The sequence below is a fragment of the Chinchilla lanigera genome, unplaced genomic scaffold (assembly GCF_000276665.1).
Source record: "Chinchilla lanigera isolate Chin_1 unplaced genomic scaffold, ChiLan1.0 scaffold00117, whole genome shotgun sequence".
Lineage (NCBI taxonomy): Eukaryota > Metazoa > Chordata > Mammalia > Rodentia > Chinchillidae > Chinchilla > Chinchilla lanigera.
In genome coordinates this window covers 4917522-4977321 of record NW_004955518.1, presented here as the reverse complement: position 1 = coordinate 4977321, position 59800 = coordinate 4917522, and the positions used below count along the sequence as shown (strand labels likewise).

General features: G+C 39.1%; 2 protein-coding genes and 1 pseudogene across 3 annotated transcripts in view; 1 reads left to right on the top strand and 2 right to left on the bottom strand.

Annotated features, from left to right (window-relative positions):
- Nucleotides 1–3009: 3009 nt before the first annotated feature.
- On the bottom strand, nucleotides 3010–3953 carry LOC102025716 (annotated as a pseudogene).
- Nucleotides 3954–5956: 2003 nt separating this feature from the next.
- Nucleotides 5957–39401, bottom strand: Mtrf1 (mitochondrial translational release factor 1). Of its 2 annotated transcripts, none has more exons than XM_005409120.1 (10): nucleotides 39319–39401; nucleotides 37051–37497; nucleotides 29924–30015; nucleotides 28282–28363; nucleotides 27713–27820; nucleotides 18283–18455; nucleotides 15479–15596; nucleotides 12571–12707; nucleotides 8849–8947; nucleotides 5957–6739 (listed from the first exon to the last, which is right to left on the bottom strand). In XM_005409120.1, the coding sequence occupies exons 2-10, from the start codon at nucleotides 37466–37468 to the stop codon at nucleotides 6626–6628; spliced, it is 1341 nt and encodes a 446-aa protein (XP_005409177.1). In that variant the 5' UTR covers nucleotides 37469–37497; nucleotides 39319–39401; the 3' UTR covers nucleotides 5957–6625. The 2 variants fall into 2 exon arrangements, with proteins under 2 accessions (XP_005409177.1, XP_005409176.1); XM_005409119.2 differs by having other exon boundaries at nucleotides 37051–37476.
- A 4919-nt stretch (nucleotides 39402–44320) lies between these two features.
- Naa16 (N(alpha)-acetyltransferase 16, NatA auxiliary subunit) overlaps nucleotides 44321–59800 on the top strand; it is a 50565-nt gene continuing 35085 nt past the window's right edge. Inside the window, 2 exon segments of the mRNA XM_013506953.1 lie at nucleotides 44321–44459; nucleotides 46787–47062. Coding sequence (XP_013362407.1) covers nucleotides 44321–44459; nucleotides 46787–47062 — 415 coding nt within the window.

Genomic DNA, 59800 nt, shown 5'->3' with positions numbered 1-59800 from the left:
AGTTCAGGCTGGCCTTGAACTCACTTTGTCACCCAGGCTGGTCTTGAACTCACAAAGATCCTCCTGCATCAGCCTCCCCAGTGCTGGGATTACAGGTGTGTGCCACCCTGCCTGGAAAGTAATTGATTTTTAACTTCCTTATAACTTCACTCTTACTGGTTTAGGTTACTTTTGCCAGGACCCTATATATTTATTAGATATGGTTCCCTGGTGTGGCATAGATTTTTTGTGATCTGGAAATATTTATGTCTGTGGTGAGTCATATGGTAGTCAGAAGCCATATGGAGCTCTGTATTACCTGAAAAGTGGCCAGCATAACTCACAAACTGAATTTAAAATTTTAGGAAAATGGCATTGATATCAATATGATACAGGGAGAAAGAAAAGTTTTCAACAATGAACTCTGGAACAACTGGGTGAGAAGATAAGACACAAATTAACATTAACACCACCCTTGGATTATGATCAAAAATTAATTTTCAGTAATTACTGTACTAAATGGAAAAGCAAAAACTGTAAAGTTTCTTGAGTGCACACACATGCATGTGCACACACACACACACACACACACACACACAAGACTATCTCTGTGGCTTTAGGGTTGGCAGTGTTTTCTTACCACAATAAAATCAAATTTAAAAAAGACAAAATGAGCTTTAACAAAATTCTAAGCTTCTGCTGATCAAAAAGCAGTGAAAACAAAAAGATAAGCTACAGTCTGTGAAAAATATTGGTAATATGTATTCCTAATGGCCAAAAACCATGAAAAATGATCAACGTCATTCACCCTGAGGTGAATGCTAATCACCTGAGAGAATACCACACACCCACGTTTAGAATGGCTAATCTGAAGAAGAGTAAATATTGGTTAAGCTATGGTGCCACTGGAACTCTCATATACTAATAACAGTAAGATAAATTTTTTGTCTTTTTGAGACAGGGTCTTGTTAAGTGGCTCATGCTGGCCTTCAGCTCACTTCGTAGCCCAGGCTGGCCTCGAACTCACAACACTTCTCCTGCCTCAGCCTTCCCAGTGCTAGGATTACAGGCCTGAGCCACCATGCCTGGCAATAGCAATATAAATTTATATATCATTATTAGAAAGTTCTTTTATAGTTTAAAGTTAAACATCTAGTAATTTTAATCCTAAGCATTTGCCTTAGGCAAACAGAAACATTTATCCATGAAAGATTTGTATAAGAATTTTCATAATAGCTTTATCTGTAGTAGTCCAAAACTGGAAATAATCCAAATATATATTAGTAAGAGAATAAAAAAGTGTAGTATATTTATACAGCGTAACACTACTCAGAAGTAAAAAAGAAACAACCTCTAATATATGCAATCATGTAGAAAATATTGAGTAAAAGAAGCCAGATAAAGTCCATGCTGTATGGCCACTTAGGTGAAATACCAGAACCATGAAAATAAGCTTTAATGAGTCAAAATCTTAACAACTGCTACTTCTGCATGAGAGGTAGAAGGCTGAAAAATTGCTAGATTTACTGGAAAGGAACATGAGGAAACTGAGGGGTGAAGTAAGTGTTATCTTCCTGTCTGGGCAAGTGGCTACACAGCCGAATGCTGTGGCCAGACTCAATGAACTGTACCCTCAGATCTGTACATATTTTGCACTAGAAATGATCCCTTGGGAGGAGTCCCTTTATAATAGCTGGCTCTAAACAATCTGTAAACTTTTAAAACAGAAAATCATCTTGCAGATGATTCAATCATACAGGAAGCCTCTTCTCCTCCAAAGGAATATAGATGAACATCGCTCCAGTTCATACAAATTGCTCAGTAGATGTGGTGCTGCCTGTACGTGGGATTTGGATTGCACTCTTTTATCCCTGCCACAACTTTATTAGTAGTATGATCCTTAATATTTTTCCCTCCAGTTTTCTTATAATTTATATAATCTAGTACAATGGACTCTTCTCAGGTAGAAGATAAAAGACCCGTTTTTTGCCTGGTAATTCAGTCTTAGTGATCAAAAGCTGTAGGTTTAGTTCTTCAGCAATCTTTAACTTCATCTCTGTTCGTATTTTAACCATGTGATCTACTCAGGGCCTTCCAAGGAGATTGAGGTAATTTATTGGTACTTTACCTTTTCAATTGCTGGAAGAATTTTCTCTCAAAGACCAGGTCTTCTTTCTGGGGCAGCCCCTCTCATCTGTACATCTGAATGTTGCTCCTCACTGGCTTTGAAGGTGTCTGTTTCTTTGGGTTGGTGTTCAAGGGGCTGGGCCGCTCTTTCTGGAACCTATCCGTCCCCGTGTTTATGTCTACCTTACTTCACTGCTTGGCCTTATGGCAGTCTCTACACATGTGCATTCATAGGGAGATGCGTGAGAGCACAGCGCCTGTTCACTTCCCTTCCCAGAAGTCAGCCTTGGCACCATGTACATGTGACTCACTGCCACCACCTTCTCTCACCTCACCAGCACCATTCTCTACTTTCTGTCCTCACCATCTCAGTTTCAGAGACACCATCAGGCACTGCTAGCTCTACATCTTGATCCCTTCAGTATTGTTTTATTCTGATTATAGGTTATACAGGCTGTTCATGCCTTTACTTCTATATTCAAAAGTATTCCATGCCTTTAGTCATTAGCTGCCATAAGAGAATTTATGGGTTTACTGTTCCTCAACTGGAAAGTGCTTCATGAGCTGCCTGCAGACATGGCTTCTATTGTAAATATTTAGTGCAGCTCACTTGTTTCAAACCTGGCATGTACTTTTTTTTTTGAGACAAGGTCTTGCTATGTAAACTCAGTGCGGCCTTGAGCTCATTATGTAACACATGCTGGTCTCAAACTCAATGTGATCCACCTGCCTCAGCCTCCCGAGTTCTGGGATTATAGGTGTGTACTACTATACCTGACCTTGACAAGTACTTTTTTTTTTTTAGAAGACAAATTTTAGAAATTGGTGTTTTGTTTTGTTTGTTTTTTAAAAAAAGAAATTGGTGTTTTATTTTCCTTAAACCTCATTTCCATTTTGCTGAAGTGTCTGCAGAACAGCTCAAGACCACTCGGTGGTGGTTCCCACCCACTCAGCGGCCTGTGCAGTGGGGGCTGCAGAACAGTCTTCTGTGGCGGGCTGAGCACTCTAGTCTTCGGTAGGGAGCTGCTGAATAGGTGCAGAGGACACCCGCAGCCTTCAGACCAGTCTACAACCTTCGGCTGAGCAGCAGTGAACTTGGGAGCTGGTGCGGTCCATTCGCCCTGAAATGCCTCCTTGGTCACAGCCTTCTCAGCAGCTGCCTATTCTTCCTTTTCGGTCTCTTCGGGATCCCTGTAGAAGTAGAGATCTGGCATGACTTCCCATGAGTGTTCACAGGAGATGTGCCACGCATGCGTAGCACTTCCCAGGCCAGCATCCACATCAGACCCATTGAGTGAGCTCCCTTATTGTTGCAAGGGATGGCAATGTCCACATAGCGCAGAGAAGAATCTGTGTTGCACAGAGAAATGGTTGACACCTGTGAGGGGTTGGTGGTCAGCCTTGGGGTCAGTAACCACCAGAAGTCGTGGCTCTCGGAAGGCTGCCTGGATCTGGTTAGTGAAGGTCCCAGGAGTGAAGAGGCCAGCAATAGGAGTAGCTCCAGTGGCAGCGGCAAACTTCAGCACAGCGCGCTGGCCGGTGTTCCTAGAGGATATGACACTGACGTCAGCAGGGTTTCCACGGCGACCATGGCTCGAGCTGCCAGCAGAAGCTTCTCCCAGGTCCGCTTCAGATTTATGATATAGATGCCATTACTTTTCCTTTTGTAGATATACTGCTCCATCTGGAAATCCAGGTTGGTGCCACCTAGGTGGGTTCCCGCAGTAAGGAATTTAAGGACATCCTCCTCCTTCATTTGCAGGACATCAAGGGCTCCAGACATTGTGAAGTTTCCAGTTAAGTTATGATGGGAATCAAGAACAACGCCATGTGGACCCCTGCCTGAGCAGCATGGAAAGGATATATACTTTTTAAACTGAAATTTTATTATTAAAAACCTTTGTGGAATAGTATACACATAGAAAAGGGAACACCTCATTGTAAATATAATGAATTTTCACAAAATAAATACACTTGTATAACCTCCGTTCAAATCAAGAAAGGGAACATTACTAGCATCCCAGAAGCTCCACATCCTGCAGCCTCAATGCAAATGACCCTAATCACTATCGGCTCCACCCATCAAGCTGCAAGGTAAGAACCAGGTGCTTTCTAAAAATTTTTATTTTTTTAAGACAGGGTCTCACTATGTAGTTCACACTGGCCTTAAACTCACTTTCTAGTCCAGCTGGCCTCGAACTCACAGCAGTCCTCCTGCCTCAGCTTCCCAAATGCTGGGATTACAGGTGTGCACCACTATGCTCGACTTCTAAAATAATTTTTGACTGTCAGTAATAGTTTGTTGACCCTATTTCACTTGATTCAATTTCAGTTTCAGGTTTAAGTTATATCCATATATTTTTGAAATAAAGTTTGCTATTTATATTTATACATATATACATATATTTATACATATAAGAATGTATGTGAGGCAATAAACTTGCTTTCCAGATTTTTTACAAGAATTCTAATATAGCTTTGGTTTCTATGTTTATTTCCTATTATTCCATTTGACAGTTAAAAAGCATCAGGTTTATTTTTGTCCCCTGGCAGACTAATAGATCTACTTCCAGGATGAAGTAGGATTATGAGTGAAAATGAATCTCATTGTAGGAAAATAAAGTGTGTAACAACAGAAGTACTCACTAATTGAATAGCAGGTGTCCTAGATCCTTGCTACTTCAAGCACTGTATTTCAGCAGTCTCTGCCATAAGCAGGGAGCTTGTTAAAAACACAGAGTCATAGTCTCCTGAACTACTGAACCAAAATCAGCATTACAACAAATGATTTGTATGTATACAGAGACTTAAGGAAATACACAATCTGAGATTTTTGTAAATTCATAGCTCCACAATTTGTTTTGATTCATTTTTCCTCCAAATAAAGCATGTGCCTTAAGAAAAAGACAAAGCTAGAGAAAGAGGGAAGAATAAAGGGAAATGTAGTCAATGCCACAGTGTGTCCATAGCAGGGAAAATGGACACATTAGGGCATCCCTTGCTTTCACTGAAGAAACAACTTTCCCTTGTCTTTTTTCCTCCTATGACTCTTTTTTTGTTTTTGTTGAGAGAGGGTCTCCCTACGTATTTCAGGCTGGCCTCGAACTCACTGTGTAGCACAGGCTGCCCTTGAATTTGTGGTGATCCTCCTGCCTCAGCCTCCTGAGTGTTGGGATCACAAGTGCGTGCCACCATGCCTGCTCTTAAGACTCTTCTGCAAAAGAAATAATCTCTTACAACTCAGTGTGAGAAGTCACAATCTAATTATCTCTGGTGCATTCTGTTTGTTAGAAGAGTCAATAAATCTAGTCTACACTTAAAGGGAGATTTATGCCTTTATACACAAGAGCTTGAATGCCAATAGGAGTCTCTGGGGCCATCTGAGAAGCTTCCTACCACTATAAAGAATCAGTATTTCTATGAAGTCAAAGTGTCATCCCACAGATATACGCTGATTATAAGGAAAACACGTACCACTGTCATATCAGTCACCAAACTGTCAAAGATAAACATAGCTGACTACTAAAGAGGTAAAAAGTAACTACTGACAAGAGAGGAAAGAGCTGAACTCCACTGGAATTTTTCCCAAGGAAAACTGGGCATTTTAAAGAGAAATGAGGGAGAGGCAAGTGAAGGAGTTCAGTAGAGTCAGTGAAGTCAGACAAACAGCTGGTCAGGGTAAATGTGATGAGGTCAGCGAAGTCTGCTCGCTGGCTGTGACCTAAGTGAGGACTCTGTCTGCCCAGACACTGAGACGGGGGAACTCTCTTCATAATTACATTTGAAAGGAACAACGTAGGTGCTTGAGAGAGATGCTGGAGTTGCACGAGATATTTACACTTCTAAGCCCTTTTTATTCTTTTAATCCTTGCAATTTTTATTTACTTTTTATGAAAAAGTAACAGTCTTCACTTTGACATAATTAAAAGTACCTGTACAGGGACCTCAGTTCACAAATGCTTTTGTTTGTGAAGAATTTGGTTCACAAACAGAAGCATTTGACAAAATTTTGTTTCTGTTTGTCAACTCTATGTCAGGTGATGGACACAACCTTGGCCATCTTTTCCTCATGAACAGCAATGTAGCTGTCTTCTCCAGAATTGTGGGATGAATTAAGTTTGTGAACTGAGGTACCACTGTACTCTGTCTCTGCTTTTAAATACGTGATTCACAAACTAAGTACTAAATTTTGTATCATTAAAATTTACACTTTCCTGAAGTAGTAAATGAAAAATGTTTAATATATAAGTAGTAGTACATCTCCAGCACTCAGGACATTAAGGCAGGAGGATGTCAAGTTCGAAATCAGCCTGAGTTTCAAACAACAAATAATTTGGGTTGTTTATTAAAACAACCCAAATAAACCCTTAAGACAAGAAATGTGACTCTGATTCATGAAAAAAAAATATATTTATATTTATAGCTTCACTTATGAATATTCATAGATACTTCATCATCTTGATCTGCTTCTTGATAGGCCCATTCCATTTATATAACAACAAATAATAAATCAGCTGATTTATTTTGCTGATTTAAGGTTTTCATCCAAAAGTTCAACAATGGCTTCTTCATCTGCTGATTGAAGCAGTCTCTGAATTAGCTGATCCAGGCACTTCTCACCACATAAAAGTCCCTGGTAAAAGAGAGTTGTTGGGAGATGTTATGCTGTAGTCTTGAGCTAGAATGTCCCCCAAAGATCTAGGCATTAAATGCTTAGTCCTCAGCTTGGCCTGAAAGGTGGTGGAAACCTTCAAGAAGTGAGGCCTAGTCGGAGGTCTTGTCCTTGGGGATGTGCCCACTGAAGGGCCTGTGGGACTCCAGCCTCTCTCCTCTCCTGCTCCAGGCTGTGAAGTGAATGGCCTTGCTTGCTACGCACTTCCAGGATGTACTCTGCCACCACAGGCCCAAAGCAATGGAGCCGATCAGCACTCCCAGCCTTCAGTACTAATCCTCTAAAAGTGAGCCAAAACTTACCTTCCCCCTTTTAAATAATTTATCTGTTATTTGTTACAGGAAGATAACTACACCTGATTATTAGTTGAAGAAAATTTAATTTCTTTACAGTCATTAACAGCAACAACAGATCACTACAGTTCTACAATATAAACATGACCACAACCAGTAACATGGGAGGTCCCCTCGATAGTCACTTTCTTTCTATTCATCTCTTCTCTGTCCAAAAGCTATTGCCCTGATGCTGTGGCCCCTATTACTTTGATAACCTCATCTACAATAACCTAGTTCCTAAGTTACTCATTCCTATGAGCCTCTTTACTCTTCGTCACACATATTTTTCTTCCAGAATTGGCGACTGAACCCAGAACTGTGTATATACTAGGCAAGTGCTCTGCCACTGAGCTATGTATCCAGCCCTTTTTAAATTTTGAGATAAAGGATCTCACTAGGTTTCTTAAACTTGTGATCCTCCTTTCTTAGACTCCTGGGTAGCTGGGATTAGACATGTGCCACCACATCCACCTAGATTTTTAAACATTTTATTTGTAATTGACAAATGACAATTATACATATTTATGGTGAACACTGATGTTCTGCTATGTCTACAATGTGAAGTGATCAAATCATACTGGTCAACAAACTCATAAGCTTATAAAGTTTGTGGTGAAAGCATTTGAAATCTACACTTACAGTAACTTTAAAATATACAATGGATTATTTACTATAGTAACTATTCAATGGAATAAATCACTGGATCACATTCCTCCTATGTAAGGGAAACGTAGTACTGTTGAATCACCATCTCCCTACTTACCACTTTAACAGATTTTGATGTTTTACTACTACATTTTTTTCATGGTGTTTTCAAACTAACTATTTCTTCTCACTAACATGGAATCTTTTCCTTCTTTCCAATAGGCTGGTTAATGATTACTGGAACATACTACTATCATTTTCTTTGTTATTTCTAAGTCTGTCATGCTAATTAATAATACAATTAGTACTTAGGTTGACATCAGATATGTTATAGCTATAAGAGCCAGTTACTATGCCTCTATTTCACAAGTGAAATAGCCAAATGTGCCTATAAGCCCAACTAAAAAATATTACTGATCAAGAAAACAACGGAAAGAATATGATGTAAAGAAGCTGGACACAAAAGACTATACATATTATTTGGTTCTATATTTGGTTTTATTTAAACAAAATGTCCAGACTAGGTGTTTGTTTGGGGGCAGGGGCGCTGCAGGATGAGGGCCGAGGGGTGAAACTTCTCTTGGGGTGATGAAAACACCCTGCCAATGACTGTGGTGACAGTTGTACAAAGCTGAAAACCACTAAACTTCACACTTCAAATGGGAAAAAAATTTTAAAAAAGAATTTGGTGCAAAGAGTATGGCCAAACATATTTGCTTAATATTGTGTGTTTCCTGAGGAAAGGGAAGTTAGCAAATATTTTCTCCTTTTCGACATGGCTGCTATGTTCCTATGCAAGAAGTGGCATAAGATACACTGAAATTGATAAACTTATTTTAAAAAGACATTTCCCTTTAAATTTTTAGTTTGAGTACAGAATGGGTTAGAATCAAGTGAAGGAATTACCACATGAACCAAAGAAAAGGATCAAAACTTTCTGCCTTTTCCCCAAAATAATTTTGACAGGGTCCCTTCTTTATCAGCACAGTTTTAACACCTAATGAATACACATTATAGCAGGCAGACTTCTAAAATGCCACGGTGTACACACCTTCTATAATTCCCTTCAGTGCATTATGAGTAACCTTACCTTAATGTCGCGAACTTCATATGCTATCCTATGGTCAGTGACTCTATCCTGGGTGAAATTATATGTTCGAATTCTCTCTGATTGGGCTCTGGTTCCCACCTGTGGCATAAAAAAAGCAATTCATATTTTAATTACCTTCATCACAATGGAAAAAGTATTGGTAAATGACTTTCCTATTTTAGCAGTTTAAGTATTTTTTTTTTAAGTTATATAAAGTGACCCAGGCAGGATTTAATGTTAAAACTATAGGTTAGGGGCAAGTGAGGTAGCTCAGTGGTAGGGTCCATGCTTAACATGCCCAAGGCCTTCAGCTCAATCCTCTACACTACCAAAAAAAACCCCCAAAACCCAAAACTACTGCAACAAAAAAACCCTAGAGGTTTGTAGACCTTAGATACAGAATGAGAATAAATGTCTATTTAGTATTTCAAACTCCAAATTTTAAAACCAAATTAATCCTCTTTCTACCCCAGTCAATCAGTTGTTCCTCCTGGCTCCACCATGAGCTTCCTTTTATTTAAATGGGAAACCGACACTCTGTCTCCGTATTTCATAGTTTACTACCCCAGGCTTTGATATGGGCTCTGGCACAAACACCACCTTCGGTTCATCCCGTGCTCTAACCGCCATTTCTAATTGGTATCAGGAGTCTCTCATCTTCTGCTTTCTGCATTTCTTTTCTTTCTTTCTTTCTTTTTTTGCTTTCTGTTTCTACTGTCAGCTCTCTCACTCACAGTCCTGCACAGGTACCCAGATAAAGCGTCCATTTTATCTGCTCACACTGTGCTGCTTTGTTTCATGTATCTAGGGCCCCATTCTCTGAGTGAGCTTTCTTTGGTTCTTTCTCCTCTACTAAGCAGACACAGCTAAATGTTTAAGGTGCTTCCTCACATAGCAAACCTTCCCAATGTTATTTCTCAAAACGATGTGACAGAATCCTCTATAATGCCACTTAAGATACCTTACCATTTTTACATGTATTCCTGATAACTCCACTAAAGCATCATCTCAGCTGGATGCAGTGGCATATGCCTATAATCCCATCCTCAGGAGGCTTATATAGAAGGATTAAAAATTCAAGGCCAGCCTCAACAATTTAGCAGGCTCCTGTCTCACAATAAAAAGTAATGAAGGCCTTGGAATATAGCTCAGTGCTAAAGTGCCCTTTTGTTTGATTCCCCAGAACTAGAAAAAAATCATCTCATGGAATACGCCTTCCCTACCATCTCTACCTTTGCGATTGGAGTAACTAAAATATATTCAGTCCCTCCTTTGAAACCTTTTGCCCTTGACATTTTCTTCATGGTTTACCAGAGCTCACCTCATACCACATTTTATTTATATTCTTTTAAATCCGCTTATCTCCCCCATCTCCCTAGCAAATGATATACTCAGCATTTTCTCTTAATCATTATTACTTCTGCTTTTTTTCTGATGTTGAAAATCCAACCCAGGGTCTTGCATTTGCTAGACCAGCACTCAACCACTGACCCATAGTCTCAGTCCCTCACCTTTACTTTTTAAAATTAAAAAAAGACATTTCTAGAATTCATTCTTATAATCCATAAGGCAAGCAATATGAAACTAAACTCTTGATCATCAGTTTTAAAAAGTGTTTTAAACTATGGATTCCTAAGACATTCTCCAGGTCATCTATTCTGACAGTCAGGTTCGGAAACTGTTACTGCAAAGTACCACATTACCAACCAGGATTCCACTCCAGATCAACTGGACCAGAACCCCAGGATTTGGGGAGGTAGGCACCTACAAAGACCTCTAGGTGATAAATGTAGCAAGGGTGAGCACCAGGCATCATGCCTTCTGTATAAAAGCCCTGCACACACTGCTTAAAGAAAATAGTTCTAAGCCTTGGAAATCCCTACTGAAACAGTTTAGCCAAGTGGCTAAAGTATTTGAAAGGTGAGGTGATCTGTCCTGGCTCTTCGAATTAGGCAACTAAAGAATGGATATATACAATTTGCATACAGTTTTAAATATTTATTTTAAAAATTACTATGTGGAACCTCTAGTACCAAAATGTTAAATGGCAAGTAAATCCCCCTGTCTTTTATTAGCTCAAATGTGGCAGAATCCATAGTATTTATCACTTACTTGCCATAGAAGTATAAATGAGCGCTCCTATCTGCAAATTACACACTGATGCTGCTCCACAACCTGGGATTACCACACCAAGTACTAAAATATTATTTATCCTACCCCTTTGGTATCTGCAGGTTAGAATGCAGATAAAGAAAGCTAGAAAGACAAGAATGTGAAAAGACTTGGACATATGTAGCTGAAAAGATTTAAGACAATATTTAGATTTTTGCAACTCATTAACCTAAAAGGTCACAAACTTCAAAATTTGGTTTACTGAGCCACATCGACCTGCAGATCATGCCAAAGCACAGTTAACCCTGAGCACCGCTTTCTCCTCCAGATTCCCTGAGCCTTTACTTTCAGAACTTAATACTTCGTTTACTTAATGACATTTACTCAGTTTACACAGTATTTATCTACTTATTCATTTGAATACATAACAGTGCAAATGTAGCATATGGTACAAAATTCAAAAAGTACTAAAGGGTATACAGTGATAAATCAATCTTCATCCTCTCCCTTATTCCATCATTAGCAATCATGGTTCCCTGAATTTTGCAGTGCCTTTTCTTTTTCTGTCTTTTTGAGACAGGGACTCATTACACAGTTCAGGCTGGCCTTGAGCTCACTTTGTAGCCCAAGCTGGTCTCGAACTTGCAACAATCCTCCTGCCTCAGCCTTCGAGTGCTGGGATTACAGGCGTGCACCACCATGCCTGGCTTGCAGTGCCATTTGTATTAGATCCAGATGAAAGTACATGTGAAAATCTGAATTTCCAAAGAAAAAAATTTTTTTCACATAAAATCTTGCTGTATGTAGTCCAGACTGACCTCAAATTCAAAATCTTCCTGCCTCAGCATACTGAGTGGTGGGATTACAAGTATGTGCCATCACACCTAGCCCTGTATTATTTATCTTTAAAACCAATTTCCTCTTAAGACAGTTATAAGTACTTAAAGAAAACAACCGGGAAATAATTTTGTCTATCCAGGTTTCATTTACTCATTTGCACACTGGCATGCTTAAATTCAAGGATAACCCATCAGTATATAGGCATGTAAATTACTGTTTATTTACAAATAAACATGTTTCCCTATTCTCCAAGACATTTCCATTCATTCAGGCAGACGCTGTGCCACTGAGCCATATTGCCAGCCCTATTTCCATTCATTCAAAGCAAATATTAGGGGCTGGGGATTTAGCTCAGCGGCAAAGCGCCTGCCTGGCAAGTGCAAGGTCGTGAGTTCGGTTCCCGGTACCGGAGAAAAACCAAAAAAAAAAAAAAAGCAAATACTATTTTCTACATAAAATGGTGACATTTTGGGAGTTGTGGGTGAGAGGATCACTTCAAGTTCGAGCTCAGCTGGGGCTACATAGTAAGTTCAAGGCCAGCCTGGACTACATAGAGACCTTGTCTCTAAACAAGTAAAAATAATTTTAAAAATTCTGTCTGCTTTTTGAGACAAGATCTCACTTTGTAGTCTAGACTGGCCTCAAACTTGTGGGGATCCTCCTGCTTCAGTGAGTGCTGGGATTACAGGCATGTGTCACCATGCCCAGCTCTAAAATGGTGACTTTTCGTGCAGAGTATTTAAATTCTTACACTAAATAATAAGTCTTACCTGAAGTTTCCTAGCACTTTGTTGCTGACACTTGTCTTTCTCAATAATCTGTTGGTAGAGTCTAGCTCTTAACACACGCAGAGCTATTTCTTTATTTTTTAGCTGTGATCGTTCTTGTTGGCATTCTACTACTAACCCTGAAAAACAATAAAGACCAAAGGTAAACTGTAGCCTCTATAGCACTGACTAAAGAACTCTGGCACATTTTAAAGAGGAAAGGTTGCTGGGTGTGGTGGCGCACACCTTAATCCCACATTCAGAAGCTGAAGCAGGAGAATCATTGCAAATTCAAGGCCAGAGACTGGGCTACATAGTGAGTTCAAGGCCAGGCTGGACTATAGTATGAGGAAAAAAAAAAAAAAAAAGAGGAAAGGTTAATCAGAAAAAAGATCACATAAGATTAAAAACATCTGAGATTTAGCACAATTCAGAAACTGATGGCAACAGCTGTAGGTGACTGTTTAGATTCTGATCCTGGAAGGAGATAGAGTATTTCAGATGGGAAGGATAAAAGAAGCAGATAATGTCACACTTTCTTTTATTCCCTGAGTTCTTCTTCCTATTAACTTGTCCAGGGATTTCTGCAGCTCAACTAACAGGAAACTGCTGCCAAGCCCTATGCAGTGCTGCTCCGTTCTCTGTCCAACTCAAGGAACACTCAGTCTCTCCCCTTCATTTAAAACACATGCACATGCGCGCACACGGAACTGATATTTTAAAAATAATTTGATGGCCACGTGTGGGGGCCCACTCCTATAATCCCAGCACTCAGGAGGCTGAGGCAGGAGGATCACTGCGAGTTCGAGACCAGCCTGGGCTACAAAGTGAGCTCAAGGCCAGCCTCAACTGCATAGCAAGACTCTGTCTCAAAAAAGACAAAAATAAATAAATAAATAAATACATAAAATAAATACATAAAATAACTTGATACACTGCTTACAAAACCTTGGGCTCAATATCCAGGATGCTATACCCAACCCCCCCAAAAAAAGAAGTGATTTATTTTGGCACATGGTTTTAGAGGCTGGGAAGTCCAAGACCGAATAAAGGTTTTATTGCTGCATGACACCATGGTGGAGGGCATCATACGGTAAGGCACAGTCAGCAAGAAATTATTGAAAAGTCAATGTGAGGGGCTGGGGATTTAGCCCAGCAGCAAAAGCGCCTGCCTGGCAAGCGCAAGGTCGTGAGTTCAGTTCCCGGTACCGGAGAAAAACCAAAAAAAAAAAAAAAAAAAAAAAAAAAAAAAAAAAAAGAAAAGTCAATGTGATGTTGTATGTCTGTAATCCCAGCACAATGGAAGGCTGAGGCAGAAGGATCAGAAGTTTGAGTCCAGCTGTGGCAACTTAGTGACTTAGTAAGACCCTGTCTCAAAAATCAAAAAGTGCTGGGGAGGTTTCTCAGAAGCCCTGCATTCAATCCCCAGGACAAACAAAACAAAACAAAAATTACTGGAGAAAATATTTCAGAACTGAAAAAATATGAGTCTCCAGGTTAAAAGCAATAAACAAAACAAATGAAAAAGATTTAAGTGTTAAGACATTAAGCAAATAAAAATAATGAGGTAATTATTCATTCTAGAGAAAGAAAACTGTAATTTACCTGCTCATTTCTGTGAAAATTAATTTTACAAAACATGAATACTTGGGAAAAAGGGGACTAAAGAACCCTCACCTACCACATTAAGAAGTCAACACGTAATCTCCACCAGTAACTGACCAGAAGAGACTACATGCTGTTACTTAGACATATATGTGGGGTTTTGTTGTTATTAGTTACAACATCTCATGTTGTAATTATGAGAAGACATAGCTAGAAGAATTTAATGAGGTTTCCGTTAGGAAACAGAAACAGGGTTGAGGAAGGAGAAACAAGGAAGTAGATCCATGGAGTTGCTTTGTTTTTTGCTAAAATAGTTTACTATTAGATTTTACAAACCACACACATGGGCTGGGTTTGGTGGTGCGCACCTGTAATCCCCACACTCGGGAAACTAAGGCAAGAGGATCGCCGCAAGTTTGAGGCCAGCCTGGGCTACATGAGTTCAAGCCTGCCCTGAACTGAATAGCAAGACCTTGTCTCAAAACAACAACAACAAAACCCCACATACATGTAATATAAAAAATAATCTAACAAAGAAAGTTAAAAAGTTTAATCTGTAAAATATTAGAAATACAATCCATGTACACATAATATTTTAGTCAACGACAGGCTGCATATATGATGGTAAGTCCATAACATTCCATCACCTAGTGACGCCATAACCATCTCAGCTTGTGGACACCTGATTTTCTCACGAGGATGAAAGTGCCTAAGGGTGCACTTGTCAGTACATTCATAGTGTCATATGGTAACTGAAACCCTAGCAACTGAAACCCTAGCACTTGGGAGGATGTGGCAAGAAGATCACCACAAACTTGAGGCCAGCCTGGGCTACAGAGTGAGTTCAAGGCCACCCTGAACTACACAGTCAGTCTCTGTCTCAAAGAAACAAAAACATTACTTTAAGGACTGCAAAACTGTCTCATAGTGTATCAAAATTAGCAATACTCAAAATAACAGCAGAGCCTGACTGACTAATGCAGCGAGCAAGTGTCCACTTCAAGATGCCAAGAGGTCGACAGCAGTGGCGTGTCCTGTTCTGCTTTTATGCTGCATCTGTATTTGGGCTGGAGCCCTCCGGCTCCTCACCCTGTCCAGCACACCGGATAGCTTCTCCGCATATCTGCTCACCATCTGCACCATTTCCAAAAAGAAAGAGACCACTAACACCACAGAGGTAGCAGATCCAGCATCCCAGCATCAATGCAGGATTCTCTATAAGGAACCAGACATCAAACAGAACTCCTTCCTTCTAAATGCTGAATATGTAGAAAAAAGATGAAGACACAAAAGTAAATGTGCTCACCTGTGGGGATATGGACAAGCCTGACAGCACTGTCTGTGGTATTAACATGCTGCCCTCCTGCTCCTTTGGATCGAAATGTATCTATTCGCAAATCCCTGTGGTCCACTTTTACATCCACCTGGAATAAAAGATATAGCATAAGTAAATTCTACATTCTATGGATACTTGTTATTTTTTGAGACAAAGTTGCTCTATAGGTCAGGCTGGCTTTGAATTCCCTATGTAGCTCAGGCTGACCTTGAACTTGTAATTCTCCTGCCTTAGACACATTTTTTTTGGTACTGAGAATCAAACTCAGGACTTCTCACTTGCCAGGCAGGTGCTGTGCCTGCTGAGCTATACCCTGCCTTAGACTCTGAGTGCTGGGCAGGCATGTGCCACCAAGCCTAGCTTGAAGAATATTTTAATATTAAACTTATTCTGAGATTTTTTTTCCAAATAAAGTGAACTGTTTTGTGTTAAGACAATAAGAATTAGACTAGCTGAGGAAATAACTTATACCAAAGAAAGAACCACACTCCCTGTTTCAGTTAGGAGTGCTCTGACTATACATTCTTGGTGAGATATAGTCTATGAACAAAAATCTTAAACATTACTTAATAATTTACTACTAGTAATGTTGCCATGGTAATTTTTATTACCATGAAAATTCTTATACAGTTATAACAACAAATAAGTAAATATATTAAAATAATTATGAGATGAGATTTTTTTACTCTAAGTGGAGATATAAAATGCAAGAAACCAAGGAGAAAACCATCTCTGTAATGTTAAATTTGCATTGGTAATATGAAACTGATTATGAAACATGTTTCTTAGTCTAGAAATAAGGATACTCTAGTAATAATGAGCTCACTGTATATTCAAACAGTCATTTCTGGGTATATCCCCCACCGACACCCGGCTGAGAGACGGTCTGGGACTGACTGACTCCAGATCTGAGACAGGAGAATGTGAGATGGGCCTGGGGTAGCTGGCTGTTCCAGAAAGCAAGAATCAAATACTGATGACAGCAAAGGAGAGAGGGCACCCTAAAAAGGATAACATCAGCCAAGTCTGGGACAATTTGAGCAGGAAAAAGAATAATGATTGTAACTTGTTGGATTAAGACAAATCCATGACTCTATAACAAAGTCAGTATATGAAACTTAGTATGAGTTTATAATGGTATCAAGTAAAAGAGAAAGAAAGTGTAGTGAAAGGGAAGAGAAGGCAATAAAAACAGCAGTTCCTTCCAGAAGAATGATAAATGTAGAAGGAGTGACAGAATTAGAAAATCACCATTTTGAGACCCTGAACTAAACAACTGATTCATGGGGGGATCCTCAGGGAATGCTAAAATCACAGATGGAAGGCTATTGGGGACAGGATATGTGTACTCTAGAGATTACTTAGTATTTGAAAAGGGGAAAATATACCTTCCTTTACAATGTTGATTTGTTTTGGTCACCATCCCAACTCAACAGTCAAACTAAGTCTCATACAAGGTGGGACAATGAGATATTATGTGCTCCCAGAAGCAATATGACACATAGCAACTATACAGTATGCTTGTTCAAAAGCTGTAAATTGAGCTGGGAGTGGCAGTGTAGTTCTATAATCCCAGCATTCCAGGACTTGGAGACATGAGGATTGCAAGTTCAAGCCCAACCTGAGCAATTTAGCAAGGCCATGTCTCAAAATACAAAGTAAAAACCTAGGGTGAGGCCAGGCATGGTGGTGCATATCTGTAGTCCCAACACTTGGGAGACTGAGGCAGAAGGATTGTGACTTCAAGAGTTTAAGGACAGACTGGACTACATAGCGAGACCCTCAACAAAACAAAACAAAACAAAAACAAAAAGGCTGGGACATAGCTCATTACAAAGGTCCTAGGTTCAACCCCTAGAATCAAAACAACAAAACCACACTCACACATACAAACACAAAAACGAAAGACAATGTGATTAAAGAAAAAGTTGGGAGATAATTCCAGACTTGAGGAGCTACAACAATTGCAATGTGTAAAGCTTAACTGAATCTTAGTTAAAAAATAGCCATGAAAATGCTTTTGGATTGATTGAGGAAACTGTAAAGGGGATTAGATATTACATAATATTATACAATTCTGGTCCATGTTCACAGATAATGGTATTACACTTATGTAGAAGAATATCCTTATTCCTGGGAGATGTATGTGGAAGATTTGATGAGAGAAGTCTCATGTTATGTCATATGTATAAAGGACAAAGGTATGGCATAGAGAGAGATAATCTATATTCTTTACAGGATATTTGTATATATAAATACACACATATATAATATATAGGACTAAAACGAATGTAAGAAGACATAAACAACTGTTGATTCCAGGTGAAGGCCGTAAGTTTTTATTGTGATATTCTTTCAACTGTCTGTACATTTAAAAACCCAAAAGCTCAGCAAAGAAAAAAAAAGAGAAGGTGTCTGTAGTCAATCAGCAAGATACAGACGCCCCATACAGATACTGTATCTTTGACTTGGAAATATTATCTGTGGAATTCATTTTTTTTCTTAAAAGATTTTTAGCGTAAAGGAAAAGGGACCAAGAGATAGATGGAGGGGGAAATAAAGAGAAGGGAAAGAGGAAATAAAAAGAAGGTACATGTACCAAAGCCCCATGATGCATGTCACCATTACACACTGCAAACATGTACTAATAAAAAGAGAGACTATAAAGTCCACTTGGTAACCACAAAAACAAGAGATTTTCCCAGAAGCTAAAACTTTGCAGTACAATACCCATTTGCACGGAGTGAGTTTTCAGGGTATCCTGCCGCAGTTACCTCATCCGGCTGAGGAAGGACGATGACTGACATAGTTCCTGTGTGGATCCGCTGCATTCGCGACGACAGGCCCACCTCAGGGATTCGCTGAACCCGGTGGATCCCACCTTCATACTTCAAATGCTTATAGACATTCTCCCCAGAAATCCGGGCAGCAGCATGATGTAGCCCACCTAGGAAAAAAATTCTGAAATATCAATGAGTTAGACAGGGTGGCAGCATGCCTATCATTCCAGCATCTAAAAGCCTGAGACAGGAAGAATGCAAGTTTGAGCACAGCCTGGGCAACTTATTGGCTTAGCAATACCCTGAGGATGAAGCTCAAGGCAAAGATCTTGGGTTCAACCCCAGTTCGGGAGGAAAACGATGGATTAAGGAATTCTACTTTGAGAGGAATGACCACTCTAAGTGTCTTTTATCTAAGACTGAATATAAGTAAAATACCTGTAATAAGAACATAAAGTCAGTATAAAACTGTATTTTCCTAATGAAAATATATTAATATATAGAAGGAAATATTGTGCTTGCTTCAGCAGCACATATACTAAAAGGAAATATTACAAAATATTATTTAGGGTTATCTCTGGGGACCATATCAGATTTTATATATATATGATTTTTTGTTTTGTTTATTGAGAGGGTGTCTAGCTATGTAGTTCAGGTGGGCCCTGAACTCATTATGTAACCAAGACCATCCTCAAACTCATAGTGATCCTCCTGCCCCAGCCTCCCCAGTGCTAGGATTACAGGCATGTGCCACCATGCCCAGCTTCCATGTTTATATGTTTTGTTTGTAAATTTTCTATAATGAGCAAATTTTACTATTATAGTAAGAAAAAAATACTGGGACATTTCTTGAACTATCTCTGTAATTTTAGGCTAATATGGTTTCATATATAAAAGAAGAGGCAATCACAAAAATTTCGTAATGTTGAAGAACTCTAAAGGCCTTTCCCAGGTTTTTTTTCTAATGGGTGCATACGACACTGGGGATTGAACCCGAGGCTTTGTGCACAAGAGGCACGTGTTCTACGATTGAGTGACAGACATTCCCAGCCCTTTCAAAATTTTATTTTTGAGATAACATCTCAGTAAATTGCCCAGGCTGGCTACAAATTTCCAATCCCCTCGTCTCTGCCTCTTTAATAGCTGTAATTACAGGCCCGTACCACCATCCTCCGCCCAAGTTTTTATAAATTTCTTGAAAGTTACATTTGCTTCTGTATTGAATGGGAAAATTATCACACAGAAAGTATTATCTGGGCTCAGCTTGTTATATACTGTAACATGCTGTTAAAAATTTTTCTTTATGATACAATTAACATTGAGATGCAGAAAATCACAAGAATCAAATAGGGTATATGGCTTAGTAACTACCTTGCAGGTCCAGAAAAAGAACCATGGTAGTCACCTCATAAGCCCCTTATACGCCCTTTCCAGTCATCATCCTCACCCTTCCCAATGCATAAGCAACACCTGCCTTTTCTTTCTTTCTTTTTATGACCGCGTTAACTAAATGTGTACTCCTAGGTGCTATAATGTAGTCCTGTCCAGTTAAGAGAAATGAGCAGGTATGGCTCAGTAGCAGTTTGTGCTTAGCACATTTGAGGCTCTGGGTTCAACTCCAGCCCCCTCCCCCATTAATGTCTGTTAAGTCTCAATCAGTACGTTCATTATCCATTTCTTTCATTTTTCTACAAATTAACATGGACTATTGACCGTAGAATTTCTAACCGTCTGGCTTTGCCAACTGCATACTCTTACTGCCATTTAACCTGTTCTTCTCTCCTCTGTATTGGCTATGATTTGGCAGCTGGGCCCACAGACTGGATTGGACATCCGCTTGAACCCTGTGGCAAGATTACAGGAGACACGTGATGTCTGGATATCGCTCTTGTTACGGTATGACTGCTTTGATGCTTAATGCACCACTGGGGATTAAAACTGTTTAATAATATCATTTCATTCCCACTTATTAATTAAAATACATTTACAGAAATATCTAGTTCCTTTTCTCTACTATTTGATTACTCAGTGATATAATCATATAGGAAAAGCAGGATATATGACTGATTCTGTCCCTTTAGTGGTTTATCAGTATGTACACCAATATTATTTTCTGTAGTAAAATGAACTGAGTCCTTTTAATCCACCAAAGATAACCAATTATTTTTTAAAATATCATTATGAACTCAAAGGTGTAAACTCATCTAGCATGTTTAAATAGTTGCAATTATTATTACTGAAATTTATCTTTAGCCAATGGGAACTTCTTCAACTTCTGAGTTCTTTAGACATGCCCCTTAAAATAGTAGTATAAAAGATGCTCCAGGACTATCTGAAACATTTCTTGGCCCAAGAAAAACACATTTATAAGGTACAATCAAAATACACAGTAAATATTTTTAAAAAATTTCTACAGTGAAAAATGCATTGCCATTAATCCCTCTCAAGGTGCTCTCCAGTGCTCCCAGCATGCTTATCCCGTGTTCCTGCCGCTTCCTGAAGCAGTCCTGGAAGTCTTTTTTGTGTGATTACAAGGTATAATCACAGGCACAGTGAATGCTGCTGCTCACTCCATCCAAAGAAAGACATAATATCAAAACATTGTAGCATTGGGAACCCACCTTCCTCACTAGATGTGGCACTATGGAACTCCCAAAGGTCATAATGACCATGAAAGGTAAACATTTTTAATTGATTCAGAACACTGAGGCAGCCATGACAGAGCAATGTAAGACACTCATAAAAGAGGACTTCCAAAACTGCTTCAGAAAATTGCAAGAGAAATGAAATTTAAAAATGAGGGGATTAATGGCAATGTGTCTTTTACTGTAATAAATTTTTAAAAAGTTAAACATTCATTTTATTTTTTGATCAGATCTTGTATATTTGGAAATTTTGTGTGGACAGCCTGCAACTAGTGTTAGTGAAAGCTGCCCTTCGGTTCTTAACATTGCTATCTAGTTGCTACATGTGTTCTTTTGTAGGGACTCAGATTAAAAACTAAGGTACCACAACGGGCCTGGGATATAGCTCAATAGCACAGCACCTGCCTGGCAAGTGCAACATCCAGTTGCTTAGATTCCTGGTCCCTACCTGCAAAAAAAGAAAAAAACCTATGCTACCACAGATGCTGACATCTTCCTCATATGCTTCTAATGAAGATACAGTACCACAAAGTTAAGTTAACCCAGCTAGTTTTAGAGTCAGTATGTTACACAAAAAGGTCTAGATTTAGACCCCTGAAACACCTTAGGAATCAGAGTGACATATTCTACATTAGTAAGTCCAACATAGCTAGTCTTCCTCCAGCAGTGGAGCAAGAAGCTGTTGATCTTGAAGCCAGATGAAGCTAACATGCATTTAGGGGACACACGACATAAAAAATTACGTCACAGTCAGTGTAAAAAGACCTTACATAAAAACTTACCCAGGAAGTGAAAGTGAAGCCATGACTTTTATTCATTTATTTTGGTGGTCGTGCTGGGGACTGAACTCAGGCCCCTGCGTGTGCTATGCACTGTACCACTGGGCTACATTCTAAGACCTCACACTCTTTTAAAAGTATTCCCCTAGCCAGGCAGGTAGCTCAAGCCTATAATCCCAGCACTGTGGGAGGCTGAGGTAGGAGGATTCTAAGTTCAGGTTAGCTCAGGCAACTTAGTGAGGCTGTGTTCCAAAATCAGAAAAAGAACAAGGGTGGAGATGCAGCTCATTATGAAGGTACTGGGTTCAATCCCTCAGTACTGTGATTTAAAAATTTTCTCTTCACTCCCCTTTACCTCATGTTGAATACAAATATTTGAATTTGTACAAGCTGAGAAGAAGAAGTCTACAATGTTCCTGTATAAACTAACAAAGCCTGTGTTAGGCTGAGTGAGTTCAAATTCAAGCTCCTCTTCCTACTTCTGTGCCCATGTTCAAGTTACTGAACTGGTTCTTTGCTTTGGTTCCCTTATTTGTGAAAAGCAATAATAATACTTAAGTTTGGAGTACTGTGCACTCTAAAGAGGAGCTATTTCAATGGAAGCTTATGTGAGCGGTGGTGCCTCAAAGTAAATGCAGGCATGATGAATTACAGACATACATAGACCACTTAGCACAAAGTTGACATTTAGCTGCTAACAGGAAGTATTAACTAAAATGACACCATTGGCTCTGCTGGTACATTATGATGTCTTGTGGCACAAAAGGACTATCAAGATCCCTGCAAACTAACTATGACACAAACCGGGCAGGGTGGCACACGCCTGTAATCCCTGCACTTGGGAGGCTGAGACATGAGTTTGAGGTCTGCCTGGACTACATAGCGAACTGAAGGCTGCCCTGAACTGCATAGAAAGACTCTGCCTCAAAATCAATCCAATCCAAACCGAACTGAATCGAACATGACATAAAGCCAGGATACATTCCCTAGGCAAATACAGTGAAGTGTATTGCTGGAGTTGCCATATGAAGGCAGATTACTTCCAGGGTCCTTACTGACAAGCAGATATAAAAAGGCTAGATTAGTAGATGCACACCAGGTGCCAAGATTAATTAATTTGCCCAAACAACAGAACCACATTTGGTACAACAGCTGCACCACCTGGTTAAACTTGGATAATTAATTGCCAGCCTCCAAGATCCTTGTCTTCTACACAGGCCAAAAAAAAAAAAAAGAAAGAAAGAAAGAAAAAAGAGCTGATTGCAGATGTGGTGGAAATTACCATTCCTGCATCTTTCAAGTTTTTCACAGTTGCACTAATCTCTACAATCCCTCCAGGAATGTGGTAGTGCTTTTCGTTTACTATCTTCCTACATATAGCAACCATGTTAATGGCTTTCACTTGGCCCTTTCCCTCCATAATGGCCCTTGCTCCACACATCAGGAATAAAATCTGGATATTCTGTCAGTTGCTTAGTATATTCATTCCAATTTTGCACTCCAGAAAATTGCCACAGTGTGGGTTTGGGAACCCAGTGGATGTACTCACGAATCACCTGACCTCCGTAAGCCACTACTTTGGCTAGTGCACCACAGTAAGATTTTGCATTTCCTGGGATTAGTGTTGTTTCAGAGCCAGCATCCAATAGTCCCTGAAAGATTTTATTTTATTATTTCCCTCTTCCCAGTGCACAGTTCCTCTGTTAAAATGCCATAGCTCCCTTTGGGAAGGCTGAGAGAAAGGTTAGTAATATACACCTTTGACAGTCTACAAGGGTCTTTCTTTAAGGAGGCCAATCCTATCTTCTTTCAAGGAGTTTGGGGTCTGTAAACTAGTTCAAGTGTAAAATCTCTGCTTTTATGATTCAAGTTAGACATTTAAAGAGTTAGACATTCAAGTTAGACATCCTCTTAAAGCTAGAATTTTTCTCTTGTACAGATCAAGAAAGAATTCAGTAGGTTTCCTACTATTTTATTTGTACAAATGCTAATCAATGCTGTAAGTCTACAGGAGTCAAATTATTCTGACTGTTTTTCTGACTCTGCTGTCCAGTAACTGTACCCACATTGCCTTTGGCAGCTGAGAGCCACAATTGGTTCCTACCACCCTGGCATACAGGTTTCCCAATTAATGACCAAAAGTCGCACTGTAAGGTCCAACCTATAGAGAAGAGTGATCACAAGGCTCTTCATTGATATTAGGGCTCCCTTCAAAATTTATTTCTCACAGTCTTAGTGAAAGGTATGTTTTCTAGACACATAAATTAATCATGACATTATTTAAATAAACTCTCCTGAATTCAACTGATGAATAGAAATAACAGCACAAAATTACAAACATTAATTTGTTGGAGATGGAGGAGATAATGCAATACATTTCATAGCATCCCTTTAACTTGGAAAATATTCCAATTCATTAGATACCAGCTTATAGAATAACAATGTCAGACCTGTACTACATATCAAGGGCTATTACCTTCTACTATTTTCACAAAGACTATCTTACAATCACTTAGTTTGAACTTTTTTTTGTTCTTTTTGAGACAGCCAGTTTAGGCTGGCCTTGAGCTCACTTTGTATGGAAGGCTGGTCTCAAACTCGCAATGATCCTCCTGCCTCAGTCTCCCAAGTGCTGGGATTACAGGCATGCACCACCACGCCCGGCCTTGAACAACTGATGCAATGGTTGAGTAGTTTCTGTTTGTACCAATACTCACAAAATTATGACTTTAAAAGTTAATATATGAATTTTTGAATGAAAATGTTTCTTTTCAACCTCATCTTTTAGTGTAGCATGCATCTCCATGAAAATTTTTAAAATCAAAACATATAAGATTTAATATTTGTATACTTATTATACATTTATTTTAACATATATGTATATTTTGTAAGGTAGATTCTTTTGTTTTTTTTTCTTAAATTTAGCTACCTACATGTTTTTCTTCTCCTAACTACTTATAGTAATGTCAATTTTTTAAAAATTACTTTCGAATTTTAGTGAATAGAAGTTTACTCTAAGTTTTTAATTTTGAGTGAAATATCTTAAATGTTTTTTTTTTTAAAGGATATTTAAAAATATCTTTATTTTACTTTGCCAGTGGGCCAGTGTTTCCCAACTATTGTTTAGGCTGTTCTCAATACCTGGAACAGAATCTTCCTGTTATTAAGTTCATATCCCTTTTATTCCTGAAAGTTCTATTCAAAATATGTATTTCAAACGTCACTGATGGCACTTCCCACTATTCTCTATTTTTTTGAGATCTACGATGCTTTCATTTTTGTTCTGTATCTTTTCCTTTTCATATTTATTTTTATTAGCACCTGTTTACGGTGCACAATGATTACTGTGACGATACATGTATATAATGCATCTGAATGCTTGTCCCCAGTCTCTCTTTAGAATACTGCTGTTTCCTGGAAACTTTCTCCACTTTTGCTTCCATAATACTGTATTGTTCTTATCCTTTTCCTGCATATATGAATTTTCTTTCTTTTGCCAACTATTCTCTTTCTAAATATGGCCATTTCCCGAGGCTTGGTGTCTCAGTTTCCCTCTCTATACACTCCCCTTACGTATTCTCTCAGAATCAGACATCAACTCTGCGCTAACATCTACCAAACACCTCTCCTGAATTCTGTTCTCTCACAAGGGCTATACAAGTTCAATATTTACTGACTATTTCTTAATGCTAATTGCTATAATCTCACTTCCCTCAAACAACACTCACCAGGAGCTGGGAATGTAGCTCAGTGGGAAAACACTTGTGTAGCACATGCAAGACCCTAAGTTTGACCCCCGGCACTAACAACAATAACAAAAACAAAAACCAAAAAGCTCTCATTGTTAAAATGAAGTTTTTAACTAAAAACTCTCATCAAAAGCCAAAAAACCCATCTTTCCAAATGGGCTCTGCTTCCAAACATCTATTACACTCAGCGACATGAATAAGTATCACAATATCCCCCATTAAAAAGATGAGAACCCCTACAGCTCACCTCCTGTGTCCGCACAGATTAGTGGGATGCAGAGTGGCTCTGGATCATACAGACTGAAATGTGGTAAGAGGAATCCCATTACTTACTGTGTGATCCTGGATTAGTTACTCTCTGAGCCTTGACCTGCATCTGTAAAATGAGATTAATATCTACCTCACAGGACTGTGAGGACCACAGGGTCAAGAGGTTCTGTACACAGAACATATTGGACAAGCAACGGTTCCTCTTATACCCAGTTACCAAAGTTTGCCCGTGTATTCTTTCACAGCCTCTCGCATGTGTCCCTACTCTTCAGTCTAACTCTTCGGCATTTCTAGATTACTTTAAAGGCTGCTCTGTAGGCTGCCTTAAACCTACCCTCTTCAATCCATTTTTTATACTGTTGGCAAAAGAATCTTCTTTTTTTGTCTTTTTGAGACAGGGTTTCACTCTGCAGTTCAGGCTGGCTTTGAACTCACAGCAAACCTCCAACCTACGCCTCTGAGTGCTGGGATTACAGGTGTGCACCACCACCACCAGCAAGAATCTTCTTAAAATGTGTATTTTATCAAATTATCATCATATTGATAAAACTTCCTCAGTTGCCTATGCCCTATCAGTCAAGGTTTATTCTATTTTCAGAGTTACTTAGCCAGGTGTGGTGGTACATGCCTGAAATCCCAGCATTTACAAGGCTGAATCAGGAAGACTTCCATGAGTTTGAGGCCAGCCTGGACTACACAGTGAGTTCAAGGCCGGCTTGAACTACACAATGACTTCCTGTCTCAAAAAGATAATAAAAGGTTGTTCAAAATCCACCCACTCAACTCTAGGCCAGCTATTACAGTATATCCCATTGCAGATATGCCATCGGTAAAATGGCCTCTTCCGTGTGCCACCCATATACCTGCTTCCTACCACCGTGCTGCTGTTCAGGCTGTTCCTTCCCTCTCCTACTGGTGATGTTCTTCATGAATGTTCGCTGGCTATATTCAAACTATGTACAAAGTACAACTTATACGACATACTGGCTTTTACTTGCTTCCAGCGTTTAATTTGTATTAGTACTCTTCCCCTGGTTTGAGCTTGTGTTTATTTATTTATAACCCCTCTGTCTACTACAGTATACCACTGCATAACCAAACAGACAAAAACTTTGAGACAGAGTAAATGAATGCAGAAAATGCAAGAATTGTTATGGGATATTCTGAACTAACATATGTGAGTATATATGTATATATGTATGTGTTTGTTTATTTTTGTGGTACTAGGGAAAAAAGCTAGGTATGTCATACCACTAAGATACATCTACAACCCTTTTCATTTTTTATTTTGAGACACAGTCTTGTATCTCAGTTTAGTCTTGCTAAGTTGCCCAGGTAGAACTTAAAATTGCAAACCTGCAGCCTTGGCCTCGCAAGTGCTATTACAGATGCACATTACTGCACCTGACTCAGATTTGCTTGTTTAAAGTTTTAAGGTCTTACACTGTTTGTCAGTGTTTATACTGTATAAATTTTATTACCCCAATCTCAGTGGACATTTCCTGAAAATAAAGACAAATAACTGCCCTTTTTGCACTCCTATATAAATCTAATACATCATTATCTACTTAATCTAATTGATAAATTTTCTGGTTGTACTACATAAATGATGCAGTTCCTTCAGAGTAAAAGACTTTCAATATACCACATATTCCTTCTTAGAAGGATATGTCCCTCCTTCCTGTGCTCTCTTCCAGTTAAGAGCTCTGCTATATTGAGTCACTATATTTATAAACCTATGTCACAGTGTTTTATTTTGAAGAACGGGGAAGCCAGGCTTGATGGCACATGTCTGTGATCCAGCACTCGGCAGGCTGAGGTCAAAGGACTACCATGAGTTTAAGGCCAGCCTGGGATGAATAGCAAAACCTTGCCTCAAAAAGCAAAACAACAAAAGAATGGGGCAACATAGTTCTAATATAGATTGAGATAAAATCATTTTCAGCATCTTCTATGCACAAAAATAATCAAATATGCCTACCGTAATCTGCTGGTGTATAATTCAGAAGTTCAAATTTCCAGTGCTTATAGCATGAATAATTCTGGTACATGTCAAATATTTCTCGGGTAAATTGTTGGCAGATATCACCTAAAAGACACATCAAACATTCAGCCAGCACAAATCTCAAAGAAAAGCCATCTACGAGTATAAGCCCCTTAGGAAAAGATCACTTCCCAAGACAAACAATTTAACGGACTTTTAAAATTACAGTAGCCAGGCGTGGTGGCGCACGCCTGTAATCCCACTACTTGAGAGGTTGAGGCAAGAGGATCACCATGAGTTCAAGGCCAGCCTGGGAGTCCAGGCCAGCATGAACTACATAGAAAGACCCTGTCTCCAAAGAAAAAAAGTTACAGTAAATCAAATCAAGGTAAGATGTGAGTCACTTCTATTATTATTTTTTTGGTTTTTCTCCTGTACCGGGAACCGAACTCACGACCTTGCGCATGCCAGGCAGGCGCTTTTGCCGCTGAGCTAAATTCCGTAGTGTAGTGGTTATCACATTCGCCTCACACTTCTAAATGTTACAATAAAATTATTTTACCAACCTCCAGTAGTTCTTCCAGATGTCACCTCTAAAATAACATCATTTTTGTCATATTTTTCCTTTGGTAACAGACTCTGGAAAAGCTAGAAGAGAAAAAAAAACAAACAAAAAACAGGTCTATAGATTTTCCTTGGTAAACTATCATTACTTTAACTTAAATAAATGGCCTCAAGGGTGTATAAATTTTCCTTGGTAAGTTACTGTTATTTGAACTTAGATAAAAGCCCTGAAAACATTTTTTAAAAATCAGTAATGAACAAAATCACATACTGTACCAATGAGGTTAATCTTAAAATACTATAAGAAGTAGAACTAATTAGGTTAAAATAGGTGATCAACTCACATCAACAATGAAGTTATTTGTCTAGATATTTTCTACAATGCCTGAGGTTATCTTAATTTTCTAAAATGCAATTTAGATCAAAGTTCAGTGTTCTATTCAATTTTCTTCAGATTTTGCCACTTATAATTAGTTCTGAACACTAGCTTCTTTCATCTAATGAATGAAGCAAAGCTTTGAAATTTTCATTAAAGAAATGAACACCTTTGACATATAATTGTGTATTTTCCTCTGCCACAAATGACGGTTGATGACATGCTGCGCCCTGCCTTTTCAGCAGGGTTACTGTGTCTAAAGATGATGTTGAGGACTCCTAAGAAAAAGCTGTTTCTCAGCCAAAAAAAAGGAATTCCTAATAAACAACAGAACAATGTTCCTCCTAGAAAAAGTGATTTCTTTATTATTAAAAGGTCTTTCAAATCAAACTAAAAGTACTCATGTGTCGTTACTCTCGCTACTGCCAATTTCTGAAATACTCCATCTCTGTTAACAATGATACAGTCTGTGGGACAGAATATTAAATTAAGAGTCAGACATCTTACTTTTACCTCTGATTAACCTTTGATACTGATAACCTATACTGAACCCCTCCTGCCCCTCAGAAAGCCCCTTCCTGGATTCCCACTGTAAGGAAGTTAAAGGCAGGATGATGGCAAATACGCAGAAGGAAACACAGTACACAGTACCGCGTTCTTCCCTGTCTGTAGACAAGCCACTCATTGAGCAGAAGGAAGAGATCACTACTGAAGGAAAAAGTCTGCTTACCTGGGAAATACCAGCTGGTACTAACAGAGTAGTATGGACTTTGAGAAACCCCAGTTTGCCAAAGCCTTACTTGACCTAATTATGGACCTGCACTAACTGTCTCTACATCCCTGGGTTCATTCCATTCTACCCATAGTACAAATGTTCTATCCTTAGTTAACACAATCATCAAGAACCTATCCCAACCCCTTCTACCACTGAAAAACTCCAGACTCTTCCCTGTGGTAACTACAGTCTTTCCCCAACATGTGTCTTCTTGCCTGGCAAGGTAAAAGATTCAGCTTTCAAATCATTATTATTATCATTATTATTGTTATTATTATTATCATTACTTGCTCTGGGAGTCTGTTTTATTCGGCTACATTGCAAGCTTTTCAATCTCATTTTGCAGCAAATTACTGAACAAAGCCCAACTAATTACTTATCACAAGAGAACATCAGTGTTTGGGAAATAACTTGAGCAGCAAAGTATAGCCTAGCAGGCAGAATATTCCTTCATATTAGCAGTACTGAGATTAGTCCACTTCCTGAAACATACCTCACTGTACAGCGTGTTGATTTTTTGATCAATGGTGTTCCTTTCTTCTAATGCAAGTTCTTGTAACTGCTTTTCATCTTGTTCATTTAGACCTTAAAACCAGCAACAGGAATAATGGCAGTTTTTAATTATTTACAGGTAAAGTCTTAAATAGCTACCTCATCTTTACCCACCAGGTTTTATTTTAGTTTGGAAAGCAAGGGATAATATAAAAGAACAATTACAGTGCTTGGAGAACATCACTTAACAAGTATTTGTTAAGTATGTGCAAACAGCTCAGTATGAGAAACAGCAACGACCCTGACCCTGCAAAAGACTGTTACTTGAATGTCTGTAAGTGATTATAGAAATGGTGATTAACTACGCAAGTTTTTAAAAAGAACTGGCTATAAACCCAAATAAGGTAAGTTTTAAAGCAAGTTGGGATGAGCACTTCATGTCTGAAGATACAGTCACAATTCAGTACCCTGTGACATGGATCCAACATCATTAGAACCTCTACTTGCTCAAAAACAGTCAGAAAAAAGAACTCTTGAAATCACTTGATATATTTACATCTAGCACATTTTTAAAAACACCAGGTGGATCAAACAAAATACAATTAGTAACCTGTACTTCATGGAACAATGGTCCTTTTCTTTCTTTTCTTTCTCTCTTTCCTTCTTTCTTTCTTTCATTCTTTCTTTTCTTTTTTGATAGGGTCTTGCTGTATAGTTCAGGCCAACCTTGAACTCACTATGCATTCCAGGCTGGCCTCAAACTTGCAGTGATCCTCCTGCCTCAGCCTCCTGAGTGCTGGGACTACAGGTGTGTGCCACCTTGCCTGGTTCATACCTTTTAAAAAACATAACAGTAAATCATGGAACTCTAGCAAAATAAGATAATGATGTAGTGGTCAAGTATGGTGATCTTTGACTCCACTGCTTTAGATGACTAGTATGTGTCAGTGATAACAACTGCAAAGTTTTTGATTCTTAATTATAAGGAAGAGAACAGCAATGAGGAATAATAGCTACAAAGGAAAGAAAGTACTTTATAAAATCTATAACCAGAGAAATCATTAGAGTGCGGTGGGATTCTGTGCCTTACTCATGCTTTTAACACAGTATTTAACACTTACTATGTGCTAGACACTCTTCTAGTTGCTGAGGACACAATGATTAATAAAATGTGGTTGCAGGCCTCCTGTGGCTCTAGAAAAGATGGGCACATACACTTAATCACAACATATGATTGGGGCGGGCCAGTGTGTCAAGGGGCACCAATGAGGGGCCTAACTCAGACTTTAGAGCTTTGGGCATGGTTTCCAACTAGGGTGCCATCTACACTAACTGTAATTAAGGATTATCTGCTGCACAACTGTAACATCACCACTGGGACCTCATCTGCATCTATGCCACAAATGGAAACAGGCTGGCATCACTCCACAGATAACTCCTAGTTCAGTGGTATCAGAAAAACCTCTTTTGCAATCATTTGAAGTTATTTTTGTGGCCTCTTATTATTTACTGTGGAATCCGAGTTAGTTCCATTTTATTACATTAAATAAAGATATGAAAGTCTATTATATCCTATGTTAGTGCTGCAGGAGATATAAAAATGAATAAGACTTAGGTCTTGTCTTTGAGGAACAGACAGTGAGGTTACAGGCAGAGGTTAAGACAATCACCCAAAGGATTATAACACAAAACACAGAAAAGTAACTATACTTGTTTTAAGAAAGAGACTGAAGCCAAAGGACAATATATAAGCCAAATTTTGTAAGGGTACTGACTTTTAACAAGGTGAAACTGGTGAACAAAAACTCAGATGGGAAGGAGTGGACACGTTCAGGGAAGTGTAAGTTGTCCATTTTGACTAGAAGACATGCAAAGAGAATATACTGTACAAAGAGGTTAGTCACTCAGAGGTTTTTAATGTCAAACACAAAGATTTCTATAGGCAATGGGAGCTACCTAAGTTTTTTTTTTTTTTTTTTTTTTTGTTTTTTCTCCGGTACCGGGAACCGAACTCACGACCTTGCGCATGCCAGGCAGGCGCTTTTGCCGCTGAGCTAAATCCCCAGCCCTACCTAAGTTTTTTAGGTCATCTAATTAAGACTGTACCTGGCCTAAGCCAGGCACGGTGGTACATACCTATGGTCCCGGCACTGGGGAGGCTGAGGTAGGAGGATCACCACAAGTTCAAGGTCAGCTTGCCCTACATAGTGAGTTTAAGACAAGCCTGAACTACTTCTTGAAATCTCATCTCAAAAAACAAAACGAAACAAAGCAAAACAAAAAAAAAAGACTGGTCTAGAAAGCCTGGAATGAGATTAGAAGTTAGGAATTGATTGTGATCATCTAGGTTAGAAATGCAAGAAAGATACAAATTAGTGGAGTACCTCTCTCTTGAGGACCCACAATGTATATATATTTTTTTATTGTATATTTGCAATTGTGTCTAATAAACTTCTTTATGCCTCTCACTGACATGTTCTGAAAATTCTTTTTTTGTGTCAGAAGTCAGTGAACCCAAAGCTCGCCCCAAGGATGAGGTAAGTCCAGGTTCCCCATCTCCATTATGGGGAATGTCTTCAGACTCTGTACGGCGATCTTCCCTTTGGCTAGCTAGCTCTGGGAGGTAAAGAGGCATCAAGACTGACTTTACTTTTTTTTTTGGTACCAGGAATCAAACTTAGGACCTTGCACTGGCCAGGCAGATACCGTGCCACTGAGCTATCTCCCTGGCCCAAGACTATGACTTTAAAATATGACTTCTAACAGACAACCTAAAAGGTATGTTAAGAGGGCAGGCCATCACCTATAGAATAGACAGAATGTAACACTGGCTCCTAATACTGATCTGGATAAATAAAAGGGACTATCAAAATATAATGGCCCTTCAAAGAACAGAAGTCTGTATTCCTATGTCTCCTTCACATTAGTCAGGACAGGCCTTTCAGTCCCTGGCAGGGCAGGGGCAATGCCTCTCCTCAGCCGGAAGCATCGACAATATGGACCTTTAGCCCCGCTGCATCCCTCAGGAATAAGGGCAGGGGCCACGGTTTAAATCCAAACAAAAAAGACAAGTAGAAAAACAGACAAAGAATGCCATAATTTAAATTCTGTACTTTTAAGAAGACTGGGGGGACACAAAGTTACCCCAGGTTATCCACATCTGGACCCCCTAGGCTTGTTTATAGTTCTTTCTGCCATGCCCACACACACAACTGAAACTCCTTATAGATACTTTAAATCCAAAATAAGTTGGTAAGGTAAAGGCAGAAGCCTGACCTTTAGAGAGACACAGTCAAGGGTTACAAAGAATGTTTGCAGGCAAAACATCTGTGATCACCTATCCTAAACATCTGAGATCACCTATCCTAAACATCTGAGACTGCCTATCCTAAACATCTGAGATCACCTGTCTAAACAAAACAAGCAAAAAATAGCAGGCTGCTTTCCCCCAGTAAACAAAGATGACATTTCCTGCTAATTCACAAATTTCACCGGTTTCCACTCCCTCCAAAAAAAAATCCTAGCTCCAGACTATAATGTGCCTTTCCCTGAGAGCCCACACTGTTTCTTTGAGTGTGTACTTTCAATTCTGCCTAATTCGCCTCTTTATGGCTCTCAAAAAAAAAAAAAACAAAAAAACAAAAACAGTAGTGGAAAGAATAGCAGGGACTCATGCAAGATACACTACGCAAGCAGACCCACCGGACTTGAATCATCATGTAGTGGGTAAGAGCAGAGACTTTGGACTCTCATTGCTCAGGCTTAATAACCTTTGGTAATTTAATCTCTTAGCTTCTTCATCTGTAAAGTGGGGACAACAGTAATAATTCCTACTTCATAAATTCACTATGATCATTCAAAGGAGAGAATATTTACAAAGTATTCGGCTTAAAGTCTGGCATGTAGTAAGACTTAATAAATATAGCTATTACCATAATTGTTACAGAAAAACAGAATTGTAGTGCTAATAGAACTTCTCGAAATGATCTAATCTAACCAATACATACGATACAACCAAGGCTGAAAGAGGTCATGTCAACTTAACTAGAAAGCAGTTTGTAAGCTCCTCATACATATATGCAACTCTCTCAAAAATAAACTTTAAGTGGCATTACACAACAGTAAACACTACCTTCTATAAGCTCACAGGAGAAACCTGTGGTACCTAACAGAAAACAGGAACAGGTAAGGCTTTGGACATCCAGGACTTTACAGGGACACTTATGACTCAGCCTTGACATCACTTCACACTTCTAAGGTTTAATCACACAGGATGGAACAAAGTATAGAAACTAAAAGTCAACAGCAAAATCTGTCTGAGTGTTCAATCCTGGCTTAGTCTACAATATTTGTCTCTCAATCTCTGTATATTTTGAAGATTTTTTAAAGAGAAAAATTAAATCAAGAAACAACTGAAATTAAAAATTACCATAAAACAAGCTAAACAGATGTATCTTGAGACCATACTCTTAAGTGAAATAAATCAGACACACGTGTAAATACAGCATGGTTTCTCTGTTGTGAGAGACCAAAAGTGTGAATAGGACCAAAATGTACAAGAGACATTGTGAAACAGGAGGAAAATGTTCAAATGGGAAGGGGAACTAAGTGGGGTGGGGGGAAGGAAGGGAAAAGAAAAAAATGATGAAAAAAGTAGGAAAAAATGGAAACAAAGGTTTTGCAAATAAGGAGGGGAAGAGGGGTTGAAGGGAGTAGAGGGGAATGGGAAAAAAGAATCAAGTTATATCATGCACAAGTACAAATTCCTTATGATGAATATGATCATTATGTACACCTAAAATGTGCCAATAAACTTAATTTTAAAAATTATCATAAAATTACCTCATAAAAATGAACATACTGGGCTGGGGATAGAGCTCAGTGGCACAAGTGCCTTCCTGGCAAGCACAAGGTCCTGAGTTCAATTCCCAGGGACCAAAATAAATAAATAAATAAATAAACAAACACACACACCATATACAAAGGACTTCAATGTGAGGACTAAAAATACAGAACACTCGTAAGAAAAGTAAGTGTGAACCTTTAGTGACCTTGTATGGCAAGAGTTTCTTTGATATGACACCAAAACCCAGAAAACTATGGATCCAGAACCTCCTTTGCAGGGCACTGAAGACCCGTCACAATATGTTAGGCTGTGACACTGTCACTCTACGCTATAAACTACATGCTGAAAATGTTACATATTCTTAGCTTAGCTCATATTGTTCCCTCTATCTGGAATGTCCTTCCTAGTTTTTCTAATACAGAAAATTATTCTTCAAAGTCTATTCCAACCATCTCCGACAGAATTCATTACTCCCTCTGAGTCACTTCGAGTGCATGGTTTCTGTTCTATATCCCGCATTTGTCACATTGCCTTTCACTTATATCTGGTATATCCCCCAAATTAGATGGTAAGCTCAAGGTTTGCTCATCTTTTTCGCCTTGTTTCCTATACAATGCCTGGTTTATAGTAAATCCTCTGAATGTTGAATGAATGAATGAATGAATGGCTGAGCTAACTGTACCAAATTTTTAGAGTAAGTCCCTTCAATTAGACTTCTCATATCTAAAAACTGTATTTTAAGCCCTGCATGGTGGCACATGCTTGTAATCCAGCATGTGGGAGGCTGAGGCAGGAGGATCTTGCAAATTCGAGGCCAGCCTGGGCTACAAAGTGTGCTCGAGGCCAGCCTGAACTGCACAGTGAGACCCTGTCTAAAAAAGATAAATAAATACATAAATAAATAAATAAATAGGGCGGGGGATATAGCTTCGTGGCACAGCACCTGCCTGGCAAGCGCAAGGTCCTGAGTTCAATTCCCAGTACCAAAATAAATAAATAAATAAATAAAAACCAAAAACTGTATTTTAGATCCTTCCATTTTGAACTCCTAGGCTGGCAATTTTTATATATATATATATATATATATATATATATACATAGATAGATAGATAGATGAATAGATATAGATACACAGTTTTTGGCATGGTACTCAGGATTGTGCCAGGGGCACTCTACTACTTAGCTATATTCCAGCCTTTTTCATTTTCTACTTTGGAAGAAGGTCTTGCTAAAACTTGTGATTCTCCTGCCTCAGCCTCCCTTGGTGCTGGAATTATAGGTGTCTACCACTGTGCCTGACCAGATTTTAGAAGATTATAGATATGAAAATTATTGAATATTCCTTGATAATATGTAAACTTCTGAAGAATGAGGCCCTTGTCTAAGTGCAGATGCTTTGTTCAGGCCTTAAAGTAATAGTAAAGACAGGCTTCTTATTTGATCATAGTAACTAAAATAATTCCATGGGTTCTAAGAAATCTGTCAACTGTCTTCAAGGCAATAAACATACAAATTCCAAGAGCTGGGCATTTAGGTCAGTGGTAGAATACTTGCCTAACATGTAAAAGGCCCTCAGTTCAATATCCAATACTGAGAAGAAAAAAAAGTTCACAAGAATACAAATTCCAAATAATCTAAAACTAAAATTAAAAGAAGTATTAAAGAATAACTTTAAGATCTACCACATGAACTTCTACCATGTGACACCATCTGCTCTAAAGCCCTCAACAGAGCCAAAGAGATACAGGGGTCATGTTTGTGGTCCCCCAAATTGTGAGATACATAATCCTCTCTTCTTGAAAAAAAGGATATACCACATGCAGTATAAAGCTTCACTTGTGCCTCCTCTCATGTGCACTCTCACCTAGGCGGCTTCCCTTGCTCCCTGGAAACTCTGTGCCTTCCTACAGCATAGCAAGTAGCCCAAGCCAAATAATACTCACACATACTCTTTCACTTGGCTCTAAGCCCTTTGATAGGGTAGGAACTATATTTCTGTATTCTTGGTATGCAGTATAGTGCTTAATAGAGATCTGCTCAGCAAATGAAATCTTCTGATAAGGTCAATATCAAATCCTCCAAAGCCTGTGAATTTTTTGGCAAGTATCATAAGGAGCCTGGCCTCTTGAGGAGCTGATCTTTAGTAGCTGAAATATGTTAAACACCCCGAGTAAAACAACCCTGTTATTGTTAAGTGTTGAGGTTGTTACCTGAAGGTTTTTTAAAAGACAAGAGTTCAATAAAGCTTTAACTTATAAAGTCACACACAATCTTTTACCTACTTTTGCACAATGATTCTAATTCTTTAACTGCTTGTTCAGCTTTCTGAATTTCTTGATAAATGGCTGCAAGTGGTGCCAACTCAGCATGCCTTCGGGTCATGCACCTTCGGTCCACTTCATTCCCAGGGACATCCTGCAGACACTGACCAAGTGTTTGGTACTCTTTACTTAGGTCTTCCATATATTTCTGAAATGCTTTATGCTTCCAGATCATCCTGGTATCTTGATGACAGTGTCTCTTGGACCAATTCTTATTTAAAATATAATGGAAAATGTGATTCCCATTTTGTCCAAGAACCCACAGCCTAGTTTTAAGATGTAGCTGTTTAAATTGATGAGAATGGACATAGACGTGACACCGGGGATGAGCATTCAGGGACGGATGTCTAAAAAGCCAAACACATAGGTGGTGATTCATCTCCACATCTGAAATAGAACAAAGACAATCTGAAAAAAAAACTGACTTTAAAGACACATGGTATAATAAAGCTAGAAGTAGCTTCAAAGAAAGCTTGTTTAGTTCACTACATTAGCCAGCTCCAAACAGTCCCAAAATTCAATAATCCACAGAATTTTTCAAATCTCTGAAAAATGATATATTAAAATAAATTAAAATAGCATGTAAAACACATAATTAGCAAGAGCAAAAGAATAGGAGAATAATTTGAAAAATATTAATGGAATGGGTTAAATCAACTATTTTCTGGAAAGTACCCAGAATCTAGAACTAAGTGTACAAATATTTGAAAGACATAAATAATTGTTCAGACTTTAGTTGGTTCACAGTTACAAATTTCTAAAGTTTGAAGGAGATATTGACTATTATCTTCTTTATTTCTTTTATTTTAGGTATCTAGATGTTGAAGGAAGTCAGGTAACTTAAGTGTCTTCATAATGGAGAAAGGCAGAGCTGGTGTTAGAATGCAGGTTGCCTATCCAAAGATCAGTGCTTTTCATTCTCAATTCTGCAAAAAAAAATCCGTTCAAAGGTTCTTCACTTTTGTCTGAGATCCTAAAAGAAGAAAAATTCCACTACTACCACGAGAAAGTAGGCCTGGTGAAAAAAGGACAATTGGGGCTGGGGATTTAGCTCAGTGGCAAAAGTGCCTGCCTGGCAAGCGCAAGGTCGTGCGTTTGGTTCCTGGTACCGGAGAAAAACCAAAAAAAAAAAAAAAAAAAAAAAAAGGACAATCATAATTATACAGTATTAAGTTTAAAAAAATATAAAACAGTAAAATTTCAATTATTTTTTCCAAAAATTTTACAATATATGGAAAGTATGTACAGTATTTCCCAAAAGAAAACTAAAAATGAACATGCCAAAATATTGATAAATGACCTCTATTTGTGGGATTTATAGTTTTTCTACTTTTCCAAGACTTATACACAAACAGCACATACTGCTTTCATAATTTTTGAAAAAGGTTACTTTAAAAATTACAGATTAGTTGAAATTAGCTGTGTACAAAGTTACCTGTTCTCTTCACAGAGATAATCAAAAGCTAAGAAAAGTACACAATGGCTTTACTGAATCAAAAAGGGAAAATATAAAATGTTCCAAGAAAACTACTTTGCTTCTAAAATTCTGAGATTCAAAGTTGAAATAACCACCCTTTACTATCTTCAGGTAGGACGTACATTTCATATGAGCTTTCATTTGTTCTCTCTAAATCTGCTAATTTAGCACTATCACTTAGGAAATAAAATACTGAAATGGTCTGTTAAATAGTCAACGTTTGCAGGCTTGTACCGACCGATTTAACATACCATATCATATTTGGAAATGGGCTGTGGAAGAATGCATCAAAATCCAGCAGCCACATACTTAGCAGAAGTCTCTGTTCATCTTTACATCTCATCCCAAGCACATCAAAAGAGGCGTACCCACGTCATAGTGAACAGAAAAAAAGAATGACATTTCTGTTACAATTTTTCTAGCTAATGATTTCCAATTTAAGAACAGCAGAATAATACTCAAGGTCATGGAGCTTAATTTTAAGGGCAAAAACCAAGATGTTTACTCTCTAGGATTATCTACATCTACGAAGAGCAAGACTTCTCCAGCTTCCATGATAATAACAGTACGTTATGCTATCTTAAAAGCAATTCTCAGCGCTTGCACGTCAGAAGTCACAGCAAGCCGCAGCAAAAGCAGCTCGTGCAAATTACACGGAGTAACTCACAGAGCCATTCCACAAGGAGACAACGCGGAGGGTAAAATGGGGAAAATAACAGCTCTTTTAAGATTTAAGAAAGAATTGTGAATACCTAAGGAAAAGAAGAAAGGACGTTAGCTTTTCTCACTGAGGTCCGAACTTTCCTCGGCTCGCTACACTTCAGCCCGGCCCACCCGCGGCCACTTCCACTTCCGGGGTCACTCCTTCCGGGGCAAAGCGTGCACCCGGCTCTTCCTCCACCCTTCATTTGTTTGGAAATGGGAGCCAGTTTTTCACCATCCGGAAGTTTAGGAGGCTACGGATTTTAATTGCTGACTCATCGGCTGCCATGGCTTGAGAAAATACCCAAATGACTGACGGAAACTATAAATTTATATTTTAAAAGTCATAACAGGATCTAAAAGACAGGTGACTATCTCAAGTTAGTGAATTTTATAGTTAATGTTACACGCACATATGGAAGGTAGGGGCTCGACTAACGTTCAGAGCTTTTAAACCACCAGTTAAATAAACAAAAAAATCGAACAATTGTCGGAAAATAAAACATTGCCTTACTTTGAATATTCAGTGGAATATAGTCCACACCTTGAGATCCCACCATGTGAAAACTAGTAATGGGACGATCAAATATAATTGTAGAGAAAATAAAACCCGTTGTTACTCAGTAATTTAATGCAAAATTCAAACTCTCACTAAAGAGGAAAAGAACTGGAAAAGCACAGATTATTCTGTTATATTCTCTTAAACTATTTTCCCAGAGAGAAACAGAATATGAAGGATGAAATGACAGCATTTTTAATTTTCATGTATTCGTACTGGTTCTCAAATATTTTTTACCGTAAAAAAAAAAAAAAAAAATACTAAGGAGTACGCCACCTCGTGGCCTTATTGAAACTAGATCCTTCTCAAATAATTTTCAGAGTCCAGGACAATTAAAAGAGTCAAACTGTCTTTTTACTCTTTAAAAAACAAAACCAGGTGAAAGATTAACTGATCCCGAAAGCTTTCCCTGCTCCCCTTAAACTAGCATTAGCCTAGGTGAAAATCAGCCTATTTAATGTTTTTTTCTATAATTTTATCTCCACCTGTCACTCTAAATACTATGCTACATATATTTCTTAGATCATTTCCTTAAGTTTTTAGGTTGTACATATTCAAATTTTCATTTCATTAAGTTCAAGTTTTGCATCTTTTTTTTCCTGACAATAGTTTCCAAATATCCTTCATAAGCACTAAAACATTTCACAATTTAGATCCAAAGTAGTTTATACTGAGAAAAATGTCGTTTTTTCCATTAGCATGAAAATTTCCAGCATATTAAAAAATAGAAATGTATGAGTCATATGCCCACGAACCAACCTCATCAGCTGTCAACTGTTTTACCTGCCCTCCTGCTTTTCCTTTCCCCAATCTCAACTGATTTATTTTGAAGCAAATACAGAGCATCATAGCTTTTCACCTGTAGATATTTTAGTATCTCCAAAAAATAAAGTTTTAAAAATATTAACGCCCCTAAAGATTGACTTTCTTAAAATTATCAAAGATTCAGTCAGCACTCAATTTTTCCTAATCGTGTTTTCTTAGTTTCTTTGTACCTGCTTCCCTTTCCTTCGTTCTTTGTGTTCCTTTCCCTTCCCTTTCTTCCATTCCCTCATTACTTCTGTCTTAGCAGTTTGTTACATCCGGACTTCAATAAGGTCCATACATGGCAATTTGTTCTTATATTTTTTGTTTATTTTAATCTATAGGCTTTTCTGTTTTCCTTTCTACCTTGTATTGTATATGTTGAAAGAACTGGATCTTTTTTTGTTTGTTTTTCTCCGGTACCAGGAACCTAACTCACGACCTTGCGCTTGCCAGGCAGGCGCTTTTGCCGCTGAGCTAAATCCCCAGCCCCTAGGAACTGGATCTTTACCCTGAGCTGTTTTACTTTTCTAGATTTGTGACGTATCTATCATGTGTTCTTTGTTCCCAGTATTTCCTATGAACTGGTCTAGAAGCCTGTTCAGATTCAGGCTTAAAGTTTTTTTTTTTTTTTGGAATACTACTTCATAAGTGAGTTGGACACTTCAGTACGAAGGTACAAAATATCTAGTTATGTCTGTTATTCATGTACTTATTTTTAAAGATGGGTCCTTGCTATGTAGCCCAGGCTGGACTTGAACTGGCAAACCTAACTCAGCCTCCTGAATGCTGGTTTTAAAGGTATGTGCCATCATGCCCGACTTTGTTGTGTCTTTTTAAATAATACACAAGCTCTTGATTACCTAGATTCATGATTTTTGTTAGGCCTTGCAAAATGGTGATGCTTTATCATTCTTTCTTCATTTTATTAGCTGGAACATCTATGAAAATAAATTTCCCTCATCAATGATTGGTTGCTTCAGTTTTGCAATTTTCAAGAAGAAAAATTAAAACTTTGCCAAAGTGGAAATGCAATTAAATTAAAAAGCTTGCTTTCTAAATGATCTTCAGGATTTTCAAATTCTATTTTAATCTTATCTTTTTATTTTAGCTGCACAACAGTTACATGCAATTTCCAAAATCATACATGCTCTGAAAAACTTCAAAAATCAAAGTCTCTGAATATTGAAGGTGTTAAAAATAACTTATTTGGTGGGCAAATGTGACCAACACTGATGTAAATATCCACTTATTATAAATAGCCATATATTTTACTGGAGAAATACTAATGTATTGGGTTACAGGATGATCCTCCAGACCCTATTGAGGGTTTCATGCAGTGTAGCAGTATATGCATTTACTTCCCTAAATCCAAAATATTCTCATTTTTGTGCTCTTGCTATGTAGTTTAGGCTGGGCTTAAACTCCCTACATAGCCTAGGCTGGCCTTGAATTCACTGTGATCATCCTGCTTCACCCTCCTGAGTGCTGGGATTATAGCTTTTTTTTTTGTCTTTTTTAAAAAATATGTGTGGTTTGTTTTTGTGTTGCAGTGCTGGTAACCAAACCCAGGACCTTGTACATCCCAAGCAAATACTCTATTACTACATAAACTACACTCAACCAGATGTGGTGGTGCATGCCTATAATCCCAGTGCTCCAGAGGCTGAGGCAGGGGGGTTGCTGCCAATTCAAGGCCATCCTGGGCTATGTAGTAAGTTCAAGGCCAGGTTAGACTACATAGTGAGGCCCTTTCTCAAAAACAAAGCAAAACAAAACAAAACAAAACACTCAGCTATGTGCCAGTCTGTATTATGAATTTTGAAACATACTTGTTCCCAAGTGTTTCAGATAAGGGACTGTGAACTGTAAGAAAATTATAGTAGCTAACATTTGTTGAGTATTCTTTATCATAAAAGGACTACTATTTATTATGAAAAGTATGATCTAATAATACTAAAGTATTATTAGATTTTTATTTTATAAAGATCATGAATCATGCCATTCCCCAAAAGCCACATGCAAGGTGTGGAATCTGTGAATGTGTCACCTTATGTAGCAGAAAGGGATTTACCATTGTGATTGAGTATTTCATGGTGAGATTATCCCACACAGTCTTGGTGGATCCAGTGAAATCTCCAGGGTCCTTAGAAGAGGGACGTAGCATAGGAGAGTTAGAGTTATGCTAGGTAGCATAGCAGAGGTCAGAAAGCAGGGAAGATCCATGTCATTGGCTTTGAAGATGGAGGAAAGGATCACAACCTTAGGAATACAGGTGGCTTGGAAAAGCTAGAAAAGGCAAGGCAACAGTTTCCCCCTGAGAGCCTCCAAAAAGAACGTTGCCTGCAGACACATTTCCTACTTCTGACATCCAGAACTGAAAGGTAATAAATGTGAGTTGTTTTGTGTTGTGTAAGCTACTAAATCTGGGTAAAAATTAACATAGATTCTCTTGGCAGCCCTGCGGAAAATGAATTGACAGTGGCTGTGCAAAGATCCGTGGGAACCACATGTTTGTTCAAAGTGTCAGTTTAGCAAAGTGATAAAATGGATGGACTTTGGTGAAATAGCCTTTTTAGCTTTGCAACTTGGTGCAAATTTCTTTTTCTTTTTTTTTAGCACTGAGGATTGAACAGAGGGAGTACTGAACTACACCCCTTTCTATTTTGAGACAGGGTCTCACTAGGTTGCCCAGCTGGCCTGGAATTGATAATCCTGCCTCAGCCTTGTGAGTACTTGGGATTACAGATGTGCATCACCATTCTCAGCTCAAATTTACTTTTTCTTAAACTTCAGTTTTCTCATTTGTAAAAAGGGACAACAGTATTTTTTACAGGGTTTATGAGGATTAAGTAAGATGCTACATCACATAGTGTCTGGTACTGAGTATGTGCTCAGTAACAGTTATGATTAAATGGTTGTAGTAACTCAGAAGAGAAGCAAGAGTAGAGAAAGAGGACTGAAATACACAAAGACAGCAGAGCTATATTCCCCACTAAGCACAGATGGAAGAATTATCTCTGCATAGGACAGTGGCAATTGCATCTTTTGAAACAGGAAGAAAGAAGAAAAAGAGTGAAGCCAGGTGTGGCGGCGCACGCCTGTAATCCCAGTACTCGGCAGGCTGAGGCAGAAGGATCATTGTGAGTTTGAGACCAGCCTGGGCTGCAAAGTGAGCTCAAGGCCAGCCTGCACTGCATAGCGAGACCCTGTCTCAAAAAGACAAAAAAAAAAAAAAAAAAAAAAAAAGTGGAGTGAATGGCGTATAGATAAGGAGAAAATGGCAAGATAGAAGCAGTGAACAATAGATGTACTGAGAATAGGAGAGCAAGTGAGCTATCTTAGATTACCATTCGCGTCTTGAAGAGTGAACTGTATTTATGAAAGAATTAACAAATGTTTGTGGAAAAAAAGATGGATTGTCATTAGAATGTGATTGCCCCAGAAGGAATCTGGTTGGAGTCATTATTGTGAGAACTTATAAATGTACATGTGAACAACCACATAAGAATACAAACTCAACCAGCTACAGTGGCACACACCTGTAATCCCAGTAACTCAAGAGGATCAATGAGATGATCCTGAGTTTGAGGCCAGAGTGGGCAACATAACAAGACTGTGTAACAAAAAAAAAACACAATAGAATGAAAACAAAAAACAAAACCTTTTGGCTTAATGCTAGAGACAAGATGCTGGACCCTCAGTGGAACTGCAAAAGGACTCTTCTTGATGCTACCCTGAGAGGCTACGAACCCACAAACTGGGATGTTATATTCAACAATGGCTGTATTGTGCCCTCTCTAACAAGTTGCCTTGAAAAGGATACTGGTAAAACTCTTCTATCTAAAAATAAGGTAGTAGATTTCTGGATAACATGATTTAAGAGAGAGAGGTCTTGATGATTCAAGATTTGGTCATGGACTGGGTTGGCTAACACGGTTAGAAATGTGAAAGTATCTGTATATGGGGCCAAGAAACTAGGAAGCTTGGTCTCTGAATCATCCACGTAGATAACAGAATGAGCGGTTCACTAGGAGCTGACGTGGAAAAGAGGATTGTTGCCACTTGGCAAACGGATGAAGGATAATGGCCAAGAGGAAACTAAGGAGTGACTGATAGAACTTGTAGGAATTAGTAAAGAATTACCCTTTCTGTAAACCAAGGTGAAATGGGATGATTTGGAACAGGCAGTAGAAGGGGAAAGAAGGCTAATGTTCTGCCCCCTACTCTTACAAGCGGGAGAGGGGTATGCAGAATAGAAAGTGCTGTCGCTGCTGAAGGCATGGTTATCAGGTGAGGAGGTAGAAAGTGCTCAGTGAAGGGACAGAGAAGAAAGGGGAGCGGAAAGGTGGGGCACAGAGGACAGCAGTGAAAAGGTGACTTAGAGAGCACACAGCCAAACACTCAAACAAGCAGAGGTGGGATGAAAGGAGAGGCACACACTGGACGGCACAGCAGTTGTCATCTTTTCGATTATGACTCGCGTAAGGATGTTTGTGTGCTGACGCAGCAGTTAAGAAGCACCAACTCTAGATAACATTCACTATTTGTTGTCTCATCAGCAGTGGGTGGCTCTCTGCCCAGGGTTCCAAATTTCATCTTGGTGTTGAGAGGGTTTTTTGGCTTTGTGCCTCATGTAAATTCAACCTAAAGGGAGGGATAGAGGGAGTAAAAAGAATTAAAATGGGAGCTGGGCATGATGGTGCATGCCTGCAATCCCAGCACTTGGGAGGCTGAGGCACAAGTTTGAGGCCTGCCTGGATTACATGGTGAGTTCAAGGCCAGCCTGAACGACATAGCGAGACCCTACTGCAAAAAAAAAAAAAAGTTACGTATGTGCACCAGCTGCCTACAATGAATGTAATCATTATGTACTTCAAACACTATATAGATATAGATATATAGATATCTCCGTCCTAAGAAAGAAAGGTAGTATATTAGGATTACGATGAAAATGCCTTGAACCAGTGGTTCTCAATTCTCAGTTCTGGCTGCACATTACACAGTCTTCACGCAACTCTAGTTGAGTCAGAATTTATGGAGAATTGGCTCAGGTATCAGTTGTTTTTGAAGCTCTCTAGGTGAGACAAAAGTACAGCAACTGAGAACCATTGTTGTCCAGTAACATACCACGTATGAGACATAAACCAGGATAAAGGAAGGACATGAAAGACAACGTGCTATGTAAATTCGTAGAAGGGAGCAATCAAAACGCATTGGGAAAACTTTATGAAAGGCATGCCATGTGAGATGAAAGATTTAAAAAGCTAGAGGAATGAGGGCCAGGGCTTTAGCTGAGCCGCACAGTGCCTGCATGGCAAGTGTGAGGTCTTGAGTTCAGTTCCTGGTACCAAAACAAACAAACAAAAAAAGATTTGTCTCCAAAAGTTAGGGTACTGGGAGAACAATTTTTTATAAATTTATAGATTGGAGGGTAGAGATTAGAAAATGGAGGGCAACGAAAGGTGTGGAGATTAGAAAATACTAGACAAGTGAAACATACTAGTTTCACTGGTATGTGAGGTATTAGCAAAGTGAAAGAAAAACTCCAAAAATGGAGATTGAGCTATAGACAACGGAGGGAGGCACTGAAAGCTTTGATAATTAACCTACTTTGAGGTTCCAGTAGGAAACACTGGCTTGGAAACAATGTGTAAAATGAAAAGGAGCCTGGCGTGGTGGCGCATGCCTGTAATCCCAGCACTAGGGAGGCTGAGGCAGGAAGATTGTTGTGAGTTCGAGACCAGCCTGGGCTACAAAGTGAGCTCAAGGCCAGCCTGAACTGCATAGCGAGACCTTGTCTCTCTCTCACTCACTCTCTCTCTCTCTCTCTCTCTCTCTCTCTCTCTCTCTCTCTCTCACACACACACACACACACACACACAGACACACAAAGTTTAAACTGGGCAGGAAAGGGAAGGAAACAAATTTGTGCTACATCTAGAGTCTACTTTGGGTCGAGCGCGGTTTAAACTGATGAGGGAAGGCAAATGCAAAAAAAAAAAGAATGAAAAGAAAAAACCCAACCTGATTTGGAGATAACTCATAATATTTTGGGCCAGATGCCCCTAGATCTTGGGTGCCTGAGCCAGGGACCCAGCAAAAGCCCAGCCCCATCACACGGCTCCCCGCCACGTCCCGCGTCCCCAGTTGAGGGCAGCACGGGGTGGGGTGCGGGGAGTCCTGCGCATGCGCCCGGTTGGGGTCGGGGTCGGGGTCGGGGTCGGAGTCGGGGTCGAAGGGGGGCGCGGCGCAGGGCCGCCACGTGCAGCGCGTGGGCGGCCGCTCCCCTGCGAAGGCTCAGCGCGAGCGCGCGCGTAAGACTGTCCCTTTGCACCGCGCGTCCCGCCGAGGAGCGAGCGTAGCCCCGGCTGCTCGGCCCGGGCTGGGCAATGGAGTGACCCGCGGCTGCCGCCCGACTCTACGCCGCGGTGAGCACCGGCCCCGCCGGCCCCGCCCGAAGCGCGCCCTCTCCCAGCGCGTCGGTGCGCGGCGGGTGCCCCGGGCCAGGCTCGCCGCGCCCCTGCCGAAGCCCGAGCCCCGCGCGTTCGTCTCCAGCCCTCCGCGGAGCTGAGGTCTCCGGACGGTGGGTTCTGCGCGGAGCGCGCCCTTCCTGTCCGCCGGCGCGGTCGGCTGCCACCCTCAGTCTTCCGGGTTCCATCCTTGGGGAGGAGGGGCGACAGACGTAGCTTTTTGCAGTATGCAGTGGGGACCGGCGATTTTAATTAATCTGGTTAACAGACAGCTGACCTTTCTAGTCTGCTTATTTAGACACCAGTCTCTCTTGCAGTTCAGGCCGGCCTCGCTATATCCCCCAAGTTGACCTCGAACTCACAGAGACTCTCCTGCCTCAGCTTCCCAAGTACTGGGGTTACAGACCTGTGCCACCATGCTCGTCGCACTAGTTTTTTTTTTTTTTTTTTTTTAATAATATCTGAAAACAAGCGGGTATTATATTTGCAGGACAAGTGTTTAGATTTTAAGGGTGAATTTGTATTGTGCTTTTGTTGCTGTATAGCGATTAGCAGGCTTTTGTTTGTTTGTTTATTTTTGAGACAGGGTCTCCCTATGCAGTTCAGGCTGGCCTTGAGCTCCCTTTATACCCAGGCTGGTCTCGAACTCTCAACGATCCTCCTGCCTCCGCCTGCCAAGTGCTGGGATTACAGGCGTGGGCTACCACACCCGGCCAGCGATTAGCAGTTGCGTGACTTTACTATAAGTAAAATAATTATAGAATGTTGTAAGTATTGACACAGGCCAAAAACAATTCAAAGTAGTTGTACTGTTTCAAACCAATAGAAACGTTAGAAGGATCCGTAGTGGATGGAATGCAAACCTTAAATTTTAACCTTTTATGGTGCTTAGTGTTGAGCCAGTAATGACAGACCAGTGTGAAAACATTTAAAAAAAAAAGAAGAAAGAAAACCGTGTGGCAGATTGTTTCATTGGGCTTCATATATGTTTATTATTTTACTCTTGTTTTCCTCATGCACTCTATTTTACAGAGTCTGAATTTGGAGAAGTGAATTTCTTTCTTTCTTTCTTTTTTTTTTTTTTTTGCCTCCTTTACTTTTTTTTCTCATTTGTCCACAGACTGAAACATTAATGAGAGAGCCGTGTGTGGTGGTGCATGTCTGTAATGCCAGTGTTTGGGAGGCTGAGGCAGGAGGATCCCTTCCAGTTCGAGGCCAGCTTGGGCTACAAAGTGAGTTCAAGGCCAGCTTGAAGTACATAGGAGACCCTGTCTCAGAAAGACAAAAAAGAAAAATTAGAAATCATCTATAAATTGAATTTCAGAACATTTGGCATATCTAAAAGATTATAACACTTCTTTTTATGCCCATGTGGATATTTTCTAGTTCAAATTATGTGTCAGCATGAATTAAAAATATGTGATTTAGTATATTCAGGTTACAAAAAATAAAGATGCTGCTCAGTTAATTTCGTACCTCAGTAAATTGGGAGACGCTGAGCATTTTGTTATGTAGGTGTATAATGTTTATTGTAATCTGGCATGAATTGAGGAGGGTACTGCAAAAGTAAATGATTTATATCATCTTACACATTGCAGAAAGTGTGGTTAAAATTTTGCTACACCAAACTCCATGGCAATCAGAAGTCTGTAATAAAATTTTTTTTTAAGTCTGCTTAGTGGACCAAAGTGCTTTGCCAACAACCGTAATTTTTTTTGTTGTTGTTATTAGTGTACTATTTAAAACACATCCACATAGCTTGGAGCGGTGGCATGTGCCTGTAATCTCAGCACTTGGGAGGCTGAGGCAAGAGGATCACCACCAATTCCAGACCTCGAGTTCACTGCCATCCTGGACTACATAGCAAGACCCTGTCTCAAACTAACCAACCAACTAACCCACATCCACAGAAATTCACCAGCTAACTTATGGTGTGTTCTGCATGGCTTGTATCTACCTGTCTTAACTCCCTCTCCACTGGCTGATTGTGTTATGTGTGTTAAGGTTCTCTATCTGACTAGCAAGCACGAAAGCTGAAATTAGAATCTATCTTTTCTGTTAAGGGTAGGCATGTAATAGTTCCTTACTGAATTTAAACTTCTTACCTTAGTACTTAGACTCTGGAGCCAAAACTACCTGAATAAGAATTGTAGCTTGGTTTCTTTAGCTATGTAAACACAATAAATGTGTCTCAGACTCTCCATATGAAATGTCATAGGCTTTCCAGGGACTTAAGGATTAAGTAAGAACATGCCCAACAGAATAAGTAGGTGTTAACTATTATGATTAACATTACTGATAGCGTTGTTCTTTTCCTAATTAGTATTCTTTCTTTTCCTCTTTCCCGGTAGTTTCTTCTGCTCCTCCTTCCTGTAACTTTTCAAGTAAGTTCCTGTAGTCAAAAATCGGTTAAAATATTTCACATCACTCAAAATTTAAGTTTCTCTCCTTTGTCTTTAGCCATCTACTTCCCTTTTCAGAGGCAAGCAGCTGCACTCAATTTAAACATTTTTCTTTTTTGTGATATTGGGGATTGAACCCAGAGCCTTTGCACTGCACTACATCCCTATCCCTTTTTTAAAGTTTTAAATTTTGAGACAGGGTCTTGCTAAGTCGCTGAGTTGCCACGTTGGGCTTAAATTTAGCTGTCTTCCCGTGCTAGCTTCCCAGAGTGCTGGGAGTGAAGGTAAGTACACCGTGCCCTGCCAACATGTTCTGTGAGGCCCTTCAGATTTTCTCCCCCACATCCATCCCCTGTTGCCAGGACCAACCACGTCATTACCTATTGCTTGTGTTAGTATATTGATCGAGCAGTTCCTGTTTGTCTAGGTCATGAGGATGTTTATACCAGACAAGATCCCTGTTTTTCTGGAGCTTACGTGATAGTACAGAAGACAGTTTCTAAATAAGTAAGCAAATAAGAATTTCAGAGAGTAAGAGCACTGTGCAGAAAATAAAAGTAATATTACAGAGAATAGGACGGAGGGGTAGGACGCTGACAGGTGCCATCAACAGATGAATAGGTGAAGATATGGCATTTTATACAATGGAATACTACTCTTGCCATAAAGAAGGATAAACTTGAGACATTTCTAGGTAAATGGATGCAGCTTGAGACCATACTCTTAAGTGAAATAAATTAGATACACCTGTGTAAATATCACATTGTTTCTGTAGTCTGAGAAACCAAAAGGGTAAATAAGGACCAACATGTATAATAGATGTTGGAAAATAGGGAGAAAAGGTTCATATGGGAAGGGGAACAAGAGGGGGAAAGGGAAAGGAAGGAAAGGAAAAAAATAAAAGGGAAAAAGTGGAAACAAAGCTTTTGTAAATACGGAGGGGAAGTGGGCTTGAAAGGAGGGGAAGAGATTGGGGACAAAGAAGACTCACGGTACATCATGTAGAGGTACAATTTCCCTATGATGAATGTGGTCATTATATATATCTAAAATGTAACAGTAAAACTAATTCAACAAATACTTGCTTAAATGTGGAGTCTAAAAAATTGTTAATCTCAGTTGGGTGAGATGGTAACCACCGGAATTGTAACACTTGAGAGGCTAAGACAGGAGGGTCCCAAGTTTGAACTCAATGCTGGGCAACTTAGCGCCTTAGGGAGACCCTGTCTCAAAGAAAAAGTTGGTCTTAGAGAAGTTGAGCAGGATGGTGGTGACTATCCAGAGCTGGCTGGGCTCCTGATCCCCTGGGTGAGTAGACAGCAAAGGGTAAGAGACAATGGACAAAAGTGGTAGGGGGGTCCAGGAAGATCGGAGCTCTTGTGGCTAAGACAAAGACTTCTCCACTCTGCCCACTGTTTATTTGGGGGCGGGGCCTGCAGTGCACGAATGGCTGAGGTAAAAAGGTGTGAAAGTGAGCAAGACCTTGTGAAGAGTGGAGCAGGCTTCCAAACAGCTAATCTTTGCTTGATGAGAGAACTGTCCTTAACAAGAGCTTGGCAGTATTACCCTGAACACTTTGAGGGAGAGGCAGTGCTCACAGCTGCGGTGTTACCTTGCCTTCAGGGAGGTCACCGTGTCACAGGCCACTACAGGTCGCTGCTGTGACTGCTGGCATGGAGAGTTCTGTTTTTGCGTGCCAGCGGCTGGCTCCACAGGCAAGTAACTTGGCCTGGGGCAGACTCATAAGTTAATGTAGAAAGCCAGCTGATTAATTCCAAAGCCTGCTGGGGGCCCCCTCAGCGTGGTCTCCCGGTTCCCAGAGGCCTGTGAGGGTGGTGTGGGTGTGAAGATTGAGGAAGTTTGATCAGTCGCAACTTGCAGTTTGATAGAAGCAGGAAGTTCTGGTATACTACTGTATAGTAGATGTCTATAGCATTAGGTAGTGTACATTTTTAAAGCCAGAAGAAAGGATTTTGAAAATTTTCATGTAAGAAAATGTTTGAGGAGCTATATTTAATCTGATTTAAAAACTGCAGTGTATGTGTATTAAGATATCCATACAATTTTTATGCATCAAAAATTATGGAAGATAGGGCACCGGGGAAATACAGCTCAGCGGCACAGCTCCTGCCTGGCAAATGTGAGGTTCTGAGTTTGATTCCCAGTTCTCTCCCAAAAAATTATGAAAGAATTAAGGTACACTAAGTTTTGTACCGACACATAATAGTCCTTAGGTAAATGGTAGTATATATGTGTGCGGGAGCATTGGCTTCATTCTCGTAGCAAAGACTTGTAATGGAATTCTGAATATCATTTTACTGTTGAATGTTTTTCTTTTTGAATATTCAGTTAACTTCTTTGGTGGTTGATGTTGACAGTTAAATTCACTGTTTATTTCCTCTTAAAGTGAAAATACTCAGATTCTAGAACAGTTTGACAAGTAGTAGGTAACAAAAAGAACACCTGTTAGAAGTGACATCAGTGGATAAAAAGCTTTTGTGCATTTACTTTATAAAATGACTTGTTGGTTTATCTTTCCAAAAATGTTACAAACAGAAGCAATACAAAAATGGCCTCAAATTTTGCAAGATGAATCTTTCAAACCCCGAATTTGCTGAACATGGAGGTAATGTCTTACCTGTTGAGAGACTGCTTTGGGGAAATTAAGCAGCCAGGACCCTTAACAGTGAATACTGCACTTCCCCAGACTCCAGGGGTTTGCAGCTCGCTGCTGAGTCCATAAAAGTTTGGCATTTTTCACAGGAGTTTTATTCTAGACTGCTATTATTGTCTGGTATAGGTAGTGTGTCCTTACTTTAAATGAGAAGTAGTTGATCTACTAGGGGAAAATTGGACGAGTAATACACAGGTTGAATGTCTCCTATCCAGAATGCTTGGGATCAGAGTGTTACAGAGTTCAGTGTTCCTGACTTGGGATTGTTTGTATAGACTACCAGCAGAGCACCTCCAGTCCCCAAACCTGTAAACCACGTATTTTTGAGCACCCATTGAGCCCATTGGATTTCAGAGCACTTTGGATTTCCAGTGTTTGTGTAGGGTGCTCAGCCTGTACACCAATTTTTATAGACGCAGTTTCCTTTATTATTTCGGTGTTTTGTTTTGTTTTGAGACAGGGTTTCACGATGCAGTTCAGGCTGGCCTCAAACTCGCAGCAATCCTCCTCTCCTGCCTCAGCTTCTGAGTGCTGGGATTACAGGCAGGTGCCTCCCCTCCCTGGCCTTTTTTTATTACTTTGAGTAGGGCTTAAGTTTATATAGTACCTTGGTTTCCTGCGTATAAAGTTAGGGCAGTATTTTCACTGCAAATGTGGAATAAAGATAAAATATGCATTTTATTCTTTGGTAGGTAAGTTTTTTATATTTCTGCTGATATTTATGTATAAAAATGGTACAGCTGACCTACTGTTAGATTTTGTGTTTTGAATTATTTTTCTAGCACTAGTGTTAATACAGTCTATGTTTGTTTCATTAAAAGGATTAAATTAAAAAGTTTTTAAAATAAAAATTATGGTCCCAAAGCATTATAAAACTAGTTGAGGTCTGAATATCAGAAATGGGTAACTTTTGATACTGTTTTATTGGGAAAATAAGCTGACCATGCTCACCTTTTTAATAATATTTGAAAGATTGTTTGGAGGAAATGAAAACAAATATTCAAGGAGCTTTAAAAAAGGAAAGCTTGTTTTCAGGCTTTTTAGCTGTGGAGGTTGTAGAGAAGTTCAATATGTAAAACGGATGAAAGATGTTCAGGGCTGGGGATTTAGCTCAGCGGCACAGCGCCTGCCTGGCAAGTGCAAGATCGTGAGTTTGATTCCTAGTACCGGAAGAAAAACAAAACAAAACAAAAAACAAAAAAACCAAAGTAGCTTTAATATAAGAACACGTGACCTAACTAAGTAAACATCATTAACTGAAAGTAAATTTAAAAGACAAAATAACACGATACTGCTTTCTTCTTGGGGCTGGGGATTTAGCTCAGTGGCACAGCACCTGCCTGGCAAGCGTGAGGTTGTGAGTTCGATTCCCAGTACCGGAAAAACAAACAAACAAACAAAAAGATGTTCAGTTACCAGGACCTGTGCCACTGGATCGCGATGTTCTGAAAATGATGGAATATATGGAGATGAGTTTGGAAACTGCTTCTTGGGTAACTCAGGCTGGCCTGGAGCGCTGTCACAGCTTCCCAGGTGTGGAAGATTATAAATGTGTGCTTGGCTTTGATACTCGGTTTTTATAGTTGAAATATGAATATAAAGATCAGTTAGTATTTCCTTTTCCGCATTTCCCCGGTGATTGAACACAGCTTCCACATGCTAGGTACACACTCTACTACTGAGTTACTACATCTCTGCCCATAGTGAGCTGACTTTGTGATAGGTTAGTAAATCTAAAGTAACATGAGATGGATTGCCAAGGTCGGTCTTTCTGCAATGCAGACCTCTTCAGACCTGTCTTCCATTCTCTGTTGAGCATCTCGATATGCTTACTCTACTCTACTTAGCTCCTAGAATCAATATGTCCAGAATTGAATTTCCTTTCTTATGTAAAGGAGCTACCAACTGCTAACAGAGCTCATGAAATAAATTCCTCATTTCTACTTTTGCCCTCCTCCTGCCATAGAAGTATTTAAACTCTCTGCCAAAATTTTTCAGAAGTTTCAAGAGCTCTTGTGAACCTGGGTATGGGAGGAGTTAAAATCAGTTACTACCTTTGTGAATGAAGCATAGAAATGACCAGTTTCTTGGCATTCCAGTGGTGGTTAAACTAGACTGTAAAATAAGTTAAAGGAGAACTGGTGGTGAAAGCAAAGGACTCATGCAACTAGAAGTACTGGTGAGGTCAGAGAATGAAAGTAGGAATAAAGGAAAAGAACAGAAGTAGGAATATCACCAAGGCAGAGCTGTGGTTGATGTGGTTAGTGTTGCATTTCCTGGAGTGAGGATGGGGTAGTGCAGAGAGGAGAAAATTGATCCAGACTTTGATGAGGGAGTGGGAGGTAGAGAAACAATAGTGGAAACAGAGACAGTGATACCGCTTTGTGTCACATGCTGAAAGGAACCAGATGCACGTGAGAATACAAGCTGAGTCATTTTATCAAAGTTTTCTTTTTGAAAAGGAATGGAAAAGTCTTATCCCTGTGGCATACAGTGTGCCACTTGGCACCTGTTCTAACCATGAAGCAACAGAATCATGGCAACCGAACACTATTTTTCTGGTTAATACTCTTCATGAGACCCTGTTCCTTCAGGCAGAATCACTTGCTTAATACTTGGAGAAAGAAATGAGTTGAGACTTGGCATTTCTTCAGGGAAGTTGGTTTTTCTGCTCAGGCAGATACCTTGATTTTTTTAGCCTCTGATTGAATTTATGGTGATTTGACCCTAACATTCAAGGAGTTGAGGTGTCTTACAGTGACGGTGGAGGTGTTTCTGCTAGAGGAGTCAAGTCAGTGTTTGACTGTTTTCCTTGGCTCTGTTCATCCTGAGGTCAGTTATAACAATTGAATAGATTGTAATTTACATAATTTTTAAATGAATCTAGTATAATAAAAAGGTATTATAGTCTTTTCTGGGAAAAATGTTTACATTTATCAGAAGAAATTTGCATTATAAGGTAATTTTAGGCCAGGCGTGGTGGCGCACGCCTGTAATCCCAGCACTAGGGAGGCTGAGCAGGAGGATCATTGCGAGTTTGAGATCAGCCTGGGCTACAAAGTGAGCTCAAGGCCAGCCTGAGCTGCATAGCCAGACCCTGTCTCAAAAAAGAGAAAAAAACCAAAAAGGTAATTTTATAAGGGAGCCCATGGACATGACCCCCAAAGATAACATTTCATTACAGTCCCATGGTATCACAGAGTATTAATTATAACTAATAAGGAAATCTAAGTAATTTTGTTAAGAAATGTGAAAAGTATTTCTGTACTATTCTGAAACTGATATTTTTTGTCTTCAAAAAAGGGTTAAACATGTTAGGTTGTTTTCTTAAAACTCATGAAATATAAACATTTTAGAGAAAATTAAAGATAAAAAATAAAAAAGGATTTTTTTTATTTTTCTCCGGTACCGGGAACCAAACTCAGTCCCTTGCACTTGCCAGGCAGGCGCTTTGCCGCTGAGCTAAATCCCCAGCCCAAAAGGATTTTTTTTAGAGGAGACAGGATACTAGCTTCTGCAGTTGCGTCCAACACAACGTGCTTCCCGGATCGGCTGTGCCGTTGCAGATCATTTGCTGAAAGGTTATGACATGGCGCTAAAACTGCTGGAAGAATTTAGACAAACTCAGCAAGTGAGAACTTTATTTTAACATTTTCTAACTTTACGGTCTGTAAAGGGATTTCTAAATTCCCTCACCCCCAAATTTGAATTAATCTTTGAAACCTATGGAAAAACTTGAGGCTTTTTGTGAAATAATGGAAAAAGTTAAAACATAGAATTCTTAATACAAAATGAATAATATAAGAATTTGTATGGTATAATTTCAGCAATATTCAAATAGGTAAAGAGGGAAAATATGTAAAAATAAAAATAGTTTTGGGGTTGTAGAACTGTGTGTCTGATGTATGTGTGTTACTTTGTGTAGCTAAAGATGTACCCCAGTACTGGAGTGCTTGTTTGGCATGCAAAGGATACAGTACTAGGTTTGATCCCCAGCACTACCAAAACAAAATAATATGTGTATGTATAACTTCATGTTTTATGTAAATACATTTTAATGTATTTATATGCAAAGTAGAAAAATGTGAGCGCATATACTTGTGTGTCATCAGAGAAATTAAATGTTAACATTTTACATAATTGATCCAGATTTTATTAAAAACAATAAAGTGTTGCAGAGATGGCTGAAGTCCTCCCATGTGCCTCTCCAGAGATAACCACTGCTGTGAAATAGGTATAGATCAGATATGGTATGTGTGCTGTAGCCAGCTCTTTGTTATCATTAACAGCTCTAAAAGTTTCACTGTCACTCGTGTAGATCATATGTTTACATTATGCATAAATCAATAAAACACCGATTTTAAATGTATAGTATTTAAAAATTTACATGAATAAGCTGGGCACATGGCACAGCCAGTAATCCCAGTACTCCAGAGTCTAAATGCAGCACTGCTGTGAGTTAGAGGGCAGCCTGAGCTACATAGGAAGATCCTGTCTCCAAAAACCAAAACAAACAAACATGCCGCAAATCATGAGTAATAGGTTTTTTTCATTCAATGTGTTTTGAAACATGTCCATGTTAATACATGTTGACTGATTTATCCATTTTAAATTACTGTTTGGTGTTATATAAATAAACAACAGTTCATTCTACTCTGTCTCTGTTAAAAATAGTACTATGGTAAATATTCTTTTCTGCAGTTTCATTGGCTGGATTTATGAGTTTATCTTCAGTGTAAATTTAACACTGGAATTGTAGAGGTCTGTGCTTATCTTCAGCTTTGCTACGTACCTCTTGTGTCATCACTCTGGGAAGCAGCTTTACTAATTTAATGCTCACTTAGCAGGGTCTTAACGTTTTTCTCTGTATCTTTGCTGACATGGTGTCAGCTTTATTAGTTTTTACCAATCTTGAAGAAATGAAATTATTTAAGTCATTTTTCTCTTAATCAGTGTTTGTTTGATAATTAGATTAAATTAATTAGATTATTAATTGGTCCGTAGTTTTCTTTTGATGTCTAAGTCTGGTTTTGGTATTAAGGTGTACTGGCCCCATTGGGAAAGTTGTGAAGTGAAACCTCTTGTTCTGAGACTTTGGGAAGCATCTGTAAACATTTGGTAGAATTTACCTGTGGTAACATCTGGTCCTGGCCTTTTGGGGAAGTTTATCAATTACTCATTGATTCTTCACTTGCAATAGGTCTATTCAGATTTTTTATTTCTACTTGAATCAATTTTGGTAGTTTGTGTCTTTCTAGGAATTCATTTTATCTACATTATATAATTTGCTGTCAATTTCCTTTTTTTTTTTTTTTTTTTTTTTTTCTATTTTCTTTTTGAGACAGGGTTTTACTGTGCAGTTCGGGCTGACCTTGAACTTACTTTGTAGCCCAGGCTGGCCTCAAACTTGGAGCGATCCTCTTGCCTCCGTCTCCCAAGTAGGGGGATTACAGGGGTGCACCGCCATCTGTGGCAAATAGTTTTCACAATACTCTCTTTTAATCCTTTTTTTTGGAGAAAAAGTTTTGCTATGTAGTTCAGGCTGTTTAAACGGTGTAGCCCAGGATGGCCTTGAATTTGCTGGGATTACAGATGTGCACTACCATGCCTGGCAATAGGTTTTCTAGGAATTTTATATTCTCCTTTTTTTCCTCAACAATTTATGCCATTTTCAGAGCTTTAGAACTTTCTCAGTCTTTAGATGTGTTTTATTAGATATTTTCTCCCATACAACTTTGTCCTCCTCTGGTTGTCCTCCTCCTTTGTCCTCCTCCAGACTGGTTTTGTGCTTTTCCTGAAAATGTGCATTTCTTTATTTACTTTGTTTAGTTAAAACATGTCCTTTAGTAACTGTCTAGGAAAGGTTATAGGACAGTAAATTTTCAACTCCTTATGTATCTGAAACTATCTTTATCTTATCCTTGTACTTGTTTTTTCTTTTTGGGGGGTTTTTTGGTACCGGGAATCAAACTCAGGAGTTGCGCTTGCCAGACAGGTGCTTGTGCTGCTGAGCTAGGTCCCCGGCCATTGCACTTGTTTTTATAGAATTCTAAGTAGACAAATAATTTTCCCATAGAATATTGAAGATATCTGTTGTTGCCAATAAGGAGTTCAATACCTGGTTGTTATTCTTTTAAATGATCTGTGTGTGTGTGTGTGTGTGTGTGTGTGTGTGTGTGTGTTCCAAAAGAATCTTTAACTTTCGTGTTCTGAAATTTTATCAGGATATGTTGATCTTTTTTTAAATTTATTTTAAAAAATAAAAGAAGGAAAACATATTAACAAACACATCCATTTACAAAATAGCATAAGAACAATACAAACAAAAGAGTTACAGACAAAGTTGTAGGAAATTAGCAATGGTTGTTGTATTACTTATTGATATCTTCAAAGTGGTTTCTCAGGAAAACAGAGACATACAAGATTGATCAAACAAGTAATCATTAACTGTTCCTTTCTGTAGAGCAATAGAAGACAGTAGTACAACTGTGTTAGCTATCCTGTATATACATACTTACATAATTTGGATGTGTTAATCTTAAGGATGTCATTCATTGCTCTAGTGGTCCTTGTAAGCCAGAACATATTTTTGAGCTCTCAGGTGGTATCCTGGTATGTTTCTTTGATCATTTCTTCTGTACTTTACTTCTGTTTGGAACACTTACTGGTTTGATAGTACCATCCTAGATTGCCTTTTCCCCGTCCTTTAACTTTTGTCAGTCTTTCTGTCTTTTTATTCTACTTTGAGTACGTTTACTGGGTTTCCTTCTTGTTTTTAAGATTTAAGTGCAGAGTACTGGGATTGTAGGCATGCACCACTATGCCCTGCTGAAGGTCATTTTTTGCATGTTAATATTTTATTGTCCCAGCATCATTTCAGGACACCTTAATTAAAAATCAGTTGAGGGCTGGGGATTTAGCTCAGCAGCACATCACCTGCCTGGAAAGCGTGAGGTCGTGAGTTCAATTTCTGGTACCGGAAAAAAATAAAAAAAATTTAAAAATCAGTTGACTAGAATATAAGAATTTATTTCTGGATCTTATATTCTTCCACTGATCTCTGAGTTGTTCTTTATGTCAATGCTATTTATTATCGTACCTTTATAATAAGTTTGAAATTTGAAATGTTTGTCCTGTTAACATTTTCTTTTCTGAGATTGTTTTGGCATTTCTAAGTCCTTTGCATTTCCATATGAATTTCAGGATCAGCTTGTCAATTTCTGTGAAAAAGTTTGTGGAGACTGGTAGAAATTGCATTTGAGGAGAATTTATATATGACTTTTGGGGGGACTGTCATTTTACCAAAGTGAAATGAATTGTCTCTATTTAGGTCCTTAGTTTTCTTGATGTATTCTTTAGTTTTGAGTATATAGGTTTTATTGCTTATCTTTATCCGTAAATATTTTGTTCTTTTTGATGCTATTGTGAATGAAATCTTTTAGTCTCATTTTGGGTTCATTAAATATAATTAATTTTCTTTCTCTTTTTTTTTTTTTTTTTTTTTTTTTTTTTTTTGTCTTTTTGAGACAGGGTCTCGCTATGCAGTTCAGGCTGGCCTTGCGCTCACTTTGTAGCCCAGGCTGGTCTCAAACTCGCAACGATCCTCCTGCCTCAGCCTCC

Coding starts and splice junctions, on each gene's coding strand:
- Mtrf1 (XM_005409120.1), bottom strand. CDS start 37,468: ATGAATCACCACCTATGTGTTTGGCTTTTTAGACATCCGTCCCTGAAT. Junction 30,016..37,050: donor ATTAGAATCATTGTGCAAAA/GTAGGTAAAAGA, acceptor GCTGGTTTTAAG/GTCTAAATGAACAAGATGAA. Junction 6,740..8,848: donor ATGAAGTTCGCGACATTAAG/GTAAGGTTACTC, acceptor CTCTTTTACCAG/GGACTTTTATGTGGTGAGAA.